Raw genomic sequence first — 72,089 nt, forward strand, 5'->3', positions numbered from 1 at the left:
CATGATTTTTTTTTTAAAAAAGATGCTTCACTATTACGGGAAAGGGTCAATATTGACATTCCAGTGTCTAACTCCACAAAAGCAAGGCAGAAAGGCTTGAAAATAATTTGGGTGTTGTAACATACTGTAGTCAAACGTTCTATCAAACAGCTTCCTTGGTGGAAGTCTGCACTCTCTGAGTGCATTTCTACTTTTTAAGGCACAGAGCATAAGCAAGGACGGATCATGACTCCATGGGCCCCTGGGCCAGACAGCAAGAAAGGCCCTATACTATGGGTCTTGCTAATTTACAAAAACATGTAGGGTTTTAGACCAGATGTTAGAGACCTTGTTGGTGGAATTGGGGTTTGTCCCCTGAGGACAATTTGAAAATACAAAAGTAAGGGGTCTTACACACCAGGGCAGTAAAGCCTCGCGGAACGGCCGCGTTTTTTACCGGCGTCTGTGAAAATACATTGAAACCTATCTGTCCTTACACACCAACCGGCGGTAGTCGGGCGTCAGCGGCGCGGGAGCCGGCTCCGCGCCACGCTGCATTTGGAAAATAGAACTTGAGCGTATTTTTCACGCCGGCAACCGGCGGTGTCTCATTCAAATGAATGGCAAAGTAGCACGCTAGCTTTAGCTGTGGGGAGGGTTTTGAACAGGACTGGCCGCGCACGCCGACGCTGTCAGTGTGAAAGGCAGAGAAAAACACGCCGGCCGAAACTAAGCAGAAAGACCGCGTCCGTCCTGCGACCGTTCCGTTCCGCCTTGGTATGTTTTGGCCCTTAAAAGTGTGATTTTGATGCAACAATGAGAATGGGAGTATATAGAGGCTTGGGCTTCAGGACCTCCTTCACTCTTGGGCACCTGGTCCCAGGCCCATGCAGTAATTCCTTGAACATACAGTATCCTGTCAGGAGTGGAGTGGAGTAGGAGAAGATTAATGCTTAGTGCTTTATGGTGGTGATGTACTGCTCAGAAGTTATGTTGCGCGCCATTTATAACATATTTAATTGACTAATTTTGTCGAGTTCAGATAGTGGCTATGCATGTGTGAATTACGGATGTTTGGAGTTCTGGAAGATGATGGAATTAATTTGTCACTCTGCAAAGTTGTGGCAGTTTAGCCTATGCTCGGCTCCAAATCCTCCGATGCGCACTTGCAGATCTGACCAGACGGACTTCTGCGGACGAGCTTCGTGACATAATTATGATAGTTTACCAACACAAATGGATGGCACGCTACCAACAACAACGCGGAATGGATATTTGAGGAAGAGAAGAGGACTGGAAGGAGGATTAAGGAACAAGCGAGGAGGAAGGATGGCTAGGTCGGGAAGTCAAATGGAGGCGAACTTTAAGAGGTGGACAAGAGACGGACAGGGAGCTATACAGTTTGTGCATTGTGGTGCTCATGCCACTAGTGCTGTCTGTGTCCTATTGCCTTCCCTAACACCGGATTTAAGTGACTTTTGTTGTGTCGCTTGCCATGACAACGCACCAGCGGCAAAAGTGTTTTTTTTTAATAGGCCGCCTTCTTCAATAATGCCGTCTCTACGACATCCCGATCGTGTGCCCCTCTTCAAGATTCTCACATCCATGACGTCACCGTACCTCTTCCATATGGCAACATATTAGACATTAAAGCTTTTGAATCTTGAATCTTCCTAGTTTTTGGATAACGTATTTCTACAACAACATTACTTATTTTCCCTGTCAGGTAGTAACCTTGTATCTCTTGTAACCTTCTATCTTGTTCTTAAGAAAATGTGGACTCCAGGCCCTTCTATTTGTTTCAGATTCTTAGTATAGGCCCCTGTAGTAAGATAAATGCTTCTGAGACTCTTGTGTTGGTTTGTGATCTGCAGAACGGAAAGTCAGCAGAACAAGCAGAAAAAAAGTGAAAGTCCAACTCCCATTGTCATTGTCACACAGCACTCCACAGCACAGTGGACACTGCACACAATGAAATTGCATTTATGCCTCACCCGTGCACAAGGGAGCAGTGCGGCAGGACGGTACCATGCTCAGGGTACCTCAGTCATGGAGGAGGATGGGGGAGACAGCACTGGTCAATTACTCCCCCTCACCAACCTGGCGGGTCGGAAGTCAAACTGGGAACCTTTGGGCTACGAGTCTGACGCCCTAACTGCTTACCCATGACTGTCCTAAATGAAGTTGCATAGTGTTCCTTTAACTGTACCAGGATTACCACTGCCACTCAAATATGACATCATCCCCATGAGGTAAGGGCCTGCGGATGCAGACAAACAGTGACTATACACAGGCCTGTCACCACCAGGCAAGCAAACTAGGCAATTGCCTAGGGGCCCAAACTGAAAGGCTCCACTACGGTAATGACTGGTTGTGTCCATAGTGCATCGAAATGACAGCAAGGACTGAATATGCAAGCAAGAGCTTTGTGAATGACAGCATGACACCTCCCTAAATCCAATGACTGCAGGGCGGTAAGCGACCCAAGCCCCCTTTTTGCCTAGGGCCCCCAATTACCTTGAAACGACCCTGATTATACAAGTTACAAAGCCAAGGACATAGAACAGAGAAGGCATGCCTCAGCTAGCTGTGGACCCGCTAACGCTGACCTGATTATCATTTTAGGAAGACATTATCCAAAAAATTCTCACAAGGCAATGGTGTAATGACAGGTTTTCACCCTGTGATTGATATAATATTCTCCGCTTTCGATTCCACATGGCTGAGCTGCTAATCTGCCATACAGGGCATTTTCCCAGTGGGCCGGCGGTCCTCAGGGGACTGATGCAGTTGGGCGCCATTGGGCGCTTCCCCTGTGCACGGGTGAGGCATAAATGCAATTTCATTGTGTGCAGTGTCCACTGTGCTGTTGAGTGCTGTGTGACAATGACAATGGGAGTTGGACTTTCACTTTTTTCTGCTTGTTCTGCTGACTTTCCGTTCTGCAGATCACAAACCACTGTTGGTGTTGGTTCTTTTTTGTTTTTCTTTTGTTTTTCCCATTGCGACTGGCCCACTGTTTAGAAGGGGGTGATCCATTGGTCCAGCTTTAATACATACGTAGACAATGGACTTAGGCAGTCAACTTTTCATGGGGACCAACGTATCTTTTAATATGGTTTTATTTTGGCCAAATCATACTGTTTGGAAGCAGAATTTTGTTCACAACCTCAAAGCAAGCAAATCCACGGACCCCCTGCCTGCAATCTCTGGCGCACCCCAGGTTAAGAACTGCTGTCGTAGAATGATGGGGCTGTGTGAGGGGCTGATCCACGCCTGCCACAGACGCCCGGGCCGTATTTTACACCCAGTTCAGTCCTGATTCTACAGGTAAAAGTAATTGCAGGTCTCCGCATGCGTTTGAAGGCAAGGGATTTTGATGTCCTCCTGTTGGGAGCAGAAAAGCTGAGCAGAAGAGTGCCTGGAAGGGCCTTGGGGGTTGTTGGAAGTGGTGAGTGGTGACACATACTGTAGGAATCTGACTCACGGTGATTAAAAAGACGATATGTGATGTGTAGACTTATCTTTATGGTCCTCCTGTGCACCGCTAGTCAGACTGTCGCCACATAGGCCTACAGAAGTGCCTCTGCTCAGCTTCATTTTACCTCAAGCCAGGAGGACAACACATGTATTACCCAGTTCAAGTGAATATTGTAACCAACAATGTCTGGAAAGGTTTTAAAAACATACAGTATGAGTATGTTAAAGGTATTATGCAAACGGTCCCTTATGTCCACGACCCTCCTGCAGTATTTCTGAGACCCACTTAGGGGTCCCGGCTCCCAGTTTGGGAACCACTGGCTGATGATGTGTAGACATATCTTTACGCCCCTGCCGTGCAAAGCTAGTCAGACCGTCGCCACATACAGAATGACCTCTTCTCAAATTAATTTCACCTCCACCCATGAGGTATTGCTTCCAAAAACACCCACAACATTCACTTGTTGTCCCCAATACTGAGGACTGAAAAACAAAGAATAAAAGCTTGACACTTTTGGACTCTTCTTTTCACTTTATATCAATTGTTGTGGATTAAAACAAGTTAAATTACAAGGGTTACATATACTGTATAAAAAACATTTTATTCCTATTTTAAAATAACAGACACTGAAAACCAGTGTAAAAAGAAAATGGCACAAACTCCAAAGTTCATCATTCAACATCTCACGGTCATCTAACAAATACTGAAGCATACAAGGACAATTCATTTTGGTCTCAAGTGTCAGCAGAGCCATCTCTAAAAGCTGCAATTGCACCCTCTAGTGGTTCTATCTGAGAACTGCCTGAGGAGGTTTTCCTATCTGGCTATGTACAATATTCTGAGTAGAAGGATCTCATGTTATGCCCCGACATTAACCTGGCCCATACGGTATGGGGCCAAACTTTCAAGTCATCATCCAGTTTGTTTTGCAAGCAACAGGCTATCAGAGTCCAACTTAACAGAATGCATTTTAGTACACTAGTTCACCAAAGCTAATACATACAAGTCTCAGTGAATGTCTGCAGGTCCACAGGTCCAGTTTTAATTACATTGGAGGGCCTGGCAGAGAAGGCTATGTGGAGACGGAGAGAGAGAGAGAGAGAGAGAGAGAGAGAGAGAGAGAGAGAGAGAGAGAGAGAGAGAGAGAGAGAGAGAGAGAGGGAGGGAGGGGAGGAGGAGAAGTGAACGGAACAGAGGGATAATCTCTGGTCAGTGTTACTGTTATGTAATCCCTGTTGTTCATAAGGATTTGAACACTTGGCCTGGCAGTGCCATGGGCACCTGCTGAGTTACACTAATCCAGTTATTTCAATCTTGGAGCTCGGACCCCATGTGGGGTCGCCTGGAACTCAAATCGGGGTCGCCTGAAATGTCTAGTGGTGGAAACGAATACTATAATACAATATTTCAACTAATATTACATTTAAAAAGACATTGTGCAATCTGAAACTTTTGTAAATCTATAGAAAATCTAAAATCTAAAATCTGTAGAATTAAAACTGCTCCTATTGTTGTATCACCCATTCATTCATTTCATTCATTCGTATATTCATAGAGGTGGTTCACATGAAAACAAAACATAAAAAACTATTATAAACACATTGATAAGCACAATGATTAACACTTGACCATGTAATGCCACATGCCCGTTGTGTAAAGTAGCTTATCCCATAGCCTACTGCCACATTGGCAACTAAGAACAGCATGTAAGGATTTTTCGCCAGTTCTTCTAGAATTTTACTGGAACACTCTACAGCTCTTTAGAAGTCTGTGTTAAAATCTCGCAAAGTCCTTATGACATCATAATGAGAACTGACATATTTGGCAATATTTGAATCACATATTTGTGATGGTGCTCCTCAAAGGGTTAAAACACTTGAGGCACAAGAGGGGCTCCAACTCACTACTACACTTCAGATAAGTCACGGTATTCATTCATCACTTCGTCATTTCTTATTAACCGATTTTAGCCAAAGGCACCTACACAAAAACGTCTGCTCAATGCCTCAGCCCTCTTTGGAAAAAGGTGTCCTCAGTCTATAAAAAACTAAATATCTCAGCCACCGAAGCACATTTAAAAAAATCTTGCATTAGAATGTGTTCATTCAGCTAACTAGCCACATTTTTATTTTAAAAACCCCAAATCTCATGAGCCTGATTGTTGCATCTATGTCGCTCCAGGCGCCTTAGGTCAATGCGTATACAGCATGTGGCATCAATGGGTTAATAAATGAACATAGGCCTATGTAAATGCAAATGTGTCCATGTGAATTTCAGTCCTTTTTGGCAAGGTACTAGCCGGACACAAATGTCATTCCTAACTTGAAGTTGTTGTTTTTTTGCAAGATAACTTGGTAACCTCCTATTTCTAAAAAGCATACTCAAAAATCAGGGATGGGAGACAGCAGAGTGGATTGTCTTCGTATGAGGAAGTCTGCACTCCTCAACGCCGATCAGTGAACAGCAGATGATAGTTTTGGTTCCTTTCTCCACCTCCACGGAAGGGATACTCTCTGGCACAAAACACACACACACACATACTCTATCTCTCTCTCTCTACTCGCCACGGTACACGACTATGTTTTTGTCGGTCTCGTGCACTTTGACCTCGTAGAGGAGGTTGGGGGGGAGAAGCTTGGCCAGTCCGTCCCAGATGAACACAGCCAGGTTTTCAGTAGTGCTGCACAACACACAACACACACAGTATGTTAATGTGATGCAAGACAAAAGCATTTTTCTCCGTTTCTGTGTTTCATACTGCCCTACAAAGGCAAAGTGCTGTAACTTCATATTTTTTTAGACTGAAAATCTCTTCCTTACAACTCTTTTATCTTGTGAGAAAGCCAAATGTGTTTTGTTTTAGAATTATTGTTATTCCAGATTTTCAGCAACTACAATATCCAACCTAACACTTAGGCTTTGAAGGCATTTTTCTCAGTTTCAGTGTTGGTGACATTACTGCACGTTGCCTTTATAGGGCAGTATAGTTAACACGGCAGAAATTAGAAACCTGCCCGGACCCTCACCTGACCACATCAGCAAAGTAAGGCACGTCTTTATCCAGGTTTTTATGGTCAAGTGGCTCCATGATCGCTTTCTGTGTTGTGTATGTGGACAGGGGAAAGAGAAAAAAGACCCACAGGACGTAAAAACATGCAGCAAGAAAGGTCAATTGCAAATCAAAAGTAATCTAAAGTACATTTGTTACCAGGTGATAACTTACACGTTTTTCTTTTTTCTGATTTTTTGAAATGTAAAAATGTAATACACAGCATTGCATTAATACACATTTCCTTACATACATTATTAAATGGACTCTTCTCAATATTGTGGTTTGCCTCAATATACCGCTGACACTATGGTCTGTTATGTACATATGAGAATGCAATACAGTGCATTGCATATTATTCCTGTACTCGCGGCTGACGGTCTTACCTCAATGTACTGCTTGAGATCTGTTAGATTCATCACCATTCCCGTTCTTATATCAATCTGTTGAAATTTGAACTCAATTATGGCAGAATGTTTACTCAGATCTAAAGAGATGTTTACATAGAGTGACAACAAGCGCTGAACAGTTCACATTTATATTCTACTTGAATGAATACATGAAGATTATATCATACCTTCCCTCGGACGGTGACTTCCACTAAGAAAAACATAAATACAGTGTGATTCTTCGAGTGGTGTCTTAATGGAATAGTAGACATAAACATTTTTTGATCTGATTATTGACCTTCATTCACCTATCCAAATCAAGACATAGGGTCTATATCAGCCATACCTTTGTAGTTGTGGCCATGGCCATTTGGGTTGTTGCATTTGCCAAATATTCTCTTGTTTTCTTCATCCGATAGTGCTTTACTGTGGAATTATCAAGAAAGAAAGTGTAAATACATTTTTATTTTTATTTATTTTTTACATAGGATGCGTTTGTCGGGGTAATATTTTGTCACAAAGCTTCTCATACTGGTATTACATCAAAGATTCTCTGTTCTAAATTATTATGCATTAAGAACGTCTCTGATTACATGACTACACTTCCCAAGGTGCTGTGCGCCTGACGCAACAGGTATAATAGCCTACTTCCTACTTTAGAGCTGCTCACAGAATAGAGCCGTTTTAACATTGTGCAATGATATATTGGAATCAAACATACAGGATATTGATCTTGTCATACAGTCCTTACGCGGCATGACCACCTGAAAAACATTTACTGAGAGAAGTTTCCGTTACCTATGCAAACGATGACAGGCGCTGAAGCTCTGCACGCGAGTGATGTAAGCAATGCGCTCTGGTAAACATTGTGAGTCATTTACCATCCCCGCCATTATAACGTTGTAATAAATAACAAAAGCCCAAGACAGTGTCTACAATTAAAGGGAGTCGATGTGTTTCTTCGATATGCTTAGAGCATCAGTGAAATTTGTGAGAAATCCCACAATGGATTCTGTCGAGATGAACGGAGCGCGCAGCCCCGAGTCCCCGTCTTTCATCTCCAGCTGTAATGCAATTGGTGGATGAAGGGGCGGTGCGTGCCCGGCTAGAGGTCATACGTAGTAGCCCGTTCATTCATTGCCATCACACAACATTTTGGACATACATTATAAGCTACCACTGTGCGATGATGCCATTGAATTTAGACTGCATTCCTTGATTAATGTTGTAATAAATGCATTTGTGCCACAGTAACTAATCATAATCAGCATGAATCCAATTCTATGTTCATATTTGAACTTGTTAAACGCTGTGAGGTCTGAGGTGATTCTAGGGTCTGATGGGGCCTCAAGCGAAAATGGGAAAGGAATGAAACCAATCGGCCACTAATTTAGTGAAGTAGATATTGAATAGATCTAAGGGCTTAGGAGCCCCAAGCGGCTGCCTATGTAATGGGTAGCCGTGACAAGAGATGTGGACTTGTGACTTGTGACTTGGACTGACTTGTGACTTGAGTCACAAATGACTCGACTTGAGACTTGACTTGCCAATATTAGGAATGACTTGTGACTTGACTCGACTTGTATGCTATTGACTTGAGACTTGACTCGACTTGACAGTTTTAGCTTGCAATGACTTGCAATAGTCCTCCAAGTCAATGAATATATATTTTTTTTGCATTTGTGTGTGAATAAATGCATGAAAGAAAGAAAAAATAAACGATTTACCTTTAACCATAGTCACAAACAAAAAGATATGACCAATTGTGGGTTGCATGGTCACCCAAAAAAACATGAAAGCTTGTCTGCAGCCGTGGTGTAATGATTAGGGAGTTGGGCTGAAGATCACAGAGTTGCAGGTTTGAATCCCACCCTTGGACCCATCCATGACTGAATTGCCTTTGAGCAAGGCACCTAACCCCACATTGCTCCAAGGACTGTTACCAATATGTGCGTTGGATAAAATATAAAAGTAATTTAATGAATAATTATAAACCGTGGTAAACCCATGGTTAGTTTTCAGTGTAAAACCATGGTTCAATTTATAGTTCAACCTAGTAAAACCAAAAACCAATGCCGAACCATGCTCAAAAAACTGAAATCATGGTATACCATGGTCGATTTTCGTAAAGGACATGACTGGCGAAGGGGGACATGCAAAGCAGTGTGGAGAGGTAATGAATTCATGACCAAAGGTAATTGTCAATATTGCACATAGAATACAAGGTGACTTGCTAAGGACTTGGAAAAAATAAGACTTGGACTTGGACTTGACTTGGCTTTGGCACGACTTGGACTTGGACTTGACTTGGTCAAATGTGTCGTAACTTGTGACTTGACTCGGACTTGATTGGAAGGACTTGAGACTTACTTGCGACTTGCAAATTAGTGACTTGGTCCCATCTCTGGCCGTGACAAGATGCGCATCTGAGTGAGGTGCCAACAGGCCTACTATGAGGTATGAAAATGTATTACCTGAAAGGTTTAATAATAATTTAAAAATATATACATATATAAGTATCTTAGAATTAGTTCAATTAGTTATTTTCCTAGAAGAACTACTGACACAGATTTCCGTAACTAGAAATCACTCAAAGCACTCTGATGATCCCTTCTGCTAATCCAGTAGTTTGAATTAAATTAAAGTGATATCGGCCTGCCAGTCCCCTGCTGTCTGGCTAAGCCAATGTAAGTCTGCCATGCCTGTAAATTCTTTTAAAAGATCATGTTATGGTCAGTGACATAAGAACTATCCAACAGAGCAGGCCCATCAAATCACTTGGCGGGGGGGACTCTCAAGGTAGGGACTGATGATCACTCCACAGGCCCCTGGATCAGACAGCAAGAAAGCCCCCGATGGCAGCATTGGGTGTTTAGCGGAGATGTTAAAGAGCCTTTTTGCGCTGGGAGTTTGGGGGTTTCTCCACAGAGAAAATGTTACATTATGTGTTTTTTTGTAGCACAGAGGCTTGGCCCCCCCCGTGGCTTTTGAGACCCTGGGCCTGGGGCCGGTAGGTCTGTATAGTAATCCACCCTTATGGTCAGTAACATGAGAAATATCCATCAGTGCAGGCCCATCAAATCACAGGCAGACGGAGTCTCAGCCATGGCTAGATTGGTCATAATCATGGCATTTACCAGGTGGACTGTGGATGATGTTTCTCCTCAATGCTATCAGTCCTCATGTCGCTACAGCAGGCCTCCTCCCGATAATCATGTATTAACAAAACATTTTTTGTTGTTAGGGTAAATGTGTATCATATTAGATGACTAAAATGCTATCAAAGGCCTCATTGTTTCTCTCAATCCCTGGTGGACCGGCCTTGTCTAACAATGCCTGTCTTCATTTTTCATCCTAGTCCAGCCCTGCTGTCAGCCTCCACTCTAATCTGCAATCAGGTTTTGTTATGTGGGCAGGGGTGCTGACAGGATGGGGACAATGAGGCCAGTTGTCTCGGGCCCAGGAAGATGGGGGGCCCTGAATTGGGTCTTCATTTTGTATCTATTGGGCTGGGGGGGCCCTTTCAGATGACTTTGTCCTGGCCTCGGCCAAAGCTGTCAGCGGCCCTTAATGTGGATATTTAATGAAAGGGGAACCCGCACTGCTCGTGGGGGTATTTAAAGGAGGGGGGGACCCTGGTGGCTCCAGTCCCCATTCACCGGTGGCTCATTCACATTCACCACCCATTCCCACAACTCATTCAAGGCAACTCTCCAGCTCCACACACACACACACACACACACACACACACACACACACACACACACACACACACACACACACACACACACACACACACACACACACACACACACACTACATCTTCACACACTCGCTGTCTCTCCAGCCGTCAACATAGTGCAAAGACATAGAATTCGGCTTCTCTCTCATACACACACAAACACACAGACACATTCACGCAGTCTGCAGCCTCAGACACACATTTCCCCAGTCTCCACAGACAGTAAGACACAGGACCAAATCGGTTATTTGGGGATGGGGAACGCGAAGAGCTGTGTCCTTTCTAAGGAGGTTCTGGAGGAACTGAAGCTAAACACCAGGTATTTACTTATACATTTACTTAACCATGTGCTAACACAGGCTACTTAAAAACACAAGTCCTATACACAGTAAAAAAAATACAAATGGTAGTTTTAATTTAACTTAGAGAGTCAATTTAACATTGCATTTGCTGCCAGAGTGCTCTCTAAGTGTTGAATTAACACTGCAGTCTTTACTATGTACTTGCAATCTGCAGTCATTGTTCTGTATATTTCCTGTGCATTTTGTATCTGTAAGTGATGTATGCTCTGATTATGTTCTCAATTAAGTCTCTTTGGATAAAAGTGTCTGCCAAATGCAGTGTAATGTAATATAAACACCAGATTTGACCTCAGCAAAAAATGTATTTGCAATTGTAAGCTGTTAGTCATACTCCACTAAGCATATGGTTAGTAATCACTGTTTTATGAACTTGTGTTCGTATCCTTGTGACTTTTACTACCATTGTTTATTAGCTTAATGAAGTAAATTCTATTCATTTCATAAACTTCCTTTTCATTCTGTGCACTCAACTCAACTGTGGCTTGCCCTGGGGCCCTTTGTGCAGTTGTTGCTCCACTGATGTGATTGAGGCTGGCTGATCACATGATGTTACTTTTCCAACCAGGTTCACACTGTTCATTTGCTGCCCAGTGGTCAAGTTGTAAAATCAAACCAGGGGGAATGGTCAGAGATGGATTCTGATTATTAGGGGTTTGGGGGAAAATGTTAAAAACACAGTTGTTAAAACAGCAATTTTAACTCAATATGTGAATGAAAAGCCTTGTTTGACTATTTTCATTGTCAAAACTCGAGCCCGGGGTGCATCAAGCGCCACTTGAAATAAAATTAAAAATCACAAAATCCTGCTCTTCTCTTGCAATGTTGTTCCTTTAACCTACACTAACTTCCTTGCAAATTGCTAGCACATTTGATCCATGTCAAAGGGTCGCACAATAGACTTGAGTATGAATTAAGTATGAATTGCAGTGAATTGGCATTTTTGACAAAATCAGCGCCAAGTCTGTTTTTAGGCTGTTTTGATCAAAACCAGTAAAGAAATCATTTGGAAGAATGCTCCAGTTGTCCCCCCACTTCCCCAGGACATCAAGCACTCAAATCATGGCTAAGGATGGGTACATGGGTGTTCAAACATGGCTAAAAGGATTAGCGTACATAGGGGCCTCAACCTTGCTAAAGGCTTCAAAAACATAATCTGGGCAAAGTTCCTCAAGTCGTCTATTTCTCCTCCTTTTCATTGATTCATCGATTGATTGATTGATTGATTGATTGATTGATTGATTGATTGATTGATTGATTGATTGATTGATTGATTGATTGAATAGATTGATTGGCTGACTGATTGATTGATTGATTGATTGATTGATTGAATAACTGATTAATTGATTGACTGATTGATTGGTTGATTGATTGATTGATTGATTGATTGATTGATTGATTGATTGATTGATTGATTGATTGATTGATTGATTGATTGATTGATTGATTGATGCCTCTGACTGCGACAGGTACACAGAGGAGCAGCTGTTCTCCTGGTATCAGACGTTTCTGCGTGACTGCCCCTCGGGCCGCATCAGCCGCCAGAAGTTTGAAAGCATCTATGCCAGCTTCTTCCCTGATGCTGACCCCAAGGTTGGTATGGTTCCTACCGCCTGCCGCCTTCAGCGTCGGGGGGTGTTATTCACCCCGTCTGGAAATATTTTCCCATAGTCACATGTGGACAATACATTATCCCTTACGTAATATAATGTCATAATTAATTTGAATTTATTTGCAAGAACCATCTTTTTTTTACTTGCAAAGCACTTTGTGTATGACATGGGCTTGAAATGAAATATATCTGCCTTGCCTTGCATTGCATTGCCTTGCCATGCTGAGGCCAAATAACTGTATGTAATGTAATCTAATGTAACATAAATCTCCTTTCTTTGCCTCTCCTTGCTTTGCCTAGCCTTGCGTTACCTCACCGTGCCAAGGTACAGTAAAATAACTGTATGTTATGTAATGTACTTTAAATAAATTTCTACTCTCCTTTCCTCTCCTCTCTTCTCTCTCCTCACCTGTCCTCTCTCTCTCCTCTCCTCCCTTCTCTCTCCTCCCCCCCTCTCCTCCCTTCTCTCTCCTCTCCTCCTCCCCCCTCCTCCCCTCTCCTCTCCTCTCCTCTCCTCTCTCTGCTTTCCTCTCCTCTCCTCGGCTCTCCTCTCCTCCCCTCTCCCAGGCCTACGCGCAGCACGTGTTCCGGAGCTTCGACCAGAACAGTGACGGCACACTGGACTTCAAGGAGTACATCGTGGCGCTGCACATGACCTCGTCAGGCAAGACCGCCGAGAAGCTGGAGTGGGCCTTCGCTCTATACGACCTGGACCGCAACGGGAGCATTACCAAGAACGAAATCCTGGAGATCGTCAGGGTAACGCGAGTGAATTTGTTATTTCATGTATTTTATTGTATTAGGGATTATGAAAAGGGGCTGTGTTGTCTTACCTGTGCTGTTTTGCTTCCATGTTTACTTTAAGGTTCGTGTGCTCCAGTTTATTTTTCCTTCTTCTTTTTTCGGGCAGTCAATATTCAATATGATCTCCCAAGAAGACCAGATTACCCTGCCTGAGGATGAAAATACCCCCGAGAAAAGAGCAGACAAAATCTGGGACTTCTTTGGAAAGCAGGAAAATGGTAAATGCTCTTTGTTATATTGTTCTGTGAACAGTTCCACTTCCAGTGTTCCAGTGCTATTTACACCCAGGAAATGACCCCATCGTAACTTTGTTGACTTCCTAACTCCAGGTGTTGTGACAGTAGGCCTACAGGGTTGTAGGTCAGAAGAAGTTAGAATAATAATTACATACAGTATGCAGCGCATCTGCTGTTGATGTTTAGTCATTTTCTATACGTTCTTTGGCAGGATGTGCTCAAGCTCCACAAACTATCTTACTTCAAACCAGCTGGCTAATGCTTGCTATCAGGGACGCTGACAGTATTGCCCGGGCCCAGGACAAAATTATCGGGAAGCCCCCCACCCCTTCTCAGGGCTACTGACAGGTTTGACTGGGCCTGGGACAAAATCATCTGAAAGGGCCCCCCTCTCAACACATACAATGTAATGGGGAGTAGGGCTGTCACGATAACACATTTTGCTGGACGATTAAAAATTCTTGCGATAAACGATAATATTGTCTTCTCTGTCATTTTAAAAAAAGTATAATGACAATGGGATGAAAATGCGAATACACCCTTTCTAATTTTGAAAGTGTCGCAGCAGGGGGTGCTAGATAGAGGGGTAGATAGAGAGATAGACAAGGTAGACAGACTTAAAATGAAAAGCAGACCAACGTTTAAGCATCACCGTGCTGAGTGAAATGTGCCTATTGATATTCAGTCTTAGAGAGAGTGACGAGGAAAACAAAGAAGCATGCAATAACTTATTGTGGCAAAAAAAGTGTGTGCGCGCGTGTGTGCGTGTGTGTTTGTATGTGTGTGAACTGCTGGAAGGCTGCTTGTACTCAAATGTGTGCCATATGTTTAATGTGCAATAATGTGTATTAGGCTTTTGTGTATTTTTGTATTCATGTAAGCTGATCATCTTCCTTCGGTACTCTGCTCCACCACTCTAAGTACTCTACCCCACTATATTGTTTTCCTTTTCTGTTTTTCTCCTTTTTGTTTGTTCGTCATGGGCGTAGTTGGAGAGTCCCCCGGGTGGCTGAAACATGCAATGACATCAAGTCGAGGAAATTGCAAAAATACACACTATAACATGGAATTTATATAAATCCCACTATATTTTTGCAATACATTATAATTCCTATTATATTTTTATGAATATAAAAGTCCCCGATACAAAAGTCAAACTGCTTATTGTGGTTTGCAGATGAGATATCTGAGGAGGAGTTCATCATTAATTTCCTTCAGTACTCTATTCCACCACCCCCACCGTACTCTATACCCCAATATATTTTGTTTTCCTTTTCTGTTTTTCTCGTGTTTGTTTTGTCGTTTGCAGATGAGATAACGGAGGGGGAGTTCATCCAGGGTGTGATGAACAACAAGGACATCCTGAGGCTGATCCAGTTTGACGAGCCACAGAAGGTTCAGGACCGGCTGAAAGAGAAGCAGCAATAGTAATAATAATAATAATAATAATAATGACTTAGTTTTATATAGGGCCTTAGTTTTATAAAGGGTTTTATATAGGACTGGCTGAAAGGGAAGCAGCTGTAGCAGAAGGTTCAGGACCGGCTGAAAGAGAAGCAGCAGTAGCAGACATTCTCTCTTTTCTTTTCCTGTGCAGGATTTCAGTTGAAGGAGGTAGGTCTGCACACTTAGCCTTGCGACGCCATCCTCTGGATTTTGGCTCCGCACATCGTCTGGCAAAAGCCTCAAGCTCGGTTCCCTCAGTGTTTCGCCAATCAGCAAACAGTTGAGAGTGGTGACTTAGAACTCACCCGTGAGCTCCGTTACTGATTGGTTAAGGTAACTATATTCACACTTTCGTTTTGTTATTTGTATGCTTTTGCGACGCTATAACGTAACAGGCATGCTAATAAAGCTCAATATGGGTTTTAATTTCGGTTCTCTCAGTGTTTCGCCAATCAGCAAACAGTTGAGAGTGGTGACGTAGAACTCACCCGCGAGCTCTGTTACTGATTGGTTAAGGTAACTATATTCACACTTTCGTTTTGTTATTTGTATGCTTTTGCGACGATATAACGTAACAGGCATGCTAATAAAGCTCAATATGGGTTTTAATTTGAGTTTGGAACTTCAATTAATTTAAGATCAGACCATCTCCCATCGTCCACGGAGACGGATTCCTCATGGCTTTTGCCAGACTGATTGACGGAGTCAACAGTCGGCTATTCACCCAGGCTACTGCACACTGCCAATAAGCTCCAAAAAAAAACTTTGCTTATTGGCAGTGTGCAGAATAAAGTTTATTTTTTGGAGCTTTTTGGCAGTGTGCAGACCTACCTCCTTCAACTGTCTGACACTTTTGTCTGGCACCTGCAAAAAGTGTTTTTGGATGTGCGCACCCTACAGTGCAGGTTTTCACCATCACATCCTTATAGGTAAAAATATTACTTATAGATATTACTCATATAGACAATTGCTATCTCTATGCTATATGCTTCCATACAAAGGCAAAGTGCAATAACTACAATATTTAAACTGAGAAAAAGGCCTTCAAAGTATTGGTATTAGGTTGGCTATTGTAGTTAGTGCAAATTTGCAATATTGCTAAACAGGACACATTGTTGTGAAGTTGTGAGTTGTTGTGAAGACCATTTTCAGTCAAAACTCTTTATTTTTTTTAAGTTACTGCACTTGCTTTTGTACAGCAGTATACTGTACTGTATATAATGCTTCATGCTTCTGAAGTTATCTTTGTAGAACTAGTAAATGTTCAATATACCATGACAGTTTTATATCATCTTTTTATTTGCGTTAACACAACATATTTTACACAGATACATAGCATATGTACATTATTAAATGGTAAAAAAAACCCAGCTCATTCACATATTCTTCCCTCTTTTTTTCGCTGAAAATAACAGTCATTATCTCTTACAAAACATGTCTGCGATACAAAGACATAAAATAGCCCACACCATATTTACATTCTTTTCAAGAAGCCTGTTGAGAACACACAATATACTGTTACTGTCATGGTATTTAATTACAATTACAATTGTACATTAATCAGTATAAAAACTTTACATCTTACAATCACCATAACAGTCATCACATTAACAGTGATTCCTTCCACCAAATGAAAAACTGTAATATTTGTAACTTCAATACTGTACATGTTTTCGAATGGCGGTGTATGCTTGATTTGTATAAAATCTTGTGTTCTGTATAACTTCATATAACTGAGATCATCTGCGCTAAGTTCGCTAATTGGGTCTCGAACCCTTGACCTACGTGTACCAGTCAACGCTCCAGGTCAGACATGGGAGGCACAGCACGGTACCGCATAGCTAAAGGTCCAACCCGATAACTCAGTGCTACCAATACAATGTGAGTATTCGGTAGGGAGGTTTACTAAAGTTCTAGATCTCTAGTTGGAATCTGTTACATTCAATGCTCATAACATTGAACAATGTCTTCATGTGTGAATATACATTGTATTTACATAAAGCAGCAACCTAATCTATAGCGGCTTCCTCATAGGATATCCTTTCTTTTGATGTTCAATAAAAGTATTCATGAAAAAGGTAACATTTGTGAATGGGCACCATGAATTCTGGAAATAAACTGCTAGAAATATTACACAGTGCACCTTTAAAGCCAACAGTATTGATTCGTAATGGACTGTAGAGCTAGTCCGGAGTGGAAAGAGAACAGGTAGGCTATACTGTATGTTTTACCTCAACATGAATAATAAATAGGACCTTTAAGATAGCAGCTAGAAACGCACTTGTAAAGCACAGTACAACGAAGCAAACCATCCAATTCACAGTGAACGTCAATGCTACTGAACAACATATTTTCATATCAAAAGCTGATGATAATCTATTAAGAAAGACGTAAAATACCTCGCATCACTGACCACCCACAGTTATCACTCACTCATTCATCTCTTTTATGGCTATTTAATAGCCATGAGATTAGAGAACTTGTCTTCCGAGAATATAAACCAAAACATTCTGGTTCCTGTAAATTCCTGTAAATTTACGGTATCTGGCAGTTCTCACTGCCAATTGCCTTATCTATCCACCTGGGCAAAAGAATTCTGCCGAGTCACACCAGTTGGTTTACTGAAAAAGCTACAACAAATATGTAGAAGTGAAGCACAGTTAAATATGGGGGGTATTCAGATTTCAGAAGCGGACTAGGGTCAGTATTCTGTTTAAAACAAGTTCTTGAATGTTCCGTTTACATGTGCAGAAGAGTGCTAAGGTCCCAAAATACCCCCAGAATACCCCACCACGGCCACATTCCGAATGAATAAGGAGTTTACATGACTCGTGCGATAACTGGACACCGCCAATTTTTGTGTTTTACAATCTCAGTATTGTAACTGACTTGTTGACTCACAGAGATGCATGGCTGGCAGATTATGATATATCAAGGATTAGGCAAAGAAAAAATGAAATAATAAATTATTAATTGCAGTATTGCACACTTCTGGTAGATTATGTACATAGCACACATATACTGTACGTACTGTAACATACATTGGTATTACTCATCACTTGTCCAATGCCCAACACACTGTACAGCGTGTATATACGTGTATATACGTGACGGTGATTCAGTGTACGCCAATCAACCGCTCTCATGCCCACTCATTAGCTTCGCGCACCATCCTACGTACTTCCGCCAAGAGACTTGGCTCCGCACTACGTCTGGTAACTGTTTTCTGTGGAGCGATGTTGAGCGGTAGGATTTGGCCGGTGTTCTGACAGACGGTCCTACATTATAATTTTATCCTACGGTAGGATGTTCTGTCAGACATGTCTGTTAAACAGTCCTACATCGCCAAAGATAGACGTCAGACATGTTTGTTCAGCAACTTATTCTGATTTTCCCGAAAATTTCCTTTCCGCTTCCTGCAATCGGGTCAGATCAAACAACCTCCAGACCATGAATACGAAATGAAATGGTAGTATTATGGGATGGTCAGGACCAGGTTACCCACTCATAACCATGTGATTCAGTATACACCAATCAACTGCTCCCATGCCCACTTCATGTGATGCAGTATATACCAATCAATTTGTATTGGTTGGGGCCGTCCTTTAGATGACTTTGTCAGTGATCCTTTAAAACTCACTCTCCTCCAGAAAATTAGTCACTGGTCCTTTAAAACTCACACTCCTCCAGAAAGTTATTCAGTGCTCCTTTAAAAAAATATTTTCTTCCAGAAAGTTACTCAGAGCTCTAATTAAAACTCGCTCTCCTCCAGTATCTCCTCCATGGTCTCCCCCATAGTCATCTCCCCGTCGCTGCTCGAAAGGCTCTTCCTGGGGTAGAACTCCAGAGCCGTCGCCCGACCCGCCCACTGAGGCTGACTGCCGACCCCGCGGCCACCCTGCGTGGGCACCTGCAGCAGGTGTGTGTGCGTCTGGGCACCGCCGCCATCTTGGTAAGGGCATGGGTCACTGTTACTGTGGCTGTGACTGTGGTGGTGGTGGTCGGCGCAGGACTGGCTGGAGGAGGCAGCAGGACGTCGGGAGCATTGCCACAGGTACTTGGGGTGCATGCCACGGAAACAGCCGCGCACATCCACGCGCTGCGCACAGGCGTACTCCTGCCACCTCTTCTTCAGCTCTGCCCGCACCTGAATGCAAAACACAAGTCAGAGAATGCGCGCACATCAGTAGCTGGACCAAACAAAACATCACTGAAAGGAAAATATAGTTTTGGACTCTCAGTCCTTCATCGCAGTGACTGAGAGTCCGAAACGTTGTGCCATTTAATTTTGTCTGAGTACCAAACAGTGTTGCGGACCTATATTTTCTTTGCATAACACAACACACATGCGTTACCTGCGGGGCTCTAAATTAACATCTGCTAACCAGCCAAATGTTGGTCAAAATTCAGTTTGGTTGGTAGAGAAAACAAAACTTTCTTGACACTTTGACTGATAGGGAGTGCATGTGTGGCTACTAAAAATTAACATCTCCTAACAGATTGGCTATTGATGAATACGTTCATATATAGCCCTGGTTAACTTTACACATTTTTTCATCCTTGTTGCATTATTCAAGGTCAATTTAACACATAAGTTCTCAAAAAGTCGACACTTCAAGCAAATGAGCTTACTCGCCCCAAATTATATGCTGCTTCTCTGACGGTGTCACAAGTTTGACGTTCCCTTTAGTGTGTGTGTGTGTGTGTGTGTGTGTGTGTGTGTGTGTGTGTGTGTGTGTGTGTGTGTGTGTGTGTGTGTGTGTGTGTGTGTGTGTGTGTTTGTGTGTGGTTTGTGTGTTAATATTTGCATGCTGCCCACATTTTACAGTTTACAAGCCCTCTGTATTCACGCCTCCAAAACCAAATGACAGTATGTGTATGACAATGCGACTCCTTCATTTGCCTACAAAGCTCTTTAAAAACTCATCAAAAGACCCAGTGTGGCTCTACGGCTCATAAATGCACACGAGATGCAAAGCAACTTGCAAATCAAATCAGCTCCAGGAACAAATAAAACTGTCGTGTTTAGTTGTTTCATGTTTTAGAGTTTCGTGTTTTCCTTCCCCACAACTGTGTGTGTGTGTGTGTGTGTGTGTGTGTGTGTGTGTGTGTGTGTGTGTGTGTGTGCGTGTGTGTGTGTGTGTGTGCGCACAGGGGTGTGCGCGTGCGTGTGTGTGTGCACAGGTGTGTGCGTGTGTGGTTTGATACAGTGCTTTTTATTATAACCCATCATCCGTAACCCAGAACATTGTTTGTAATTGTCATAACGTATCTACCAGGTTCTGCATTGCCTCCTGTCCATGCAAGGGCACATAATTGCATTTGAAGAAGTCCAATGCAGGAGGATACTGTATAAAGATTAATGTGTATTGATCACAAACACAGACCTCCCGTGATCAATCATTTTGCCTAACTAAAAGAAGAAAGTGCCCTATCATTTGCAGGGTTTGATTATGAAAAGTTACGCTTCCAATTCAATTAGGACAATCTATCATATGTTCTATCTATTGTCTTACATGACAAATACACAAAACCAGGGCCAGATTAGGACTCCATGGGCCCCTCTGCCTGGCAAACAAGAAAACGATTCAGGGTTTTAGGCCAGATGTGAAAAGTCTATGTTGTTGTTGAGTAAATTTGAAAAAAAAAGTGAAATGTCTATATTGTTGAGTAAATTTGAAGGAAAAAATAAGCTGCTAAAAGTGTGATTTTAACATGAGAATGGAAATACAGAGGATTGTTCCCCTCTTGGGCCCCTGAGGCTGGGCCTTGTAGGTCTGTACAGTGATCCATCCTTGCTTACAATGAGTAGTACACAAGAGCAGGCTCACCTCTCCATTGAGAAAGCAGTATAGGACGGCAACCACAAACCCCTAGGCGGAAGAGGAAGAAGGTAGAACACATGACATGGTATAATATTTCCAGTGAAGATAAACATTCATTATAATAGATAAACATACATTATAGAAGGCACTTAAATCCAAAGTGGCTAACAACAGAAGACATAATCAACAACATATTGTGCACTGTGTGGGAAAAATACTGAATACGTCATGAGGCAGGTGAAAGAGAGGGGTTAGGGTTTTTTCTGCAGAGTACGAAGTTTGAGCAAATGTTATGGTTTGTATATCACCACAATCTCAAGAGATTAATGTTGAAACAGGGAATTTTCTGAACGCTTACATATTTAGATGTTTTCAACAGCTAAACAGAATTTTTATGTTTTGAAACCAAAGTAGCTTAATCTCAATGTACTGTCTGCTAGGCCTATTCCCAGTTCATTTGGATGTTGCTAGCTGCAGATGGTCCGATAAACTGTCGCCAGACTGCCAAGACTGTTAACCATCTGCTGAAGCGTTTGTGTGTTGTTATGGTAAGGGTTAGGGCTCAAGCTTAATTAAGGTGATAAAAGTCACTAACGGTAAACAAAACGACAGTACATTTCAACAGACCATCAGTAATGCCTCTGTGGTTCGACTGGGCTATCCAAATAAAGTTTATTATTATTATATAAGCTGATGGTTACTAATGTACTGCTAGTTTTAAAAGTCCTGTGTCAACCTAGGTCAGAGATAGTAAATTCATCTTCCCGTATTCTCTACGCCAAGGCCTTTCCTCAGACTTCCCGGGGCTTTCATCAAACAGTCCATTCAGACTAGACGTAAGCTACTGTATTGTACGTATTTATTGGCGGAATTTTACGGCGAAATTATTGGTGTGAAATCTAAACCAAGCAATCGATCAAAAAAAGAGTAGACAACGTGGACCACAACACATTCTGCATGATATTCAGTGTATTCAGTGCCAATAACGTTGTGAAAGTGCCAAAGTGTCAAAGTACTTGAGAGGAGCTGAGGATCATGTTGATGAAGTTCCGTACGTAACGCTGTTTCCTGTCCATAATGTCATCCGTTGCTAGGTTGAAGACCACTTCATGGATCCCTAGTAACGGGATTAGCACTAGCGTCGCTCTCGCTAAGCTAAAACAAATAAACAATAGAGAAAGAAAGATAGAAAGAAAGAAAAAACGAAACTGGGTTTATGCAAGTTTACACGTCAGATAATAGTAGTAGAGAAGAACTGCTCTTTTCATGAGAAGGGCAATAAAAATAGTACATAGAGTACTCATAAAGCTTATTGCATAATTAATCATGTTCATGAGACATTGTAGGGATTCAGGTGTGTGGAGTTACCTGTATCGGTAGTCTGTAAATTTCACCTGGTCAGCTTTCAGTTTCGAGAGCAGCAGCCTCAGGATTTTCAGGAAAATGCAGAAGATCACCTGACAATGGATTTAACAAATCATACTTATGACTCACATACTCATTTATCTGCCATTTTCACCTCAATCATGATTAAAAGTCATGAAACATACAAAAGTGTGGGATTTTTCCCACAGAAACAGAGACATGTCACTCAGTGAAAGTGAATAGAATCTACGTATCAACTCTCACTGAGTGTGCTTGTTATGAACTGTAACCATAACAACAATAGTAAAGTAGCTAGTTGATTGACAGATGATGGAATGTACATACAGTACACTGTAAAGGGATTGGGGACTCGGGTGTCAAAAGCAAAGGGAAAGGAACACAAACTCACCGTTACAGCCAATGCTATAGGGCCCTTTATGATCCACCAGATCAGCCCACTGCTGTTAACCCAGCAGCTAGAGAGAGAGAGAGAGAGAGAGAGAGAGAGAGAGAGAGAGAAAGAGAGAGGACCACATGCGTTAATATACATCACCCAACATACCCGTCAAACAACCTGCTCTACCACTACACTGCTACTGTATGTCCTGTGTTTAGAATGAGCCACCTGGCTCCCCTTCATCACAATGTTATGTCAAAGCCTCCACAAATATGCCAATAGAAGCGCACATGTGTCTTCTCCCAGAGTCTAAACAGACACAAGGATGACCAATGTCTGTGACATGAGTTCTGAACACATGTTCTGTCTGTTGAGAAGGTGACATACAGGATGTGCAAGCGCGCTAACGTAAGCTGCTAAGTTTGCACTGATAAGTCGAATGTCTCTACTTGTGTGCATTATCCATGGCAAGGAAAGATGGGTATTTATACGGAGCTCGTAAACAGCAGGGCAAGGCGTTGCAGTAGGAAGATATCACAAGAGCTTATGGAAGTGCAGAGGCACCTTTGGAGACAAGACAGTGACTCCAGAGTACACTAAAGACCTAAACAATTACGAGGACATTGGCCTCTGGTGAAACTCTGTTACACCCAAACGTACGTTCACTAAAGGCCCATTCATGCCCCATGTGTGAGAAAAATAGGAATATTTGTGGAGTGTTACGTACATGTTTAATTGATTAAGTGTGTGGTTTGACACTAAGTGGAGGAGCTTAACATAATGGATGAAACATACTGGAAATTGAAACTGGGGATAAGCAGACGTATAAGACGAAGGTACAAAGGTATTGACGGTTATAACGTGTGGTATTACTGACCAAAAAATTGAGTATGAATGGAACTTAAAAGTAACTGTAAAATAAAAAAATACATACAATAGAATATATTAATTAACTTACTATATGTTTTCATACTGTGCCTTTATCACAATCCATGGCAGAATGAATGCCATTGGAGTACCTGAAAAACAAGATAAACGTTAAAAAAATGTATTTACAGTTTTTCTCGATTGGTTTGGCTAATTTCTTGCAACCCAGATGACATTTCTATACATTTTGGGTCATTTGGCTAAACATTCTTACACTTCTGCACAACAGTTCAGATAACTAGCAAAATGTCATATACCTCCCAAAACAGCTCATTCTTGCATCAGCACTAAACCTTCTCCCACATAAATAGTCAGTACCATAAAAATGGCATATATCCTTCTCAATTGGTTTTGCATTCATTTAGTCATTCTGTCAAAATAAACTGGATGGTTCAGCATAACGCCATGGATCCTCATCACTTGCTCATATCACTCCAAAAACAGTTTACCCGTGTGTCGAAACTAAATTCCTTCCACAGAATGCCGTTTGAAAAAATGTCAAGAAATTAGCCAAATAACAGAGGAAACTGTAGTATACACGGTTGTAAAATTATTTTCTACAAACTAGTAAAGTTACAATACCATCTGGCCTGTTGAACACTATCATGAATTTACTGTTTACAGTAAAGAAATTCTTAAAATATTATGTCCTTGACTGTTTTGACAATTGTGTAGACTACTTTGCATATGATGACTCACACAATGAAATCATGCTGACATGCTGGAGAGGGCAACCATTAGACTGAGAATTGTCTAATTCGTTTAGATAAGCAAGATCAATTTATTTGGAAAATGTGCTAAATGTATGCTCAATGTGTCAACTGTAGGGTACTTGTATATAGCCATCTGCCAAGATGTACTAAACATTTGAGACATGTACAAAGCATTTGAAATTTGATGAAAGCAATGAAAAATGCCAATCTGTTGTGGGAAATTGTAAGTTGGTTTGGAGATTTGTCCGTGTTGTTTTGAGAATGTCATCTCAGTTTTGAGAAATTAGCCAAACCAATCGAGAAAAACTGTAAAGGTGCACTGTGTAAGATGGTGGACAAAGTAGGTATTGCAACTATCAGCATGTACTGTTTGATTAGGCATCGTCTCAGAACACCCACCCCATCCAATCAGAATGCATTGTTTGGTCAGGCCCAGCCTCAGAACACCTACCCCATCCAATCAGCATGTACTGTTTGAGCAGCCTGCGTTTGGTCAGTACCGCAGTGAAGAGCAGTGTGTGGAGAAAAATGGCCTCCACCAACAACCAAAAGAAATTACATCCAACAAAGTACTCCATGGACACTCGTGACGCCTTGCAGATCACAGCGATCTAGAAGGGAGCAGAAGGGGTTGATAGTTTCAAATTAATCATGTTTCATGTTGGCGTACTGTAAATGACAGTCACTCAACGAGCTCCTACTGATCAAATCAATGGCATGTCAGCAGTCTTTGTGCACCACAGATTCGGGGAACTTTTTTCATGAATTTGCTGATGCATATCCTGCATCCTCATTGAGCCCTCAAATGGCCTTGTAACCTACAAATCTAGGTTTGCAGTTAGTTCAACACATGGGTGGTTGACGTTTAAGGCCGTAACACACTTAAAGGAGGAAACATATTCAAATTCCTGAAAAAATGGGTGGAAAAATTGGAAAGAAATAGAAATATTTTTTGGGGAAAATGTGTCCTGCGGTGTGACATCATTGGTGTGACATTTCTGTAAGATACAATGAAAGTAATGATATTCTGAACAAACATATCCCCAATGCTCTTTCTGCTATTGTTCCTTTAACCCCCACCCCACACACACACTACTACCCACCCGCACCCCCACCCCCACCCCCACACACCTATGCATCGTACAGACAGACAACTGTGATTTCACTGCATGGTTTCACTGTATGACTTGTAATAATTGTGTGAATGTGACAAATAGATCTCCTGGTATCCTTTTATCCTTGCATGATGCATGAAAAATAAGTAAGGATTGAGTAACACAATGCCTAAGCATGTCACACCACAGGAAATTCACTGCATTGTGGCCATTTTAATCCTTTTGTATTCGTGACTGACCTCCGAGCTCAAGCTAACTAGATAATGATATTGTGTTTAACCTTAATATGTGTTTTCACTCATAAAAAAAAAAAAAAACTTGTTTTCCTTCCATAAGAGCAGTCACACCCCGGGACACCATAAATGAACCTAAGCATTGTGTGACAGAGACATTGCCATATGTAGACATATTAAGAGGTTAATAGTCACCTTAAACTTCCACACCACTCTCCAATAATTGAGGTATAACTGGTTAGGAGCCTGTCTTTAAGAGCCTTGTAGTTGGCCTTGCAGCTGCCCGTCCACAAACCTGACTGACATGTCACCCCGCAGGACGCAATTTGTGTTACGAAATTGAACTTGTAGTTAAAATTACTGTATTGAGGTTTTTTTCACATTCATATTTTTTAATGTAAGGTTCATATTTATGCAATCATGCCAAATACTTTATAAATGATTCAAAACGTTGTTGGTTTATTTTATAGCTGTATATATTCCAGGTTTTATTAATGTTACAGTCACACCACAGGACATTTGACATATAAACCTTTCCATAAATCTGAACAAAAATATTTCTTCTCATCTAAGACTAATATGAAACATGATGTACCACATCTTCCTTCATTTACATTTGTTTTCAAGAGGGAAAAATATCAATTTAGTAGGTTTTTAACTAATGTTACGTAAAAACAGGGTGTCATGTCAACCACCCACATACAGAGTTGATGTAACATCTTCTACATTGTGCATGGTCCAAGCATAATCTCTAAGTGTAGGATTAACTCTGTTGTGTAATGTAATTCACTGTCGGGGATGTCTAGTAGTAGGTTCCTACTACTGCTACTACTACTAATACTACTACTACTAGTAGTATGCATAGTCTAGTTACTATCCAAACCTCAAGACTCTTGAATTTGGAGTAAATAGGGTAGGTGGCATAGCGTAATACTTGAGATTAGTTCTTAAGTACTGCATGCAGTGGGAATTGAAAGACAGTCTCTTGTGTGGCTTTCGTTGTTTTTGCATCTGTGGTGTAGCACTGTACAAGCAGGGGAAATCCCAACACATTGTATTTTACTGAACCAGTATGAAAACTAGAATGGAAGCCACCAATGCAAGCCCAGATGCTTTTCTGCGCTACAAAGGAACAAGTCCGACAGGCGCACAAAGATGTGTCCGTCTATGCACTGATACCTTCTGGACAGAGGAGGGAATTACAATAGAATAGAATGCATTTCAGACGGACGGACAGACGGACCGACCAACGGACGGACATACCCTAGAGATGCTACTGTAGGACACACCTATTGTCTGTATCTCATTATGTGTTTCCACCTGCAGTGCTTTAGGCTGCCAAACATACTGCACATCACCTAGCATTGATCAGGGGGCCAGGCTGTCATTGTTCTTCTCAGTCTTTTGCTATTCGTCATTACTCTAACACAAATGATGCAGCAGTGCTGAAAGAGGAATCAAGGAAATGTGATCCGTACACATATGCACAGAAAATTCTGAGTCACAGGTTAACTTAAATGGCTGAAAGGGACCAGGTGTGCAAACCATATAAGTGACTTGAGAGACAGTAGGCTACCGTTGAATTTGAGTACGTGTTCCATCCCATCTCGTCAATGGGCAGGTTGGAGGCCCTTGTTGTGGACACAAGGGTGTGGGCAATAGTAGCCATGGCTCTCAGTATGAACGACACAAACAGGTTCAAGTGGATGTAGTTTCGGGTACAGTGGAGTTTCCTTTAAGGGAGAAAAAAAGGTGAAGTAAAATCACTGTCGTTTAGCTTAGTCTTTTTGCAACGTAATTGTCATTCAGTTTCCTACATGGATGGAAAATCTACTTTTACTGAATCACTAAACAGAACAACTGTAGTGTAGCCTACGTATATGTAGGTAAATTGATTACTTGACAGTAAGCAAAAGTGCATTTTATCAAGAGATATTGTAGCTGAAGGCATAGAATATACAGTGCAACATTGCTGAAACAGGCATGATGCTCCACAGTCATGGGTCAGTGACAAGTTGAGGAAAAAATGGCTAACTATAAAATCCAATAGGATCAATGGGCTACGGAATGTGCAATGTTGACATTAGTGATAACAAGCTCAATTACTTAATCCTGCCCCTGTGTATGTAGTGCTCATGTGTAGAAAAAGGCACAAGTTGTGCATGTGTGCAAATGCCTACAGAGCATTTTCTGTCCGTTAATTACGGCAAAGTATGGGAAAAGGAATTTCCCCATTAAATATTGTATATGTTATATGAATGTAGAACTGTGTTGACATGGCAATACACATATATGATCATGAATATTTATCTAGACTGATGCTTACTGTATATAAGAGCTACCTCACCTTAGATTTCCCATGATGATGACAGCGATTATGAGCGATGCGAGGGACAGGGAGTACCCGACGATAGTGGTTGTCGTCAGCACGTAATGCCGAGCCAGCTCGTCATCCTGTAACATACATGGGGAGCAATTAATAGTAAGTAATTAAATGTGTAAGTAAGTAGGAAATTAATGAATCAATCAATTAATTAAGTAAGTAATTAAATAAACAACACAACATTTTTGAACACACATATTGTTTTATCTGCTTGTGAAAACACAGCAAGTGGACAAAAAAAACACCATTGAGACTGGTGCCTTTTAATCCCCTAAAAGGAAGGCCAAAATTTTAAAAGAAGATTTCTAACACTGTTTACGTGTGTGAATGAGGGACCAAAACAGATTATGTTTTCAAAAAATATCCGTATACGTGTAAATGGCATCTTAGCTGAGGGTTAGAAACATGATTACATCTGAGGTGTATGTAAAAGTCACGCACACACACACACACACACGCACGCACACACACACATATACACACACACACACACACACACACACACACACACACACACACACACACACGCACGCACACACACACATATACACACACACATACAGGCACACACGCACTCTCACACGAACACACACACAAACACATGGATTACATCTGTGGCGTAGAAGCCGGGTTCTTCACATTGCGTTATCTCTCTCCAGACTAGGGACGAGTTGTCTTCCGTACGCCATTTACCACTTGGCAGGCACTCGCCGTGAACTTTCCTTGAACCGTCTGCGAAAAGGTGGCAGGAAAAAAATCACATTACCGTTTTTCAAAGTATTGTTACACGAAGTACACCCTAAAGGCCTAATCTTGGTGGACAGAGGGAGCTGAATCTCAGTGGAGAATGACCCTTTAACAATATAGGGGGCTCAAGTCAAGACAGGTTAAAGCTTCACAGTTTCAAGTGGCTTTTTTATGACTTGGGTGCTGCTGGCGCATTTCTATTTTTTTGTTTTGTTTTCTTCATGCCATGTTAACTTGTGTCTCCATCAATGCAGAGACCAAGCCTCATTGTAAAAAATGAAATGAAGAAAAGAAATGGACAACACTGGAAATAAGCTGTGAACTTTTGTTCAACATAATATGCTCTGCTAAAATTTAGAAAATGCTTTGAACATTGTCGAACAAAGATCAATCAATCAACCACTGATCAATCAATCAATTGTGTGTATATGTGCATGTTTGGATGTAGGCTACATGTTTACATGTTTTGTGGTCCAGTCCTGCATGTTTTTTGTGTTTGTCTAATGTGTTGATATGTGTTCTGTGTAAACGCTTAGACTCTCTGTGCCCATACCAAATTTCTCTCTAGAAGAGACAATAAAGGCTCATCCTATCCTATCCTATCCTATCAATTACCCACCAAACAGGTTACCTCATAATAAACACCATTCCACCATTCCATCAGTGGAGCTTTATACCAAACATTTTCTTAGACATTTTCTACATTTTATAGTTCATACATTATATCAGACAAAAAAATCTACATACAGACAACGGTTAAGAAATAACCAAACCAAATCTTTAGTAATAGGCCTACTGTACATTATAATCTGCTCATTTCTACTGTGGAAACAACAGATTTATAGCAGGGGTCAGGTTTTAACAGTTAACAATTTAACAATTTAATCTGTCACTAAATCATTCTGGTAAAAAATTATAAAAAAAATGCCATGACTGACCTGAGCTGATCCAAGGAAGATAGGAAGGACATGACACAGAGACGTTCCCAGGCAGAGAATGTGGCCAGCAGACAAATTTGTCAAACGTCCCATTGCAGAAGACTCCTGGAAAGACGACACAATTTACAATCATTCAGCTGTTATTACCTCACTTGAAAGCTGCGGCTCTTACTCTTATGTCACCGCCAGCCGGAATGCAAACTGTTTGGAGTAGTTTAGTATTGTCTGTCTGTGTAATTCACTGTTTGGCGTGGAATTGTGTGTGTTTAAAAATAGTGCGGACATGTTCTCACTCACCAGTTTCTGTGGGAATCTGAGTCGAAAGTGACTCATTACATTTTTTCCAATAGTCGGTGCGCAAGCTTATTATCGCATCCACAGCGGAGGCCATTACCTATAAAAATGAAATAGGGAGGAGATAAAAGATACAGAGGATAAAACATACCAGCATGCATGCATTGCACACATGCAGCCATGACTATCTGACATGTATACAGGACCTGTACAAAAGAAAATGTATTTCTGTTATATGCTTTGCACAAACGTCTTCATGTTAACCCGTTCAAAGAGATTGCATAAGACTCAGTGAACAGAATAGAAGGCGGTTCAGTAGAAAACCAGAATAAGTGAACCTTGAGGTAGTGGTAAGTCATCTAATATAAGAACCTTGCTTGTTTGTTTTACTAAAAACACTTTCTTGCAGTCTTTTTATTAGCAGGTTTACCACTTCCTGTAGGTTAATTTACACAGGTTTATCACTTAGCCTAACCATGTTCCTGGAATACCCCCAACGGCTACTGATTCATGCAGAAACATCACGCCATGTCTGCAACAAACAGGAAAACAATGAATAGGTACGCACGCCTCTGATGTGAACTTTAGAGTTCAGGAAGTCAGCAGGGGTTGTGGTGTGGTGTCAGTTCGCAGTTCACAGGAAACCAGTGGTGGCCGTGGTGTGTTTTGTTTATAAATAAGGACGAGGCTAGACCGAATGTTTACAAACAGTCCTCTCTAACGATTTAATGTTGTGAGTGACCATGATATTCGAGTCCCTTTGAACTTGAAAAAAACATCACTTATAGATAAATAAGGGGTAGCCTATACATGGGTTCGCAGTGTTTGTAAACACAATGTTATGAGGAGGGGCAAGACACTGGCAGCCAACCACTTGAGCTAATTTTTTGACCGACAGCTGTTTCCAGCAATCAGAGGTTGAGTTGAGCACAGCTAGGTTCGTACAGCCAGGGGAAAACAAAAATGTAGAACCCATGTATGCATTTGAGGGTGTCTTGTTGATCTGTATTACAGACATTCATCTCAGAAAGGCCTGCCTGTATATGTGATGCGATTATGTATGTAATTGGGGTCTATACAGTGGTGGACACCATAATGTCCTTTGTGAATAAATAAAGACACTATCTAAGATTAGATTTACAAGGATATTGACATTTTCATTTCTGTAGATATCAGAAGCTGACTGTATACTGAATTAAGAGGAAAGTCAATTTTAAGCAACACTTCACTTTAAGCAACACTTCTTATAACATTTAGCCATGGTTTTAGTTTTTAATCATCTCACTGTGCAACAGCAATAAGTCGATTGACACTTGTGGAGCGTGAAGTGTTGAGAAGTGCCATGCTTGCTCAAGCAGCTCGAGCAGCATATGCTGATCTCTGCGCTCTGTTTAGTGTTGTTTAAAACAACAGTAAATCAAGGTCCCCTGGGGCTTTCAGTCTTGCTCACTAACATAACCTCGGGTTATGTTCTGTGAATATTAAATATTGCATTAAAACCCTTTGAGGGGTAAAGATATTCTCCCAGAATTTTGCTCAATATAGCTCCCATAGAAGTCTGTATAAAACATCTCGCAAAGTCCTTATGACATCATATCACATCTGAGACAGTGGTGAGCAGCACAGGAGCGCCACAAGGAACGGTGCTTTCCCCCGTACTGTTCACTCTGTATACGACAGACTTCAGCTACAACTCTGCGACATGCCACATGCAGAAGTTCTCAGACGACACTGCAATTGTGGGGTGTATCAGAGATGGTCAGGAGGAGGAGTACAGGGGACTGGTTGACGACTTTGTGGGATGGTGTCAAAACAATCAGCTGCACCTGAACACCACCAAAACCAAGGAAATGGTAGTTGATTTCAGGCGCTCCATCCCACCCTTGGTGCCTGTCTCTATTGGGGGAGAGAAAGTGGAGACTGTCAGCACTTACAAGTACCTAGGAGTGCACCTCGACAATAAACTGGACTGGTCCACAAACTCAGATGCACTCTACAGGAAAGGCCAAAGCAGGCTCTATTTCCTCAGAAGGCTGAGGTCCTTCAATGTCTGCAGCCGACTTCTGCTTATGTTCTACCAGTCTGTCATGGCCAGCGTGCTCTTCTTTGCTGCGACGTGCTGGGGAGGAAGCATCAGGAAGAGAGATGCTGGACGCCTTGACAGACTGGTGAGGAAGGCGGGATCAGTGGTGGGCATGGAACTGGAGACACTCACCTCAATAACCGAGAGCAGAACACTGAGCAGACTAGACTCTATTATGGACAATCAGCATCACCCCCTTAACGCCACCTTCACTAACCAACTGAGTCTGTTCAGCCACAGACTCCGTGCTTTCACCTGCAGGACTGACAGACTAAGGAAGTCCTTTGTCCCATGGGCAATTCAGCTGTTTAACAACACACAGAAGGACACTAAGAAGAACATCATCATAGGGGACTGGACTGCCTGAGATGCCAGAGCTGGCCCAGCTCGGGAAACCTCTTGTGTGTGTGTGTGTGTGTGTGTGGTGTGTGTGTGTGTGTGTGTGTGTGTGTGTGTGTGTGTGTGCGTGTGCTGTCCAATAACTGCACTAAGGAACTTTTGACCCTTGACCACTGGACATACTTGTTTTTCCTGCTTACCACAAGCAAAGACTGTGATCTGTCGGAGCTGGCCCAGTTACTGGGGAACCTCTTTGTGTGTGTGTGTGTGTGTGTGTGTGTGTGTGTGTGTGTGTGTGTGTGTGTGTGTGTGTGTGTGTGTGTGTGTGTGTGTGTGTGTGTGTGTGTGTGTGTGTGTGTGTGTGTGTGTGTGTGTGTGTGTGTGTGTGGTGTGTGTGTGTGCTTGCCTAAAACACTTACCTGTACTTTACTGTGACATTGTAAGAATGTTCAACCCCTATCATACTCTGTACACTGCCTACTTCTACATACTATACTATATCATAGATGTATCCATCAACACTTGTTGTCTACCTTAACTGACAGAGTATGTTTTTTGTTTTTGTTTTTTTTTCTGCTTTGGTCTATCCCAACTCACAGAATGTCTTTTTGCACAATTACCTTTTCTACATTTATCTCTATTATTTTATTTTATTTTCCCCACCCTGATGACTATTCCTGTGTTTATTTTTGTCTTGAAATGTCCATGTGGGCTTTTGTGTATTTGTGTATTTATGTAAGCTACTGGATACCTGAATTTCCCCCTGGGGATCAATAAAGTTACTCTACTCTACTACTCTACTCTACTCAAATGAGAACTCAAGATTTTGGAAAATTTCTAATCACATATTTTTTGATGGTACTCCTCAAAGGGTTAATTGTTGGAATACGTCACTACTGACAAACATTCTGGATTCCTATCTGGGGCAGGGCTATAGTATAGGGGAGCAGACAGGGCATTTGTCCCTGGGCCTGGGGGCAGGGGCCCTCCCGCATTGGTGTTTTGTGACCATGGCAGACCGTATGGGGGGCCCTGTCAGTGTTTTGCCGAGGGGCCCTGTGTGCAATTGTTCCACCATCGATTCTTATCAAATGTAACTATAGTATGAATATTACTGGTACTTTGTGTATTTGTCAATCCTTCCTACTGAAGGATTGCTTGTTGTCTGTTTTGTTATGGATGATGGAGTCAGTCATTCTAATGGACACACAGCCAATTTCTCAGAGTTAATTTTCTAGTGTTAAGCCAAAATCTGAACATCAAGAGTTGAAGCTACACTGCACAGATTTCTTTTAACCATTCCAGTCAAGACTCTGTGTTGTTCAGCAGCAGGGTTGCCAGATGAGACTGATGATTTCCAAAAAAGCAAAAAATCCCGCCCAATTCTATTGATATCTATGGCAAAAATTGGGAGGTTTTTACTTCTAAATGCCATTTTTACCGCCGCGGATGGCCATCCAAAGCAGCCCAATTAGGAATCCACCCAATCTGGCAACACTGTTCAGCAATGTTAAATATTTAGTTTGGGTGAGCTGAGCTGCCTTTTGTTTGCAACAACTAGTGATTCTCCAAGTGAAGTTATTTCATGACAGTGGCTTGATAAATACTGGAGGGACTTCCTCCTAGGTGTCCGTTCTTAGTTTTTACCCAGGAAACTCTGCAGCTTTAAAAAAAATCACACAAATTACACAACTGTTTCCTGGAACGTCCTGATTTATGTTAACATTTTGTCTCCAAAACCCTGACAGACTGTAGGCCTACATAGAGACTTTTACGCACATGTGAAGGACGACAGAATCTTCATCATCTCGCAGTGCTCTTGTATACATCCTGGCCAATAAAAATGGCTGCTTTTAACAAACGTGATCTTGTGAAGTGTTGTAAAATTCCACCACCAGTAACATACCCATTCCTGCACAATGTGTGTCTGCTTTGCACAGTAAAGCCAACATCATAATGGATCATGGGCAGTCATGGGTAAGTGGTTAGGAAGGCCTTTATCCCAAAGGTTACTGGATCGACTCCTCACCCAGGGCCGCGTTAGCCCTCGCCGGGGCCCGGTGCAGACGCAATCCGGGGCCCCTACACCACATTATAATGAGCCATAACCTATTTAAAACGCATGAAACAACCCAGGCTACACGTTCTACTCCAACACAAAAAAGGGTGCGCGGAACCCCCTGCTGAGTTCACCAGTCGCAACGCAAGCCATTGGAAGGCTAGCCAGCTGACAGGGAGGAGATTCTGTGCACTACCGTTTGGCAGAGTAAACGTCGGCTCAGCTAGAACTACCAAACAGAAGCACAACCAAAAGTCTCTTATTTTTGCTACGTTGCTGCCGACCAATTTGTCGAATCGAAACCGTTGTGAGAAACACGTGTTAATTAATGTAACTTCCAATGGCCTTGGAAAAACTGGCTGTCTGTCAAAGGAAAGTAGCCTACTCAGCTGTCGCTTGACGCGAGGAAGGGGAATCCCCTTAGCAGCGAACCACAGCAAAGTGAAGTTGTCACGAAATCCCCTCAAAATGTACCATATAGGCTTAAGAAGTCAGCGGTTTTCATCTAGATGGTGCATTACAATGCAATAGTGTGCAATCATTACAGTAGATTACAGTGCAAACTCGTAGGCCAAATGTTTAGATGTGTGGATGTATCACGCAAGTTTTTTTCCCCTCCCAGTTAAGAGCCACTTGCTAACTGAACAATCCGCGAGTGGTACCCAGGCATGTTTTAACTGAACACAAAGCCGAACGCAAAGATATACGCTGACAGAGCATCGACATTAGACCTATTACAGTGCTTTAGGGAAATGGCCATAACATTGCTTTAGAAAAATGCGACTAGCCTATATCATTTTAGTGTTTGCTAGATTGGATTGCCCTGTTGTTGTCAGACTGTCAGAACTTTGAGTGCTGGTTGGTGCACTTGCTACGTAGCATTGTTGTGAACACTTTTTAAAAAACACCTCAGAAGTGGTCCTCCCCGCGCCATGCAAGACTTTTGTTTCGCGAATGCAGTTGGGTGCGTGATTTATTTCCCCATGTTTTAACAATAGAATAAGATAAAGTTAGGTTGGTGTGCTGTGCTCTGTTTGCTTAGCTTAGGCCTACATGATTGCACAAGTCCATGATCGCTATGCAACAATTATTACAAAAAGCGATTATAACACTGACATTACAAAAATGGATAACGTTGCCAACCTTCTCTTCAATGCGTTAATCCATGCCGGGCTGAAGTTTATCCGTACAATCTGAAGCAAGTGCTGACGCCGAGTTTCACATCTTTTTTAGACAGTAGCCCATCATCAAACTATAAAATTATTGACCACCGTTTTCACTGGTGGCACACAACCAGAAGCATCTGACTGAAATGATAAGTTCCGACCTCCGATTCCTGCGTGCATGCAGAGGCGATTCTAGGCTCAGTAGGGGGGCCAAGCGAAAATTAAAAAGAAAGAACACTTGTAACAAATCGCCACTACTGTTCTCCAGCTACAGTCTTGGGGGGGCCAAGCTGCCTGTCTAGCCTAGTGACAAGATATGCATATGCGCCTCTGCTTGCCTACGGATGGCGAAATGCGTCAAAAGTGCAATTGATTGTCTCAAAATATCGTTTCATATTTTCCAATCTCTCTGATCTCACGACGTCCGGGGCCCCCTCTAGTGGCGGGGCCCGGTGCTGCAGCACCGGTTGCACCATAGGATAACGCGGCCCTGTCCTCACCTACCAGATTTGGGGGGGATAAACCAGTTCTCTGACCCACACTCCTCCATGACTGAGGTACCCTGAGCATGACACCACCCTGCTGCACTGCTCCCTTGGTGCACCATTGGGGGCTGCCCCCTTACACAGATGAGGCACAAATACAATGAGAAGACACTAAAGGGCTTAAAGCGCTCAGGAGACTTTGCAGGGTAATATTACTCAGGTGCTCATCTGTACCGGGTGAAGTGTAGGTCCAAAAAGGAAGGAAAAAGCAGAGGCACTCTGAGATTTGAGAAAAATATAAAAAAGCCTTTAATTTAACATGGCAAAATTAGTTTAAAGCACATGGGCCTACGCGTTGCGGCCATATTGGCCTTCATGAGGCACAAATACAATTCTGTTGTGTGCAGTAAGCACTGTGTGCTGTGGAGTGCTGTGTCACCACGGCAATGGGAGTTGGACTTTCCACATGGGCAGCCGTGGCCTAATGGTTAGGGAGGTGATCTTAAGATCAAAGGGTTGCAGGTTCAAATCCCATTCTTACCACTCCCTATCTCACTCCATGATTGAGGGTGCCCTTGAGCACTCACAATGCCCATACTGCTCCAGGGACTGTAACCAAAACCCTGTACAATAGCTGTAAGTGACTTTGGATAAAAGTGTCAGCTAAGTGTAGTGTAATGTAAGACGTGTTATAAAATTCCATCAGGACCTATCCTTTGCTCAGCAGCACTGTTTGTACCTAATATGGTTGCACATATTTTGAGTTTTTTAGTATCTGCGTTGCACAGTATATCAAGATGTGCAGCTGCTTTCTGTGAAAGGGGATTAAGGAATCGCGCACCTGCTGCCCCCTAAACCTTATGCAATCCTAACATCTTTGAAGCAGCTTTGAAGCAGTACTCAGAAGAAGGCGCGCACTGCGTCGAAACGTCAGTCATTATGGTTGCACCACAATAAATTAACTGAAAGGTATCTGAGTGATCCAGTCATCCCTGTCCTGGTCTTTCTGAAGTGGACCAATTACTTTCCATATTTGAAGCAGCATTTAAACTCCTTTAAACAACTGCAGCACACTTCCTCCTGGGTAAAAAAACCTGCTCACTATCATTAGTAAACAAGGGGGAAGCATAGGCCCTGGGTGTGAACTAGGCAATTAGGACAATATGTTTATCTCTTTCCTGTGGATCCAGGGATTTTTACAACTGCTGCAAACTTTCACCTTGGTAAACCTTGCATACTGCAGCTAGTTAACGAGAGGGAAATGAAAGGTGTGAACTTGACAATTATGAAACGTTTGTCTCTTTCCTGTGGACCTGAAAGCTTGTGCAACATTAACATTCAAAAACACTGTTACAAAAATTGTTTTGTGTGGTGGCTTGTTATGTTTCCCTCCATCTAAATATTTTGATTGTCATCTTTGTCTTAATCATGTTATCCCTCAGGGATTAATAATGCATCTCTTATCATGCCATATGCACTACCGTAAACAAGCAAGACTGAAACCATTGGTGTGAAAAGTGAACCCTTCAATTATGGATTCCAATTATGAAAACGTTTTTCTCCATTATTTTTCTCCAGAGAGGTGCCATCCTCCCACAGCACGATGAAAGCAGGGAGCCACTTACAGAGTGACAAAAACAGAGCAAACCCCAGCAGACATTACTAATTAATGAGCTTCGATAAAACAAACACAAAATGCTACAAGGTAAATATGTGAACTTGGTGACGAGCCACCGCCACGATTTCACAATGTAAACTTTCCACTATGTGAATCCCCCTCACGCAGTACACACGCACAGGACAGAAGCCACGTTAAAATGGAAACGCATCTATCTGCGTACTTGAGGTAATGTGAAGTCTTTGAACCAAAAGAGGACTTCAAACAAGGACGTCAAAACAGGATGTCAAAACAACCACATCTTTTTTCATCAGTGACAAATGATGTGTGTTTTGTGATATGCTACACCGTTCATTTTTTACAGTTGATAAACCACAGGCACATTTTGCACTTGAAAGTCTAAATACAAAGAGAACTTTCATGTGTTATTAATGACTGGTGACTTTGTACGTCTCTGTCAATGTAACTTAATAATGTGTAGTATATCAATGAATTTTATGTCCAAGTCAAATGAGTTGTGTGTATTCACACTTAATCTACGGCTCTAAAATATTAGTGAATGTTACTGTAGCCTATTAAGGATGGCTGATGTATTTTTTTTTTTTAAATCATTGTCACTTTATAATGTGTAAATCAATTAAGTTTTATGTCCCAGTCAAACATGTTTTTAATTCATGGCTAGAACGTCACTGGTCTAAACATCCCATCTCATCATGTCTCCTCTTTGTCTGAAGTATTTCCTTGGCCGTTAAATATTTGTTTGGCTCATGGATTCATGCCACAAACACACACAAGAAAATATATAGCCATGTCGGCTGACTACAGTTACTATGATGACTAAAACTACAGCAGTGGTGTAATGAAACTGAAAACAGCATATGAAAATAAAACATTCGAGAAGAAACTTATATGTATGTTGGAGCATAGTAATGTAACAGCAACTACAGTATAGTACCAGAATGACTAATGGAACCAAAGACGGCATGCAGGAACATGATAAAAAACAAACTTACTTGCACATTGGTGCATAGTAGAATCAGAAGCGGTGACAGAATGGTTCCTTTGGCTCCAAACATTCCATTTCTCCACGGCGACGGTGACCGAGTGGTGGCCATGGCTCACTGTTGATCTGCACACACCACCACCAGGAGCAGCCACAGCAGAACAGCATGTGAGGGGTCTGCTCTACATCCCTGGAACCCAGCACCTGCCCCTGCCCTTGCCTCTACCGTGCCCAGCAAAGTTTCCTTGGCAACCAAACGGAATGTGCTGACAAACATATGGTATGCTTAGAGGAGGATGAAAAAAAGAGTTTGTTTGCACTTTGGAACAAAAAAAAAAAATCAAATAAAATTTGAATATAAAATTCTAATAAAATGATGTCCTCCACTAATACAACTACAACTCTACCATACTAAGTTCCTAAAACAACAAAATCAAGAGTATAAGGAGATTAGTTTTGTCGGGCCGCGTTTGGTTGCAACGACAGACGGGTCCTTGACACTGTCAGCTCTTGCCTCTCGCCCATCCACAAACAGAGAGAGGAGAGAAAGCAAGAGAGAGAGAGAAAGAGAGAGGGAAGGGAAACGCCTGTGTTGCCTCACTCGACTGACTGCTCCAATCCTTTGGCGCGTCACTCTCCTCCCTAGCCAATCGCGATAGAGAGAGCAGGGTCGTCGGTATGTATGTATGCACGCATGCAGAGAAACCAGCAGGGGAGTGGGAGTGACAAAGGGGTCAGTTGTCCAGGGCCCAGGAAGAGAGGAGGCCCCAGGCAGAGAGAGAGGCCCCAGAAGCGGGTCCTCACAAATGTGATGTATGGAGGGAGTGCCCTATCAGACGACCTTGTCCCGCTGAAGCGGCCCTGCATGTGTGCATGTAGCACGCACCGTAACTTTTGTGAGAGTACACAAATGTGAGCTGAACATCAAAAGCTGGACTGGGGGACAAATAGGGACGGGGCACTTTTTGCCCTCATTATTAACGGCACAAAACTGACTCACTGGTGGACCCCGCACCCTTGTGGGCCCCTATTTTTAGAAATGTAAAAAATATATATATATATTTACATTTTTGAAAATAGGGGCCCATGAGAGTGCGGGGCCCACTGGGAAATGGCCGCTATGCCAGGTGGCCAGTCCAACCTTGGCTCAACATCAAAAGCCACTGTCCAGAGCTCTCAGGTCATAAAATGTAAAGTTCCTCCCACTACAAATCAATTGAGTGTTGTTGCATGGAGGGAGCCTGCTCTTTTTTCTTTCTCTCTTGCTCCTGCTCCATATGGAAATCTTTGAAGAGGTAAATGCAAACATCACGGGCGTGCTGTTACACTAATGTGATTTAAATGCCCTAATAAAACGGCAAGGAGCTGTATATTTAACATGCAATTAAACTGTTGCAGTTATATACAAATGTTGGCCAAATCACTTGGTAAAAAAAACAGTGGTAAAAAAAAGTAAAACCGATTATCAAATTAGATTGCATTAGGTCGGGGAAGTGTGACCCTTGTGGACGTTTATTGGCTGCTTTTCTTCCTAAAGCCAGATGAAATGTATCAAACTGGTCCTTGTGTGTGTTTGTGTGTTTGTGTGTATGTGTGTGTGTGTGTGTGTGTGTGTGTGTGTGTGTGTGTGTGTGTGTGTGTGTGTGTGTGTGTGTGTGTGTGTGTGTGTGTGTGTGTGTGTGTGTGTGTGTGTGTGTGCGTACGTTTGTGTGTGAAGCGCGTAACTCAATTGAAGTGTGTATTACTGCCCTGAGCGACTATCCATCTCATGAAGGGGCCAGTGACCACCTCACACACACGCACGCACCCAGGCACGCATGCACACACACACACACACACACACACACACACACACACACACACACCCAGGCACGTACGCAAGCATTCTACCTCCACACGCATAAACTCACATCATATCCTGCTGCCCGCCTCCCAAACAAACTTACACACAAACAAACAACTACATGCCCACAAAAACTACATGCAACTACAATCGAACACACACCCTCACACCATAAACACATGCATAAACACAAGCATGCACGCACACACACGCAGTCATACTGCAAACAAACACGAGCACGCATGCACAAACACAAACACGCGTGCACACACACACACACACACAGATGGTTGCGCACAAACAAACTCAAACACACGCAAACACACGCACAAATGCAAACACATACACACAAATATACACCTGTGTGTGCACGCACGCACGTACACACACACCACTGCCCTCAGCCAGTGACAGCCCTGAACTTCGGGTTAGCTGAGAATGTGCATCATCGGTCACAAATGTTGATGACAAATACACCACAGACACACACACACACTAGCCATTAGCTGTGGTAGCTGTTGTACAGTTTGTAGATATTAAAGTAGTAGCAGAGAGGCAGGATAAGATAATACTCCGAGAATCTCTGGTAGTAGTCCATTAGCCCAGTGGTTCCCAACCAGGGGTACGTGTACCACAACGGCTGCGCGAGCACACTGCAAGGGGTACTTGGACTTGGAGTACAGTCAAATTGGGATAGAGGACGAGATATAGAGCATGAGTTAAGGGGTACTTATGGCTCAGCAAAAAGACTTAGGGGGTACGTATGACAAAAAAGTTCGGGAAACACTGCATTAGCCATTAGCGTTGCTGTTTGTTTGCTATCACGAGTGGCGTGTGTGCTGAAGCAATTAGCCTGGAGTGCTCACAGCAGGCTTCAATGGACAATTCTGCTCAGTCTCTACTATACTATACTGTACTCAGTGTACAGTGTACTGTATGGTGAACTTGAATCAAGCAAGCCAGCTTTGAAGCTAAGAGAAACAGAACTCCTCTTTTTTTAGGACTGTTATTCGTTTGTGTGTGTGTGTGTGTGTGTGTGTGTGTGTGTGTGTGTGTGTGTGTGTGTGTGTGTGTGTGTGTGTGTGTGTGTGTGTGTGTGTGTGTGTGTGTGTGTGTGTGCACACTTTCTCACGTGAACCCTGCCTGGACAATTGATGCTGTACGGCAGCCTCCAGAGCTGGTGGGAATGATGGGAATGTGTATGTATGCGTGTCAGAGTTGTGATACTACGCTATATAGATACATGTTATATTGTATTGTGCATCACATTAAGCAGAAATATAATGTTAACCCCGGACAATTGGCGCCATATGGCAGCCTCCGAGAATGTGGGAATGTGTATGTAGGCCCTATGTGTGTGTGTGTGTGTGTGTGTGTATGTGTGTGTGTGTTTGTGTGTGTGTGTGTGTTTGTGTGTGTGTGTGTGTGTCTATGAAAGCAGTTTGAGTCATCTTCATGTGATGCTGTGGTTTAGGGCCAAAACATACCAAGGCGGAACGGAACGGTCGCAGGACGACGTGATCTTTCTGCTTAGTTTTGGCCGGCGTGCTTTTCTCTGCCTGCACACTGACAGCGTCGGCGTGCGCGGCCAGTCCTATTCAAAACCCTAGCCACAGCCAAAGCTAGCATGCTACTTTGCCATTCATTTGAATGAGACACTGCCGGTCGCCGGCGTGAAAAATACGCTCGAGTTCTATTTTCCAAATGCAGCGCGGCGCGGAGCCAGCTCCCGCGCCGCTGACGCCCGACTACCGCCGGTTGGTGTGTAAGGACAGATGAAGAGTTCAGATGCAAAACCCCTAACTCCATTTCTGAAGACCCGCACTTCTATATTTTTAGAGAACCCCGTTGTTGGTTTGGTTTACATTTATGAACTTGATAATACATATAAATAGTTATATTATATAAATAAAATAAAAAATAAGCAATTTTAGTAGCTTTGCATTAAATTAAAATGAATTAAGATTATTTTCTCAAAAGGCACTTAAGGGGTTTTGCATCTGAACTCTTCAGATAGGTTTCAATGTATTTTCACCGACGCCGGTAAAAAACGTGGCCGTTCCGCGACGCTTTACCGCCTTGGTGTGTAAGACCCCTTATGAGTACATGTATTGTACTGGATTGTATAGCATTGTGTTGTATTGTTCATCATTAATGGGTTGTGTTATTAGGGTGTGATTTAATCAAACAGTTGATGCTACAGTAAGTAGAAGTGCTATTTGTTTGATCACTCAAAAGGAATGTTCACTCGTAAAGGATTCACTGAAGCTGTCCTCTGCTGATACTGGATGAAGGCATACTATGATACTGCATACTATGATACTGCATACTATGATACTGTATACTATGATACTGCATACTATGATACTGCATACTATGATGCTGCATACTATGATGCTGCATACTATGATGCTGCATACTATGATACTGCATACTATGATGCTGCATACTATGATGCTGCATACTATGATACTGCATACTATGATACTGCATACTATGATACTGCATACTATGATACTGTATACTATGATACTGCATACTATGATACTGCATACTATGATGCTGCATACTATGATGCTGCATACTATGATGCTGCATACTATGATGCTGCATACTATGATACTGCATACTATGATACTGCATACTATGATACTGCATACTATGATACTGCATACTATGATGCTGCATACTATGATACTGCATACTATGATACTGCATACTATGATACTGCATACTATGATACTGCATACTATGATACTGCATACTATGATACTGCATACTATGATACTGCATACTATGATGCTGCATACTATGATGCTGCATACTATGATACTGCATACTATGATACTGCATACTATGATACTGCATACTATGATACTGCATACTATGATGCTGCATTGCATAGGCCCAATTTGTACTGAAAACAGTGTTGCCAAATTAGCGACTGTCGCTAGATTTAGCAACTTTTTGGTGAATCTGGCAACTTTCAAAAATGTGCCTTTTCAGTGACAAAATAATTGTCTTTCAACATAATTGTAACTGTTTGGAGCAAGCTGGTCCACTTCAAAGGAGACTGGGCCAAGGACGACTGGAGCACATAGGATACGTTTTTCTGATTTTATTGTGGTGCGAGCATGACTAATGTTTCGACGCAGTGCATCTTCATCAGAGTCGTCAGAGTTCATCGGACTCTGATGAAGACGCACTGCGTCGAAGCGTAAGTCATGCTCGCACCACAATAAAATCAGAAAAACGATCCTGTGTGCTCCAGTCGTCCTTGGCCCAGTCTCCTTTGAAGTGGACCAGCTTGCTCCAAACTGAATACAGTCAAAACTGTGAGCACCAAGAAAGCTAGAGCGCAGGTCACCTCCTTTTCATAATTGTAACTGTGTGCCGCCATCATAAACGTTCCCCACTGTTAAGCAGATCAGAAGATTAGCTCTGATCTCCAAGAAGTAGCTAGACCTACCCATTTGTATTATGAACGTAGGCATGTGGGCATGCTTACTACAGATCAGTGTGCCGTGTGTGACGCTGTGACGTCATATATAAAACGTCATGATGTCATATCGCGACTTCTGGCGACTTTCCAGCAGTCAATAGCGACTTTGGCTAATTTATTTTTTGGGGGGCATCACTAACTGTAACATTACGGAACATCACATTTAGCAGAAAATTAACACTAGGTGTACATAGAGATTAGACAAAACATTACAGGAGCAAGAATTTTCATAACAATACGTCACCGTTTACATTTCCTTTGAGCTAAGCATTCTGAGAAGCATCACAATGACATCACTTCTACCTCACAAATAACATCACGAAAAACGTACAGAGAAACAACCTCATAGTTCCTAATAGGGGTGTAAATAATAATCGAAATGCATTGATGCATCGATCCTACGGCTGAGGATTAAATGAAATCGTATTGTGGGCTATTCTTAAGTATTGAAAATAATCGAATCGCTGGCCCCTGTCCAATGCCCTTGCTCCATAACATCATAGAAGTAGAAAAGTAATTGGAAAAAAAGGAATCGTATCGTATCGTGGGGAATTCTTAAGCATTGTCAATAATCCAATCCCTGCTTTAAGAAATCAATACGTATTGTATTGTGAAGGAGGCTGTGATTTACACCCCTAATTCATAATGCAATAAAATAGCATAGCAATATGCATATAGGCCTACCTTATCAATCAAGGCCTGTAGGTTGCTGAAGTAGTCACCAAAATTGCCTGCCTGGTTACGAATTAAGCTGTGACAATGCTGAATATGCAGCACACCACACTAGATCTGTGAATCTGAACAGTAGCCTACTTGTCTCTCCCACGGTGTAATTATATGTTTAATTCTAAGTCAGTCGCTTTCAGTCAATTTTTGTCAGCAGGTGTTTCCTGTTGCATGCTGTTGCTCTTGACCTCACTCTGCCTGTGTGGTCACTGCATCGACTCTTCTGTTCGACTCAGCCAGCGATTGTAACGAGATGTTCCTTTAGCCGCGATATGACCCCTGTCTGTCTTACTCTTTACTCAATGTTGGGCTGTTTCGCACTTGGTCTGTCTTTCTCCACCACATCACCTCATAGGCCCTACTTCAAGACACATAGTGTGTGTGTGTGTCTCTGAGTGAGTGTGTGTGTGTGTGTGTTTGTGTGGGAAATTATTTTGTGTCTCAATGCCATGATATTAATTTTTCATGTGGACTTTTGCAAGTTTTCTTTTTTTGCTATCCACTGTATGTAGGGAATTGATCACAATAGATACATTTCTTCTTTTTTCTTCATCATTTATTCATCCATCGCAGGGTTAGGTGTCTAATATAAAGAGAGACCCTGCCGCGGCTCAAACGGTAGGGCACTGCACTGTTACACCGGGGACCCGCTTTCAGTCCGGCCTGAGGTCATTTCCCAATCCTCCCCCATCTCTCTCCTACTCATTTCTGGTAGATAGAGTCAGGAGGGCCTATGACAGCATATTTATTCTATCATCATCTGCAGCGTGACGAAGCAGGAAGTTGTGAAAGGACCACAAACCCAGTCATAAAATCTGTAAATTGAGTCAATTACAGACCTCTGTTTGTCCAGTCCGAATGAGCCAGAAAATAACACAGAGATACGGGAGTAGTTGCGAATTACCAGTTGTCTACAGGAAATATTTATCCCATGCAAATTGGGCGAATGTCTCAGTAAGCCAGTAACTTGTCAACTAGTAAACCAGTTAACCAGTAACCAGGAAGTGTTTCAGTATTTGTACACATCTCTTGTTTAAGTGCGACTAAACATTTTGTCAGTAGCATTTTAGTATTGGGCTACAAAATATTAAAGTGTTTTATTGCATAAAACTTTTTTTTGCCAATGACCCATATCTTACTGTTATCCATCTTCCTTTGTTGCGAACAACAAATCCAAAACCAAGACTGACTGCTTCCTGTTGATGTTGTTGTCGCTGAAGTGATTCTGTGATAACCTCGGGGCTAAAAAAACAGCCTGCGAATAACAACATTTGGCGTTCTAATGACCCATTTTCTCAAACGTCCATGATGTGAGTCAGTGGTGTAACAAATGCATACACGGCCCCAGGGCAAGACAAAGATAGAGGGCCCCCTATACAGCCTGCCACGGTCAAAATATTGGTCCCTAACCACCAAAACAGGAGGGCCCTGGGCACTGTGGCAAATGCCCTCCTCCGCTCCCCCATAGCTCTGCCCCTGTTTGGGTTGACCATGGAGCGAGTCAAATCAGATGACTCATTAATCCTCTCATAAATTGTAGTGAATCAATGTTGTACACATTATTATTATAAACTGGGGGGCGGAGAGTGGAGAGCTGGTACACCATTCACATTGTAATAAGCCATCTTTCGGCAATTTTGGATCAGTAATTTTGGGTAATTTTGGACACATCATTATTCTAAGGTTGAGGGGAAAAAAGAAAAACAATGTACTGTTGCTTTGACAGCTGTTAACGTCATTGGTAAAAATAAAGGTGATGAAAACACGACAAAGATGAATCTGTCCACTGAAGTGTCTTGTTGTTGATCTATCATCACCACTGCATATGAAGAACTTCTTTGCAAAATGCCTTATATTTCTTTAACATTCTATAACATGGACATTGTTGTATTGGGCATATTGCATTGCAAAATGCATTTTATATCAGTTCAAAATGAATGTTCTCAAAATATTTGAATGGCAAGAATTCACACATAGATGAAAGGACATCTGAACTGTCATTTCCAATAAAAATAAAAATAAAAATGGTGTCATTTTGCAACAAACCTCTTCATATGTGGTTTCCTGGCTCCAGTGGTTAATGAGGGCTCACATCTTTAAGTGTCTTCACTTCTCCCCCCCTACAGTCAGGGGAGCCGACAGGGGGGTGCAAAGGGGTATGCTGTCCTGGGCCCAAGGAGAGAGGGGGCCCCGAATTGGGTCCTCATCACATTGTATGCATTGTATGGGGCGCCCTTTCAGATGGCTTTGTCATTTGCTTGACCAATGCTGTCAGCAGCCCTGCCTACAGTAGCAAGAAATCACTTGCACATCAGAACAGGGCTGTTTCCTGTTATTCTTGGTAGTGGAGCGCTTTTGAAATGTCATGACCTCAGAGTCGATGGCCATGCTAAGGTGAAACGCTGTTGGACGTCATTGAGGTTTGGTTTAGGAACAGGTTTTGGTTAAGGCCACCTAATCAACATGTGAAGTGGAATGAATACCCAAGACGTCAAAAACTGCAGTGTGGTCAATGGTAGTCAGAAATTGACTACTTGGGGTGAGACTGTGTTGGTTGGAAATGCTCCTGTAAAATGATGGTGGTTCCCAAAATTGATCATGTTTTCTTGACCCCCCTCCTACATCATATATTCCAAACGCAAAACATTTTTTTGTCCACTAATGTTGCTAAATGGTGCCATCATAGTCATGCAGATGTAATTGTACAGGTTTTATAGTATTCTTATATAGTATTCCTTTCTCTCTTCGACTCGCCTAGGGGTCCCAACCCCCAGTTTGGGAACCAGTGAAAGTGAAGTGAAAGCCCATTGGGAAACTCAAACTCCCATTGTCATTATGACATAGCACTCCACAGCACACACGTGAACATTGCACACTGCACACAACAAAATTGCATTTATGCCTCACCCGTGCATTTATGCCTCACCCCTAGGGAGCAGTGCAGCGGGACGATACCATGCTCAGGGTACCTCAGACATGGAGGAGAGCACTGGTTCATTACTCCCGCCACCAACCTGGCGGGTCGGGAGTCGAACTGGCAACCTTTGGGCTACAAGTCTGACGCCCTAACCGCTTACCCATGACTGCCAAACTATATAATGCCCAGTGGTATAATGCAACATGTCACTGAAAGTACACTGCCTAGGATGTATTGCAGCATGGGCCTACTGGACTTCAAGTCCAAACCTCTTGTTGTCTGGCCAAGGGGCCCATGGATTCATAGTATGTCCCTATAGACCACTTAGAGGTTGATAAAATAGCATGACAATGGCTCATGTGGAGTGTTTTCACAGGTGTGTATACTCGTATAGTTATGGGTAGGCCTACCTGACATGTTATAAAGCTAGGCCTATATAAATACAAGTTTTTATCCATGTATTTCTTCAATCGCTGCACATTTCTTTTCACACTTTGGCCCTTGTAATTCTTTTGCACAGTGTTTGCACGGAGCAAGTCAGAATATATATATTTTTTACAAGACGAAAAACAAAATCATTTAACTGCAGGAGTGAAACATTTCATGGATCCCATTGACTTCATTTTACAGTAACAGAATTAGAAAGCATATTTATATATCATTGCCGTATTGAACAGTACAGTCTGTTATGCTATTTTCTGGTGACTCATTCGACAATACGTAACGGGTAGGATACCATGCCACTGAAACGGTAATTGTATTGACTAAACGTGCCAATAAGAGGGCTTTTGATTGGCTGTTCATCTTACTGATCCAATAAAGTGTGCTGGTACTGAGTTTCAAGAGACAGCATCATCCACTCCATTGTCTTTCTCTGTCATGAATCTCTGGGAGCTGCGAAACATGAGAACCTCTGAGGAATATACAATTTATCTTGTTAACTCACGGCGGTTGACAGCATATAACCGCATCGATGCATGAACAGAATGACAGTTTATAACATCAATGCAGATGAATCTGAAGGGGAAACACTATTGACTGAAGTGATGTGTCGGTTGCGAATGAGTCGGTTCTAAGAGCCGGCTCTTTGAAGTGAACGAAAGGAACTGGCTCCACAATGAGAGCCGTTTAGGGAGCAGAATTCTTTCATTTTATTTTCATAGTCTTCCGGTGCCTCACTGCCTCTCCCCCTTCCTCTTGTTGCGCATATGCTCAGCAATTCCCACAGAGCTGACGATTTGAAAACACCTTTTTCTCAATTTGTTTGGCCAAATTGTCCAAGATGAATAATGAGCATCAACAGGGCTTACAGATAGCAGTCAATGAGTAGAAACACATCAGGAGTAGACCAGAAACTAAGCAAAAATATGTATGTATGGGGAGCCGATTGGGAGTCGAAATAGCCGGCTCGCAATAGAAAGAAGAGCCAAAAGAACCTCTCTCTTGTTGACTGTCCCAGGAGCCCATGGACTCCCAATACGTCCCCAACAGCTATTGGTGGGCAATCAAGCAGCACACCTCCAAGGTAAACACTTGGTTACACCTGTCTTATGGATGGAGAACTCTGTGTGTGTGTGTGTGTGTGTGTGTGTGTGTGTGTGTGTGTGTGTGTGTGTGTGTGTGTGTGTGTGTGTGTGTGTGTGTGTGTGTGTGTGTGTGTGTGTGTGTGTGTGTGTGTGTGTGTGTGTGTGACAGAGAGACTGTGTGTGTGTGTGTGTGTGTGTGTGTGTGTGTGTGTGTGTGTGTGTGTGTGTGTGTGTGTGTGTGTGTGTGTGTGTGTGTGTGGGTGTGTGTGTGTGTGTGTGTGTGTGTGTGTGTGTGTGAGGGGGCTCGGAGCAGGGTTAGAAAAACATCATGCTTCACGTCAAGACACACTCTATAATAACTGGCAAGCTTGTCAAAGACAGTCAATTATGTCACACTTAATGATGTACATGTATGACGTGTTGCTATCGGTAAAGTGACAGAAAAGAATTAGCGATGTGTAAAACTCCTCTGCTTTGGAGTAAACAGCAAAGGCATCTGCACAAACATGTGGGACTTGGTAACCGCGTATTGCTTGGATTTACAAGGGTCAACGTCCCTAGCTTAGCATAGCGCTAGTGTTTGCATTTTTCTGCACACGCGCAAGTGTGTGAGTCTGTATACATTCAGATAATACTTGCTTTGGAGATGTAATGTTGGAATTATGTTTATTTGTTTACCATTTCTCGCCTCCCCAACATTATGGATCCCCAGCACTGGCGTTTGTTCATCAGCCAATGAACATTCTCCGCTCAAGACACTGTTTGCTTATCCGAGAGCCGGACACAGAGCCAAACAAAATGGCCGACAATCAGTCTTTTACAGCCTTAAACAAATGTGAAGTGGACATCTGCGGACACACACACACACACACACACACACACACACACACACACACACACACACACACACACACACACACACACACACACACACACACACACACACACACACACACACACTCACACATGCGCACACACACACACACACACACATCATCTGGAGAGAACTCTTCCCATGATCTCTGTGGGGTCAAGCAGCCCATCCCTAAACTGCAACAGATCCCGCACACACACACACACACACACACACACACACACACACACACACACACACACACACACACACACACACACACACACACACACACACACACACACACACACACACACACACACACACACACACACACACACACACACACACACACACACACACACACACATCAGAGACAAGAGAGAGAGAGAGAGACGGAGACAGAGAGACAGGAGCAGATACATAACAGAGAGAGAGAGAGAGAGAGAGAGAGAGAGAGAGAGAGACAGAGACAGAGACAGAGACAGAGACAGAGACATAGACAGACAGTGACAAAGAGAAAGAGACAGAAAGAAAGAAAGATACATTCAAGAAAGAGTAAATATTGTATAGTGTAGGACTATATGCGCGGAAACAATGACAAAAGATTGTACTGAAGATAGAAATAGACAGACAGACAGAGTTAAAGGCCGGAGATTAGAGAAGTGCTTTGTTTTTTTACTAGTAGCAAAGGGGCGGACAATTGATGACACGTGGAATGTAGATAGCAACCATTCTTACGTAATATATCCATAAACCCCTTCACCTCTACGGCCTTTACGTCTTCCATTTTACAATTTCTCCTGTTGCATCGTGGGACGGTTGACATAGAGCAGGGCCGAGGCTGAATCCCTCGCACTGAAAAATGATACCTCAGTTACACTACACAGGCCACCTACAGACCCGGGGAGGGGGAGGAGGAGGAGGGAGAGAGGGGGGGAGAAGGGGGAGGAAGAGGAGGAGGGTAGGTGAGGAGGGGGGATGAGGAGGATGTGGAGAAGGAGGAGGAGGGGGTTAAGGAGGAGGAAGAGGACAAGAAAAGGAAGGAGGAACAGGAGGAAGAACAGGAGGTGGTGGAGGAAGAGGGGAAGGAGGGGGTGAGGAGGACGAGGGGAGTGAGGAGGTGGAGGAAGAAGAGGAGGAGTGGGTGATGAGGAGGAGAATGAAAAGGAGAAGGGGGTGAGGAAGCGGAGATGGAGGAGGATGAGGAGGAAGACAGCAGAGGAGGTGGAGGATGAGCAAGAGGAGGAAGAGATGAAAATAAAGACGAGGAGGAGGAAAAGAAAGAGGAGGAGGCAAAGGAGGAGGCATAGGAGGACAGGCTGTGGACAGAGAGAGATGAGAACATAAAATGAGTGAAGAGAGATACTGGTTTAGCATTGAACTGAAACCATGACGACATGTTGACTCACAGCAGCAAGTCTTTGATAATGTCTTTTCATTCAGACATTTCATACGTTTCATGCACACACATGCAGTTACGCACGCACGCACACACACGCACGCACACACACGCACGCACGCACGCTCGCACGCGCACACACACACACACACACACACACACACACACACACACACACACACACACACACACACACACACACACGCTTACCCTCTCTGTCACACTCTCTCTCACACACACACACGCTTACCCTCTCTGTCACACTCTCTCTCACACACGCACGCAAGCACCCACACACACACACACTAAATGATAACCCAGGCCAAAACAATTCCTAACTTTACCCAAACATTTCATTTTGTCATTGCCTAGACAGGACTGTACACAGTATCTGTTTAGATCAGAGACGACCCTGAAAAATGAAAGCACATGTCTGCTTAGTCCCTGGGATGTGACTCACTGTACTTTGGCTATTTTTAGTTTAGTTTAGTTTTTATTTTAAGCATTGGGATTGACAAATGTGAGTAGGCATTGTGTGATTATCTGTGACTGGACTTCTTTGTGTGTGTGTGTGTGTGTGTGTGTGTGTGTGTGTGTGTGTGTGTGTGTGTGTGTGTGTGTGTGTGTGTGTGTGTGTGTGTGTGTGTGTGTGTGTGTGTGTGTGTGTGTGTGTGTGTGCGTGTGTGTGCGTGTGTGTGTGTGTGTGTGTGTGTGTGTGTGTGTGTGTGTGTGTGTGTGTGTGCGTGCGTGTCTCTGAAAGAGGCTCTGGCCTGACAGGTCAACCCCTGTACATGATGGAGATAAATGGGAATATTAACATGGCAACGAGAGGCACACACACGCAAGCATGCACACACGCACAAGCACACGCACGCACACACACACAGACACACACACACAATGAAACACCTGTTTCAACTGACCTGAGGTGTCCACTCTCAGAGCTAAATCAAAAAGGACCACCGGCCTATACATGTAAGTGGCCATTTCTCATTTTTAAGGAGGGGGGAAGGCGCGACCGCTACTGTTGCGAGGCGATTATATACGTTCACACACATTCGCATGTTCATTTGCAAGAACGACAGACATACAGACACACAGACACACAGACACGCGCACACACACACACACACGCACACACGCACACACACACACACACACACACACACACGCACACACGCACACACACACACAGAGATACCCATTTGTCAAGCGCAAGAATGACGGTTATGGTCACCCAGAGCCGATGTGTTAGAGAAGAGAAGCGTGAGCTTACGCAACATCTCCTGCTCCTGTGGCGGAGCCAGCACAAACACCCATAAATACACAGCTCATGAACACACAGGAGCGAACGCATTTACATGATGAGACACACACATGCGCACACACACATGTGCGCGCACACACACACACACACACACAGTGAATATCTTAAACACACAAGAGCGAAGGTATTTACATGCCGAGACACACACTCACGCACACACAGACACACAGACACATGTACACACACACACACACAGTTTGTATCATGAACACACAGCAGTGAGCGTACAGTATTTAAATGCCGAAACACACAGACAGTGTAGCTCAGGGATGTCAAACTCAGGCCCGAGGGCCAAATTTGGCCCGCGGAGCCATTTTATTTAGCCCGCGAGATCATTTCAAATGTGTATTACATTTTGCCCACATACACCATCAAGGTATAGCGCAACATGACTTGAACATGAAATTTGCTGTGTCACAGGATGCGCAGACACATTTTAACTAACAAATATGATGGGAAAGCGTGTATGCAAAATTTAACTATGAGCATGAAGTGCATGAGTGCACAATTTTAGTCAATTTTTTAAAATAATTGTTGAGTTCGGCCAGCGACTTTGTTCCAGATTTCGACTTTGGCCCTCAGTCAATTTGAGTTTGACATCCCTGTAGCTCATGAATACATAAGACGTGTGTGTGTGTGTGTGTGTGTGTGTGTGTGTGTGTGTGTGTGTGTGTGTGTGTGTGTGTGTGTGTGTGTGTGTGTGTGTGTGTGTGTGTGTGTGTGTGTGTGTGTGTGCGTGCGTGCGTGCGTGCGTGCGCCAACTTGTTTGTCTGCGTGTGCATGCATGTGAACGTGCGTGTGTGCATGTGTGTGTGTGTGTGTGTGGGGGGGGGGGTCTGTGTATGTGTGTGAAAAAACAGCATGTCAGGGACACTTTGAGCTTGGTCAACACACCGACTGTTTAGATCCCCTGAAGGGTGAGTAGTGGAGGTGTTTATGGTCCATCAGTAAATGGGTTAGAGAGAGAGAGAGAGAGAGACAGAGAGAGAGTGTGTATGTGTGTGTGTGGGCTAGTGTGTGTGTGTGTGTGTGTGTGTGTGTGTGTGTGTGTGTGTGTGTGTGTGTGTGTGTGTGTGTGAGTGAGAGAGAGAGAGAGAGAGAGAGAGAGAGAGTGTGCGTGGGGTCGGTGTGGGGTGTAGTTAGAGTGTGTATGTGTGTGTGTGGAGGCGAGTTAGAGTGTGTTTTTTTCATGCAGGACAGGAGGTATCTGGGAAATTTAACACCGCTTGTCGAATGGAGTAAACTGTTTGCCTCTCGTGATAGTCACTGAGAACCTGCCTTTGCCTTTTGCGCACGTGTGTGAGTCTGTCTGTCTGTCTGTGTGTGTGTGTGTGTGTGTGTGTGTGTGTGTGTGTGTGTGTGTGTGTGTGTGTGTGTGTGTGTGTGTGTGTGTGTGTGTGTCTCTATGTGTGTCAGTGTGCATGTGCGTGTGTGTGTGTGTGTGTGTGTGTGCGTGTGTATGTTTATGTGTGTCTTGACCCCGGCAGGCAAATGTGTCAAAAAAGCAACAACTGAAGAACATGACGCAGATTACAAAACGTAGCCAACGCCAACGTAGCCAATTCCATGTGGAATTAAGACAGCACACTAACACGTCCACACCACATGGGAGCAGACTTACTTTTGGGACTCTAGGTCTTTAAGGGTCAGAGGTCAGAGAGTCACTGCAGAGCGACACAGTGGGTTTTCATAGGGTGCATTTCAATATGCAACCTTGCGTCCTCCACTTGTGGCCCGCCCCGCCTCCTGGCCCCTCCTCCATGGAGAAAACAAACAAGTTTCCTCGCTGTCAGCCTAGCCAAAACAATTTTTGGGGGACTATTCTTCATTCACCATCCAGTTTGCAAATGAGAAAAAGACTTAACAATCGAGCTTTTGCGAGAAAATTAAATATAATGCTGTTTTCAGTGATGTCATCATGACATATTACTTCCTGGTACGAGGCCACAAGCACAAGTGGAGGACGCAAGGTTGCATATTGGAACGCACCCATACACTGTCCAAACTCGCCATCCAACCCGGGCCTGCGGTTCACCTAGGAGCGCTGTCGAGCATACGCAGCCCATAAGGCTGGCGCTATTCACACACAATTGTGCTCACTGTCGGCTGAAACGTGACAATATTACTGTGGGTTCTGAGAAACCCTTGTGGATTTAAATCAAATGTACAATAACCTGGGGGTTATATCCTTCTGATTTCTTATAGGTTTGGCATATATGAGTCAGCCTCTGCAGCATTTTGCTAACGAAATTGCTTTACGGCAGTCGTGATCACAGCAATGCAGCCGGTCGACCAATCCCAACGCAGTGTGTGAAGCCACTGCGCTCCTCCGCGCCCCATGTTGGCGCCACTTACTGGACAGTACCACCCGGAAAAAGTCGCGAGTTTCGTCTCTCGTAATACCCATAAACCCTCTCTGGGAGAGACTGGTGGACAGGTGAGCATCAGGAGGCACCTGCTGCTTGACCAGCGTTGGAGCCGTGGCCAAACGGTAGGGCACTCGTCTACCATGCGGCTGACCCGGGTTTGAATTTGGAGTTACCCGAAGTAACTTTGGAATTGTAGGCCTACTATGGACCTTTGCCTTTTATGGATTATGGTGGGGTTTTCCTCACACCCTTGAACGCCGGAGGAGAGCACAGGTGGGTAACACTCAGGTTTCTCAACGCCCCCCTAGGGCTCCCTAACGCACTAAACATTACTTTGAACATCTACAAAGAACTCTTAACTCGTCTGCACACGTTTGGTAGACCTTACCATCTCCAAACAAAGTGTTGCATCATGGAAAGTTTTTGTGAGGGCAAACTTCAAACTTTTTGAATTTGTTTGGAAATTGGGGTGGCGAAGACATGAGGACATGAAGACTGCAGACATATTCAACAAAATAGTCGGCCATCTTTGAATAACGACTGTTTCTTCAATGGACTCGTTTCATACGTACTGTATGTGGTGTCCTTTCCCTGCTCTGTCATCACACTCCATAACTCATAGATACAGAGCGTGTGCGCGCGAGAGAGAGAGAGAGAGAGAGGGAGAGAGAGAGAGATAGAGAGAGAGAGAGAGAGAGAGAGAGAGAGAGAGAGAGAGAGGGAGAGAGAGAGAGATAGAGAGCATGAGAGGGAGGGAAAGAGCAAAACAGAGGCCAGAGGAAAAAGCCAGTGTGTGTGTGTGTGTGTGTGTGTGTGTGTGTGTTGTGCCGTGATGTCATGAAGTCGTAATGGTAATTGGAGCGTTCATCAGTCCCATATCCTCAGATGGTGACTGTATGCATAGCTTAATCACTGGATAATATTACTGAGCGTGCGCACGCGTATGGGCTCTCTCACACGGAGCTTGGCTCGGCTCGTGCGTGTGTGTGTGTGTGAGTATGGATAGAGAAAGAGAGATCTCGGCTCAACTCAGCTGTGTGTGTCTGTGTGTGTGTGTGTGTGTGTGTGTGTGTGTGTGTGTGTGTGTGTGTGTGTGTGTGTGTGTGTGTGTGTGTGTGTGTGTGTGTGTGTGTGTGTGTGTGTGAGAGAGTGTGCGTGTGTGTGTGTGGGAGATCTCTCTCTGCTCAGCGCGGCCAGACCTGTTAGTGTTTACATTCCTACTGCTCCTTAGCAAAGCAGCCATGAAGGAGGGGGGGGAGAGATGGAGAGAGTGAAGGAAGAAGGGAGAGCGAGAGAGAGGAAGAGAGAAAGAGAGGGGGAGGAGAGAGAGGAGAGAGGGGGGGGCAGAGAGAGGAGGGAGGAGAGGCGAGGAGGAGAGAGGAGAGAGAGGGGGAGAAGACAGGCAGAGAGAGAGAGAATGAGAGAGGGAAAGAGAAAGAGAGGGAGGAGAGGGAGAGGAGAAGAGAGAGAGAGAGATAGAGGGAGAGAAAGAGAGATGGAGAGAGAGAGAGGGGAAGAGACGAACAGTCAGATGGAGAGATAGAGAGAGATACGAAGAGATAGAGAAATAGATATTGAAAGAGAGGAACAAGGAAGGGAGAGAGGGTGAGACGCAGAGCAGAGGGAAGAGATGGTGAAAAGTAGAGAGGAAGAGAGAGAGAGATAAAGGGAAAAGATAGAGAGAGAAAGGAGGAATAGAAGGAAGAGAGAGAGAGATAGGCAGACGAGTAGGAGAAGAAATTGTGAAAAAGAGAGTGGGGTGAAAGCAATGACAGAGAGAGAGAGAGAGGGAGAGAGAGCAACTGAACTATAGGGTGGACTGTAAAGAGAGAGAGAGAGAGAGAGAGAGAGATGGATAGAGAGAAAAAGAGAGAGAGAGATGGAGAGAGAGAAAAAAAGAGAGAGAGATGGAGAGAGAGAAACTGAGTGAGGGTGGAACGTAAAGCCAAAGCAGGAAAAACAAACACATCACTCTGAACATTAAGTCCCGCAGTGGTCAACAACATCAACACACACCTTCAATACACGCACGCGCACACACACACACAAGGATGACACACACACACACACACACACACACACACACACACACACACACACACACACACACACACACACACACACACACACACACACACACACACACACACACACACACACACGAACACACACACAAGGATGACACATACAGCCACATAAAAAACAAACACACAAAATACGAAAAGGCAGAGGTACCCCATTCTTCTTCGTAAAAATATTGAACTGTTTATTGGCTTTCTTCACTCTGATTCACTCATGATATTTTAATGATTATCATCTATCTGTTTCCTTCCTCCCACACACGTACGTAGGAATACGTAGGAATACGTAGGCTTACTGCACAAATCAATATCCTAATGTAATACGAGGATGCAAAGTGCTCCAGTGTCCCAATGTTGGGTATCCAAGAACACACACACACACACACTTACGCATGCACACAGACACACACACACACCACTCACACATGCACGCACGCACACACACACATACACACCACCCACACACACACACACCACTCATGCACGCACACACACATACACCACTCACACACACACATAAACACCACTTACCCACACTCACACACACACACGCACGCACGCGCACACACACACACAGACACACAGACACACACACAGACACACACACACACACACACACACACACACACACACACACACACACACACACACACACACACACACACACACACACACACACACACACACACACACACACACACACACACACACACACACACTAACTCCCCATCCGTGTGTTCTGTAAGTGTGGGTGATCCTAATGCGATGTGAGATTAATTCAAGTGAATGGTTCAATAAGGACTTCAATGAGGATGGCTGATGCCCTGTTATTGGCTGTGGCAGCCCAATTTGAGCTGCATGGGGCCATTTCAGCCGACACACACACACACACACACAAACACAAACACACACACACGCACACTTGAGCGGAATCATTTACCCTTGACACCCTCGTCACCCCACACACACCTGCCCCATTACCCCTTCACCACCCCTGTCAACCCCCCACCTCCACCAACATGAACCCCCTCCTCTTCCTTCTCCTCCTCTTATTCCTCCTCTTCTTCCTTTACCACTTCCCTCAGGACAGAGGCGGCTGCTCACATTCAGTTTCTCCTTTTCCTTCTTCTCCTCTTGCTCCTTCTCCTCTTCTTCTTCCTTCTTCTCCTCCTCTTCCCCCTCCTCCTCTTCCTGCTCCTCCTCCACCACTTCTTCCCTCTGGCCAGAGGTGGCTGTTCACATTCAGTTTCTCCTCTTCCTTCTCCTCCTCCTCTTCCTGCTCCTCCTCCACTTCTTCCCTCAGGCCAGAGGTGGCTGCTTACCTTGGGTCTCATTGAGTTTCCTACAGCTTCTCCTCCTCTTCTTCTTCTTCCTTCTCCTCCTCCTCTTCCCCCTCCCCCTCTTCCTGCTCCTCCTCCACCACTTCTACCCTCAGGCCAGAGGTGGCTGCTTACTTTGGGTCTCATTGAGTTTCCTACACCTTCCTATTCTGTCGCCTCTTCCTGATTGCACATATATATTTTCATTTCAGGAAAGCTTAACGATATCTAGCTCACAAGAGACAAAAAAAATGAACAAAATCAATCAACATTGTGCATGGATATGTTACCCCAATGGGGGGGGGGTTGGGGATAGGGAGGCCATTCCAAAGAGATAGTATGGCTGGTCATTCCCAAGAGAAAATATAATATAATATAATATAATATAATATAATATAATATAATATAATATAATATAATATAATATAATATAATATAGGCCCTTATGGCTGATATGGTAGGGCACTCGTCTACTACGTGGCTGACCCGAGTTCGATTCCCGGCCCAGGTCCTTTGCCGGCCCTTCCCCGTCTCTCTCCCCCAACTCACTTCCTGTCTGTTCTCTACTATCCTGTCTTCAAATACCCCCCCCCTCCCATTTTTTGAGCTTTTTATATATAATATAATATCATATAATATAATATAAAAGGCCTATATAGAGTGTTTTTGGCTTCCTGTTTTCGCCTGTGCCCCTTTGCTGGCATAATGAAATCTCATTGAATCACACTGTAGATATACCAAACTTAAATCATCCACTTCCACAATATTATTCTTGCAAAGGTCTTCCAATATAAACAGGCCTTGAACCCCAAGAACAGTTACAGTGAATTCATGGTATGGACAGCCTTGAGGGGTCAATGTGAGTTATGACCGTAGGCCTGGAATTCGAGTACCATCCAAAACGCTTAATGGATTCCTTATTTGCACTCACTGATAGGAATACCCTAAATGGATCGGAGTGCTGCACAAACACATACGTACGTATGTGCTCTATGCACAAATACATTTTTCGAGCAAATACATTTCTCAACCTGTTCCAGGGAAAGGCACATACTGCGGTGAAGTGGTGAGAACCAACCACATGTTTATATCACACAGCAAAGATGTGAAATGTATAGAATACAATCGTACTATGTAAGCAAAACATGGACGACTGAGTACAGGTGAAAGTGTGTATTATAACAAAATAGCAACTTGGTGTTAGAAATCCGACAAAGTGTTTATGATAAAGAGAGAACTCGAAATATTGCTCTAATTGGAATCTTGTATATGTGACAGCTCTCATTTTTGGCCATTCTTCCAATAAAGAACATTGGTGAGGTTACACACTTGGTTGGTTGGTTGGTTGGTTGGCAAGGCCTGGGGCCGGATTCACGAAGCAAAAAAATAGGCTAGTTCTTAACCGGTACTTATCAAAAGTGAAGAAGACTCCGTTATCACAAATGGATTTTTTTTTCTCCTCCCAGGGGACCAAGGATCAAGGGAGGCCCTGAAGCTCTATCTTCTATAGAGCTCGAAAGTCCCGCCCCTTAGTTCCGCGTTTCACGGGACCTCAGTTGACCATCTAACAACATGGTAGCGAGTAAATATCTTCTGATCTCAGTCATGATATGCGCTGGGCTCCAAATATGCTGTTTAAGAGGATAGATAAAGATTATTCAAGCAGAAGTATCAATGTTTTGTTCCGAGGCCGTCGGCATGAAAAATGTGAAGAAACACAGCTTTCTAAAAAGTTTAGGGGTTCATACGAAAAATTGGGCAAAAATATCAGAAACAACATATATGGAGCTCGTGGCACAACTCGAAGGGGATCGAAATGCCATTTTAATACCGCCATTGGATTACATGCTACGATTTTCGGCTAAAAACGCCGTTGAGGTCCCATGAAATCGGGGGAAGTGACGTCACTTTCTAGCTCTATATTCACTTTCTCATCTTGTGTTAAAAGGGACACTGTGTGAGATTTTCTAGTTGTTTATTTCCAGAATTCATGCTGCCCATTCACTAATGTTACATTTTTCATGAATACTTACCACCACCATCAAATTCAAAGTATTCATTATGACTGGAAAAATTGCACTTTTCACTGTACTGACTGTACTTGGGCCATACTAGAAAATATTAGTTTATTACTTAGTAAACTTTCATGAAAAGATAAAATTTGGCAATAGGCAACCCAGTTTCAATGAGCAGCATAGTTGCAGTATCTTTTTTGACCATTTCCTGCACAGTGTCCCTTTAAATCAAACTTTTAAAAACTGTGTTTTCAAATGCTCACAGGGGGACAACCTCCCACTCACCGACAACATAGAATTTCATACCTGGCCTTAAACCTCAAATCATTTTCTAGCAAAACTAGCAACACCCATGGAGGGAGCCCTTCTTGTTGTCTTACCCTGGGGCCTATGGAGGCATAATCTGTCTCTGGCCGAGTTTGCTTTGGTTCCCCTTTGCTTAATTCTTCACAGCTCATACTGCCATGCCTAATTAGGTGCTGCAACACCTACACTGAAACATTGAGAGTGTTAGCATAAACACTACCTATCACGTGTTTAATTGCACATGTTTTTAGGAAGAAGCACATTAAGGAAACAGCTCTTGGACTGAGTGTTATTTTGGCCATGATAGCTCTGAATTCTTTTACAGATCTAATCGTTTTTCGAGTTGAATCCCCTCTGGTGTTTACATATTTCTGTTTACGGGTGAGGAGATGTATGAAGACATGTTGTTTGGTCCATTATCTTCCCCTCTCTCTCTCTCTGTGACTTTGGAAACAAACTGACCTTGCCGACCCCCTCAACACGTTATACAACACCCCGACCGAGAATCACAAATGATAGTAACCTTCTAGAATAGGGTTCACATCTTATCCACTAATACATGCCCATCTATTGCCTGATCATCAACTTTCAAATCTCGCACCAAGATGTTGGTCTGACCAAGAAGATAACGAATAATGTTTCCCAAACGGCCTGGTTAACCCGCCTCCTTTAGTTTGCTACTGGTCGAGGACAGAAAATACTGTGCCGAAGTTTAAACCAAACATTTTCTTAGTCTCTGCTTAAACCATATCACTGCCATGAACACGCCTCTAACCAGGGCTGTTGGAGCTGCCCAAAGTTGATTGCTTCCTGACAAAGTGGGTGGAGTAATGACCATGTGGCGATAAAAGCCCTGATTACAGTCATAGTGGTGTAGTGCTATGGTAGAAAAGTTACAGCGTTCCATTGGTGGAACGGCGTGCATTAGGGGGCTACTAATACTGCCTGACTCACACAGACGCTTACACACACAGACACACACACGCAGACGCTTACACACAGACACAGACACAGACACTTACACACACACACACACACACACACACACACACACACACACACACACACACACACACACACACACACACACACACACACACACACACACACACACACACACACACACACACACACACACACACACACACACACACACACACAGAATCTTACACACACAATCACACAGATGTTTACACACACAATCACACAGATGTTTACACACACACACACACACACACACACACACACACACACACAATCACACAGATGTTTACACACACACACACACACACAGATAGACGCATACATACAAACACACACACAGACGCTTACACACACAATCACACAGATGTTTACACACACACACACACGCAGACACACGCAGACACACACACACACACACACACACACACACACACACACACACACACACACACACACACACACACACACACACACACACACACACACACAAACACAGATACACACACACACACACACACACACACACATGCACACACACAGATAGCCGCATACACACACACACACACACACACACATACGCTTACACACACAATCACACAGATGTTTACATACCCACACACACAGACACACACACACACACACACAGACACACACACGCACACTGATAAGCATCAGGACATTAATAGCACAACTGCAGGAGGAATTCGGTCTGCTAGTTCCTCCTGGTTCTTCTGGACAGTTTTTGTATACACACACAGGCCATTTGGCAACACACAAACACACACACACACACGCAAGCACACGCATACACACACAGGCCATTTGGCAACAATACACACATGCACATTCAATCAAGCACACACACATATGCACGCAGACACACACACACACACACTGATGCACACACAGGCCGTTTGGCAAGACATACGCACGCACACACATATATGTAGGCAGGCACACACACACGCACGCACGCACGCACGCACGCGCGCACGCACGCACACACACGCCATTTGGCAACACTCCACTCAAGTTTTTTTTTTTTAATATCTCTAACACTATCACTGCAATGGCTTTGCTTTCATGATAAAACGTCTTCCTATCTTTGCAACAGTGACTCACAACTGAATGTATCAAATCATGAAGTTCCAGCCGAGCCCCCAATCTTGTTTTTCTTAGGAAGATAATGAGTAAACCGTTAAGCTGTGGTGTGTTGGTTTTTTTTCTCCTGGTCAAATAATAATTTTAAGATGCACTGTGCAGGAAATGTCCAAAAAAGGTACTGCAACAACTATGCTGCTCATTGAAGCTGTGTTGCCTATTGCCTAATTTGATCTTTTCATGAAAGTTTACTATAGTAATAAACTAATATTTTGCAGCTAAAAATGACTATTTCTGGAAATTCAAAATGGCGGACAATGGAGAAGATCCCCCTTTTCATGTATGAAAAATGCATAATGAATACTTAGAATTTGATTGTGATGGTAAGTATTCATGAAAAAGGTAACATAAGTGAATGGGTAGCATGAATTCTGGAGATAAACAACTAAAAATCTTACACAATGCACCTTACAAGCTCTTTCGAAGGTCAGCTGCCTGCTGTATACCGTCACCCTTGTCACCTCCCGGGACAGATTACTGCATGGGCCTACCGGGCACAGACCAGGGGCCCCAAGAGCCAAGTGGGCCCTGAAGCTCTAACCTCTATGTATATTTGCATTATCATATTGTGTGTGTGATGTATGTGTCTATGTCTGATTGTCTATGTCCACACCTAAAGTCTATGTCTATGTCTTCATGGGAAAGTAGGAAATGTAATTTCAATTCTACCATGAAAGACTCGATAGACCAAAAGAAGTTTAAGTTATTGAACCACTGAAGTATGCAGTAGTGATTGTCTTTGGCATAGGCCCCCGCCTGTTTAGAATAATTCAGATGAAGAGGGCGCATATCCTGCCGATGGATAAGGCAGGGGCGAGAGCCTACCCCCCTTCACAGGACAGGGACCAACTGGTGACGGTGGCTGGAGGTGGAGGCATTCACAGCAGATTAACGAGAGGACCATCGACCTGGGACCGTGAAGATTAGGGCAGATGCTCTCAGCATCCTTGTGGTGGTCAGGCTGAAGGAAAGATGCCGAACTGCGTCGAAAGCAGGGACACCTTGCAGATTCTCCACATGGGACGAGGACGGGCCAGCAATGGAGGTTGAAGGGGAGGTGGTGGGAGCGTTGACACCAGCGTACTCTAGTCAGCAGAAGAGCAGAGATAGACAGAGGGTTTATAAATGAGTGGGCAGGCTTCCTATTGGCTGTAGGCAAATGAATGAGAATGCAAGGGAGAGGGTGTGCCTAAGAACAAGAACAGTGATTGGTTGGTTAATTTAAGGGAATAATTGAGCTGAATACCGTCTCATCTTCCTGGCAGAACTTAACGCCTTAGCTTACATTTCTTTGTATGACCAGCGCATTAAAATAAATTGGCAATAAAACCGACTTGACTCATTTGTATGCATTCTGTAGTTACTTTGTAACTTTGTTATTTTGGATCTGCTAAATACAATGACATGTGATGTAATGTAATCCAATGTTAAGCTACTGTGTAAGGAAGAGTGAAACTGTTCCAGTTCAGTAGTGTGACTGCTCAGCAGAGCGTGCGGGGCCCCCAGTCAGATGGCCATGCATGTTCAATCTCATCCCTGACCCCGAGCTCCTCCTGAAACAAACAAGAGGTGAACCCACACACACGCACACACACTAACACATGCACACACACATACACTGACTGACAGATACATATGCACAGGCACAGGCACAGGCACAGGCACACACACACACACACACACACACACACACACACACACACACACACACACACACACACACACACACACACACACACACACACACACACACACACACACACACACACACACACACAAACTCAACCCAGACCATCCCCTACGTCACCCACAGCCAATAACATTTCCTATTCCCGGAGAGAGCCAATCAAAATCCCACTTCCTGATATCCCCGCTCATTCAAGGACTTTGGGAGCAGATAGGGGGAACTACGTAATGATATAGTGTATGTGTCAGTGTGTGTGTTTGTGTGTGTGTGTGTGTGTGTGTGTGTGTGTGTGTGTGTGTGTGTGTGTGTGTGTGTGTGTGTGTGCGCGTGCATACATGTGTAAGATGAAAAATGGTCTTCTAATATTTTGAATGCTACAGTATGTAGGAGACAGACGCTAGTGAAGTCATTCTGGGAATGTAGTGCATTACTAAAGGCCCTGTCTTATGTCATAATATTGTCTATATGGCTTTTCAACGACTATTACAGCGTGCCACTGGAGGAGCGCTGTGCATTAAGGGGCTACGGGGCTACTACGGACAGAAACATGGATATTACTACTGTGAAATCCCACTGTGCGTTACATTGGTGCTATTTTGCTGTAGCAGAGGTGAATGCAATGTTTAAATGTTTTGTTGACATTTATGATGTGAATTTATTATATGAAGTGTGGGAACTGTGATGACGTATTGCCAAATTCCGGGGAGGTTGAGCTGCTACTGTTTCTCAGCAGTACACACTCATGACCTCATACTTGTCAGCAGAGAAGGTACACACACACACACACACACACACACACACACACACACACACACACACACACACACACACACACACACACACACACACACACACACACACACACACACACACACACACACACACACACACACACACACACACACACACACTTGGTTAGTGTTCATTCACATTAGTGTTCCACAACCTGAGGGGCACATTCCATGTTTCTTTCAGCCCTTTAAAACCTCTGGTTCACATTTGCTTCCTGTAAAGTTGAACAACAAGCCATCAATTACAACCCCAATCCCATCAACAGCCTTGGGATATGTACTGCATTACGTTGATATACGTAATGTACTTACAGCGCTGTAACTACATTGATATAGTCCAATAAATACAGCAATAGCCACCAGGGAAATGCATTTTTTCTATCATTTTAATGCTTTGCACACATTGAACACTTTGGTGTCAATTCAATAATGTCAATTCAACATTATTCTTTTGCATGCACCTCTCTTGAATATGAATCTACCTAAATGACATGGTAACACTTTATAATAATAAATGCATAAAAATGATTTATGATAAATAACATGTGATAAACAAACACATTTTTGTAAATGAGTGTGAAATGTTGTGTTGTGTTTTTTCAAACATTAATATATATTTTTAAATCTACTCTAAAATATACATATATATAAAAGTTAATAAAATCTATATAACATATAGATATTTTTATAAAGCATTAATAACACTTAGAAAATAATAAAAACATTTGTCAATGCTTTGTTCATCATTGGTAAATTATTTACGAAGTATGATGCTTTTTATGCATCCATTATTATAAAGTGTTCCCAATGACATTAAGTGTTGTGTAATATAACATTTTCAATAGGCCATCTGCAAAGGCTTACAATTGAAGAGGTGCAACACAGCATACACCCTGCCAAGTTCCAAATTCATCTAGCCATGTTGTCTAACTTAAACACTGTTAAGTCTTTGTCCTTCTTTTGGTACTTTTCCAGAAAATAAAACATCATCAGTCTGTGCTCCTATCCTCTCCTGACCACGCTTGGCACTGGTCCTGCGTGCGTGTGTGTGTGCGTGCATCTGCATGTCTGTGTGTGTGTGTGTGTGTGTGTGCATGCATCTGCATATGTCTGCATGTCTGTGTGTTGTCTACATTTCAGAAGATGGACTGTGCTTTCCTCCACATTCCGAACACACTTTCCATCAGAAAAGCATTTAAGTGCACCAATGTTTAAGAGTTTTCCTGGTTTCAATAAGGTCCCCTCTATTCTTGACTTTCTCTCCTCTACTTCTCTTGTCATTAAAACCCAGTGTGTGTGTGTGTGTCTTGCAACATGGCGGCGAGAGCAAATGCCGCATCACTCTGAAGCACACACACCCTTTGTGATTGCCGGCGATAACGCAGGCAAATGATTATATACTTTATAGGTGGCATTAAAAGCTGCTCTACTTACCAGTAGAATAAGGCAACAGAATATGACACCAGAGACGCATCAGAACACCTGAGGAAGCCTCTGGCCAAATTTCTGCATCTACAATTGACCCCTTTCCCCGGAAGAAAGGATATTATTGTATGTGTTTGTGTGTGTGTGTGTGTGTTGTGTTTGTGTGTGTGTGAGTGTGTGTGTGTGTGTTCACTTTTCATTGAACCCCTGGCTCTGGATATGTAGCTGCTGGTCACTCTTCAGTGAGATGTATTGAGGGCTCAGTGGATTGCACAACTGGGAGCCTTGGAACCAGCCACACTGAAAGATGCCCCTACTGAATAAATGTGTTGGGAATTGGAGTGTGTGTGTGTGTGTGTGTGCGGCCAAGATAGAAAGGAGTGCAATCTGACAATGTGCAGCGTGACTGTAAGTCAGTAGCGGTGAATATTTCCAACTTTCCAGAGGCTATAGTCTCATTTGTCCGGCATACCGAAGGAAATGTTATGACTTACTTAAGCCTAAAAGCTTTCAAATCCCTTAGTCACACTTTGGTACATGAATAGGACGACAGGTTAAGACACAGGGAATTTTTAATATGCACCCACGATGCCTTGCCAACAATGTTCTTTGGCTAATGTCACTGTGTTGTAATAGCACCATCTACTGGTTTGGAGAAGTTATGGACTTTAAATGGTAACTTAACCATGGATGTATGGGGAGAGTTTTTCACCAATCTTTTTTTTTTCGGTCGCGTTGGTTTGTCTGTTTGTTTGTCAGCAGGAAAACTCAAAAACTTGGATTTGGCTGAAACTTTGTGGAGTTGTTCGTAATGACCCAAGGAACAAGTGATTAAATTCTGGTGGTGATTCCGGAGCACGAACCGGAACCAGGACTTTATATCTTCATCATTGCTGGCCTATAAATCTAGATGCCCCTAGTGACCAGAAATTGAACTATGGAAACTCCTCATAAAGAAGGCAGAAAGACTCAGGGTGTAATATTGTCAAAGTCTGTTCCCATAAGTCCCATCACTCGGCGGCCATCTTGGCTACGCCTCAAACTGACTATTTGAGATTAGTCAGTGATGGGGTATATAAGAATGAATGGGGGAAATAATGTTGTGTGGCAGTGGGACTACACAGCGATACACAACTCATATGGTTGGAATCACAATGAAAAACTGGGTTTAATGGCCGTCTTAGAATGACCGAAACATGAAAGTAACCCTTTAAAACAGCGTTTTTCTATATGCTATTTTTGATCTGCGCATGCGCCACATTCCACGACAACGTTCTGTTTTGCGGCAGGTGGGAGCAAGTTGCGTGGACTTCACCTCTTCCGGCCGGCTGTCAAATGGTACAGAAAAGACACTGGATTTATTTTCTGATGGCCAAAGCAGTAAGCACAATGGTCGTCCCTGCTCATCAGTAATAAAAAAAAAAATAGGCTATTGAATAAATTAATGATGTAGGCTATCCTGCCTCAAAATTGGTGTTTTAAACTGTGATATCATGTTGTTGCCTAAACTGATAATAGCTATGACCAACGGAAAAATATAAGAAAAAAAAAGCTAAACTGATCAAAGTGCAGACTTGCTCCCGTTTTGCTTTTTCTTACTTATTTGTTTTCAACCATAAGCAACGGGTGTGCACATGTATGCACACAACCGTTTTTTTTCCGTGATTAGGCCTATATCTGTCCCTTTGTCTTGCACCTGCATTTTGGATGGGTGCAGAAAGGTGATTAATGGTCGAGTTGCGCTCTCTGCCCAATTCACAATGAAGTTTCCACGGACGGCAAACAAACCACATGGCCGCCAGCAAACAAACCGATTAGGTACGAGCAGTCGTAAAGGTTTACGTTTGCACCTGCGTCGAGGCGTCGAGACGATTGGATAAGTGACAGCGCAGCTCAGCAAGCAATTGGCTCTCGTTACCGGACAGGTGAGAGTGACGCCGGCAAACGCCATGTTCGCGTAGCCAAATGCTCTCGTTCATTCCTATGGAAGGTTCCATGAGTGATTAGTCTCGTATAAGACCGTCTCTGATATTGTCAAATGTTCCATCAAGCAGCTTCCTTTGCGGAGGTTTGCGCTCTCTGAGTTCTTCTAGTTTTTTCTATTTTGTCTCTGAAATTGCATTGAAATCCACTTCCGACACCCTTGTTGGAGGAGGGATGTGGAGTGGCTTTCTGCGGGGCTCCGATTGCTACACCCAGGCTTCTTATAATGTGACAAGGAGCCAGGCTTGTTAAAAAAAGACAAGAGCCAGGCTAGTTATAATATGACCAAGGCCAGGCTTGGTAATGTGATAATGTGTTTAATGTGAGACTATGGTCACACCAGAACCATGGAATTCAGAGTAGATGTTGTGAAACAGTGGTAGTAGGCTACACGCCTGCACGAGGAAAAGTTGCTGCCACTGGATTCTTTGAAGTCCGTATCCGGAATGTCGGTAGCAGGCTGAGTAAAGAGAGTGGTGGGAGGGCGCCTGGCTCTCGCACCGCACACGTCTCATTCACATCATCACACTATGGCATTGTAATGTCAGGTAATGTAAATGGTTCACCTCTATACCATACAGTGACCCATCACCTTTTTTGGCTTTTCTCTCGTCAAAGTTAGATCAAAGTTATTTGTGGGTGGTGGGTGGCACCAGAAAGAAAGGACAACTGCTTTCACCCCTGGATATACCGTATTTGTTTCTTGAAATTCTACAGTGCCAGTGAACAGCAGTTTCACTGTTGTGATAAAGCCATCCAGCTGGCAGTGGTGCAGATTGCGCAATGGCTGTATCTTGTTTTTTTTTTTTTAACTAAACAATATATTGATGGTGTTATGAGTTACCCTGGCAACTTTTGTTTTTTGTTGTCACTTTTTTCGTGTTATCCCCTGAGATGCAATTAACATCTGGCAGAAATGTGAGGGCTGTACTCTGTGACGCACTATATCAGGCTGTACCCGCTTTTTTGTGGAAATGCAAAATACAAAATGACTTTTCTTCCTTTCAGGTCCTCAAACATCCAGTGACAACTTAACGGAGAGAAGAAACAGGATGAAACACAACATAGCTCCCAAGACGGTTGTGAAGGCCTACTACATGAAGGAGACACAACAGAGCAGGCTGCCCCTTCACTCAGCGAGATCTATATCTTACCCCAGGCTTGGTGACTCGGATGGCAGTGTTGCCAGATGTGTCTGACCAAATCACGCCCAAAAGCTTCTCAAAAACTGCCACAATTCCACCCAATTTCAACAAATTAAATTGACTACCATGGGCCCAAAACGCCTGAAAAAAATGCCAAATTGCCCATTTTCCCAGATTTTTACCCGCAGAGACTCATCCCAAGTAGCCCAATTGGGCAGGCACCCCACCCAATCTGGCAACACTGCCGGATGGATTCATGTGGTTGTGTCACCATGGGGCACCTAAGTCTCCACCCCTTCCGGGCGGCTTGTGGGGCTGGGAACGCAAACACTTTTGACTGGGCTGTAATGGACTGATCAAAGCTATTTTCCGACCCACCTTGCATTTCCCCGTCGATCACACATATGCTGTGCCTCAGAATTAATAACAACCAATGGTGTGCTTGTTGACTTCACTTGGCAAGCGATTTTTGAGTTGTGTGTGTGCAAAAATATGTAATTATTTGGACTACACAACAGACGTCGCATGTCCGAAGTGCAGCCACTTAAGCCACGGTGCAGCGGTAGGTAGAGGTGCTCCGATCACCATTTTTTGGGTCCGATCACCGATACCGATCACCAAAAATCTTTATCTGCCGATTACCGATCATTGCCGATCACAAAAATGATTTCCTATTTTTTTAATAGCCTATTAATTATCCTTATTGAATACCATTTCTGCCCATAAACCAATCAATCTTAATTTGCACATGTCTATTATTAGGCTATTATTAGGCTATTATTATTATTATTATTATTATTATCTTTCAGACTAGTGTTGGTAATACAGTCTACAGTATTAATCAATGTATAAGTTATTGCATAGAATAACTAAACTATTTAAGATTGAATTGAAACTGAAACATTACATCAAATAGTCTTCCACATACGAGAAAAAAACAACCTGTCGCTTTAAATGAGCAGCCTCGTGAGGAGAGCCCCTCCCCTCTCTGTCACCGTCCACATGCAGTTGCAGTGCTCCACTACCGTTCTGAATCTCTCTCTCAAGTTTTAACCACATCTGTCGCTTGGTGTTTCAGCGACTATCAAACTAATCGACTGACTGCCAACTTTAAACAACTTTGAAAACAATAATTGACATGTTTGTGCTGACAACGTGAAGTTGTCGCGTGCTGACAAAGGCAACTACACAGGTTATAACGTAACATGGCTCACTGGCGAGTACTCAATCGCAAATTACATTGTCACTCAGGTAAACGGCGCATGGATCGGAAAATCAGATAATTGTTGATGCAGATATGGTTATGAATGGTGGAAATGAAGGGGGGAATGGCGAAAAGTTATAGACAAGCAAAGATGCCTTCTTTTGGTGCAGTTGCAGCTGTGCAGAGCCAGCGCCTACATGCAGCGCCAGGTGTAAAGGCAAATGGTTGCGTGAGGAATTTAATATCTCTCGATCGGTTTTTTGATCGGCATGTTTTTCCGATCACCGATCAGGCTATTTTTGGCCATTATCGGCCGGTCATGATCGGCAGCCGAGCAATCGGAGCACCTCTAGCGGTAGGGTTGGCTGTGCCTCGATTCACGTCAGATATGCGAGGCGCACGTGTAGTCTCTAACACAGTTTTGCACAAAAGCTAAAATAACGTTTCTTGCGTGTCGAAAATGAGTGGTCTTACGACGCAAATCCAAACCTTTCAAATTCACTGTCATCATATGTGAAATCCGGAGCACATGCCAAACGGGATGAGGATTTAGCTTGACTCGCTCCATTAACTCGCATTCAAAATTTTGAGCGCTCCAGCCCCATAGATCGGAAGTAGAAGGGCGTGACTTAGGTGCCCCATTAGGGATGGGCATAATTAACTGATGATAGATCATTAAACATTTAGTCGAAGAAATTAATTTTCGCAGACGAACCATTAAACAAAAACAAAAAAA

General features: G+C 43.2%; 3 protein-coding genes across 3 annotated transcripts; 1 reads left to right on the top strand and 2 right to left on the bottom strand.

Moving 5' to 3' along the window:
* Positions 1-3,981: 3,981 nt before the first annotated feature.
* pts (6-pyruvoyltetrahydropterin synthase) lies at positions 3,982-7,960 on the bottom strand. Its single transcript, XM_063221234.1, has 6 exons — positions 7,697-7,960; positions 7,245-7,324; positions 7,087-7,109; positions 6,896-6,952; positions 6,487-6,557; positions 3,982-6,140 (listed from the first exon to the last, which is right to left on the bottom strand). The coding sequence occupies exons 1-6, from the start codon at positions 7,789-7,791 to the stop codon at positions 6,017-6,019; spliced, it is 450 nt and encodes a 149-aa protein (XP_063077304.1). The 5' UTR covers positions 7,792-7,960; the 3' UTR covers positions 3,982-6,016.
* Positions 7,961-10,894: 2,934 nt separating this feature from the next.
* rcvrnb (recoverin b) lies at positions 10,895-15,637 on the top strand. Its single transcript, XM_063221235.1, has 6 exons — positions 10,895-10,959; positions 12,469-12,592; positions 13,179-13,370; positions 13,522-13,633; positions 14,961-15,078; positions 15,249-15,637. Coding segments are annotated over exons 1-6 (612 nt in total). The 3' UTR covers positions 15,250-15,637.
* Positions 15,638-18,098: 2,461 nt separating this feature from the next.
* Positions 18,099-30,131, bottom strand: LOC134466950 (glucagon-like peptide 2 receptor). The gene is made up of 12 exons (XM_063220877.1): positions 30,038-30,131; positions 29,741-29,845; positions 28,666-28,787; positions 28,020-28,126; positions 27,249-27,405; positions 24,776-24,935; positions 23,643-23,703; positions 22,697-22,763; positions 22,291-22,379; positions 21,939-22,077; positions 20,929-20,970; positions 18,099-19,244 (listed from the first exon to the last, which is right to left on the bottom strand). The coding sequence occupies exons 1-12, from the start codon at positions 30,129-30,131 to the stop codon at positions 18,849-18,851; spliced, it is 1,539 nt and encodes a 512-aa protein (XP_063076947.1). The 3' UTR covers positions 18,099-18,848.
* Positions 30,132-72,089: the final 41,958 nt, after the last annotated feature.

This window comes from Engraulis encrasicolus, chromosome 17 (genome assembly GCF_034702125.1).
Source record: "Engraulis encrasicolus isolate BLACKSEA-1 chromosome 17, IST_EnEncr_1.0, whole genome shotgun sequence".
Lineage (NCBI taxonomy): Eukaryota > Metazoa > Chordata > Actinopteri > Clupeiformes > Engraulidae > Engraulis > Engraulis encrasicolus.

Bases quoted from the DNA above. Each gene is read 5' to 3' on its own strand.
- pts (XM_063221234.1), bottom strand. From the start codon at position 7,791: ATGGCGGGGATGGTAAATGACTCACAATGTTTACCAGAGCGCATTGCT. The intron at 7,325-7,696 runs GTAACGGAAACT...ATAATTCCACAG, and splicing joins GCCTGTCATCGTTTGCATAG to TAAAGCACTATCGGATGAAG. The intron at 6,558-6,895 runs GTAAGACCGTCA...TACACAACACAG, and splicing joins ATCTCAAGCAGTACATTGAG to AAAGCGATCATGGAGCCACT.
- rcvrnb (XM_063221235.1), top strand. From the start codon at position 10,895: ATGGGGAACGCGAAGAGCTGTGTCCTTTCTAAGGAGGTTCTGGAGGAA. The intron at 10,960-12,468 runs GTATTTACTTAT...TGACTGCGACAG, and splicing joins GAACTGAAGCTAAACACCAG to GTACACAGAGGAGCAGCTGT. The intron at 13,634-14,960 runs GTAAATGCTCTT...TGTCGTTTGCAG, and splicing joins CTTTGGAAAGCAGGAAAATG to ATGAGATAACGGAGGGGGAG.
- LOC134466950 (XM_063220877.1), bottom strand. From the start codon at position 30,131: ATGGCCTCCGCTGTGGATGCGATAATAAGCTTGCGCACCGACTATTGG. The intron at 24,936-27,248 runs GTAGCCTACTGT...GCTCCCTTCTAG, and splicing joins ACACGTACTCAAATTCAACG to ATCGCTGTGATCTGCAAGGC. The intron at 22,764-23,642 runs GTAAGTTAATTA...CTCTCTCTCTAG, and splicing joins GCACAGTATGAAAACATATA to CTGCTGGGTTAACAGCAGTG.